The 72089-nt window shown below is 41.1% G+C and overlaps 1 protein-coding gene across 1 annotated transcript; it reads right to left on the reverse strand.

Annotated features, from left to right (window-relative positions):
• Positions 1-32042: 32042 nt before the first annotated feature.
• On the reverse strand, positions 32043-56992 carry LOC142104190 (transmembrane protein 272-like). The gene is made up of 6 exons (XM_075188714.1): positions 56805-56992; positions 56249-56280; positions 48751-48810; positions 47162-47338; positions 43996-44158; positions 32043-32509 (listed from the first exon to the last, which is right to left on the reverse strand). The coding sequence occupies exons 2-6, from the start codon at positions 56268-56270 to the stop codon at positions 32500-32502; spliced, it is 432 nt and encodes a 143-aa protein (XP_075044815.1). The 5' UTR covers positions 56271-56280; positions 56805-56992; the 3' UTR covers positions 32043-32499.
• Between the last annotated feature and the right edge of the window lie 15097 nt (positions 56993-72089).

The following is a 72089-nucleotide window of genomic DNA, read 5'->3' on the forward strand; positions in this document are numbered from 1 at the left end:
CTTGTAGACTTAGGGTGAATATTGTAGTAACAAAAGACCGCCACCAGGTGTCAGTGTTGCTACACCAGGAGATCTCTATCCAAATCTATTACAAGTTGAATCTAAGCAGAAGTGTTTCCACTGAATGAGGCCTGTTATTTAGCAGGTGATTCTTTCTATCTGTAGGAGATCTGTATTACAGCCCTGCTATCTGTAGAGGACCAACCTCCCTCGGACAGGCAATATAGATTGGTGCAGACAACTTGTACCTTATTTGAGACCCAGTACTGTCAGCAGGGCTGGCATCAGCTCTTGTTGTATGGTGCAGTGTCCCGTGGTCCAGGAGCCACAGCCGCGGACCGGAAGTGACCTCCCGAAAACCGGAAGTGGTCGTCCGAAAACCGGAAGTGGCCGCCCGAAAACCGGAAGTGGGTGCCCGCGATCTACTCGGCGGTTCCAGGCTCAACTTTAGATTAGAACCAGCAGAGGAGGGGTCCGGTAATGGTGAGGAATATAGGGAAGCCCTGTCAGGGGGAACAGAGGGATCACCCCAGTAGCGGGGGTCGCCTCCACTCGGTAGTCAGATGAGGTGGTGTGTATGACAGCAGAGGCAGCCTGGAATGCGGCAATTTCTATGCCTAGCAATGCTAGGAGGGCTAATGAAAGGGTCAGGCCTCAAGCAGGTCTTCACAGGGTCTCACAAGGTGATAAATTTGGAAGTACCAGGGAGAGCTTTTCTCAAAAGCATCCAACTAAGATGGCGATTAGGCCACGCCCCATGGATAGTATTTTATATGGTTGATTTATCATCCAGGTTTTATTATGTTTTATTTGTTTTTATGCAAATAATGAACATCGATATTCTGTTCAAACATAGACCTATATTTATAACAAGAGATTGTAGGACATCCGCAGTGGAAACCACAATGCTAAACACGCAGCCATTGTAATGAGATTACTCTGTTCTCATCTAATGATGATTAATGAACTAATTGGATTTCTGCGGGACTATATAAGGATCTTTGGCAGAACATAACAATCAGCTTCTGATGAAATTAAGGGTGTGCACCGGGCACTTTTAGTGTTTTGGGTTTTGGGTTTTAGGTTCTGATTAGCTTGAGGTTTTGGGTTCTGATTTGTTTTGCCAAAACACCTGACGAAAGGTTTTGGTTCTGATTTAGGGTTTTGGGTTCTGATTTATTCTTAAAAAAGCATAAAAAGTACTAAAATCTAGTTTTTTGTTTGTTTTTCACTCCTACGCTATTATTAACCTCAATAACATTCAATAACAATCATTTCCACTAATTTCCAGTCTATTCTGAACACCTCACACCTCACAATATTGTTTTTAGTCCAAAACTTTGCACCGAGGTAGCTTTCTGGACTGCGTAATGGAGTGGGCCCGGTACCCGATTTGGTACCGGGGGGCCACAATACCTCCGCCTTCAAATGGTCTCAATTCCACTGCACAGCTGCCTGCTCCTACATCCTCTGCAGCATATACAGGGTGTAGTTCGAGCGTGTCAATACCTCTTGTTTTAGACGATGACAGGTCATTTTGATTAATTTTAGATTTGGCAGTCAACGTTTTTTAATATCTGATACGCCTCTATCTGGACTGCATAGTGGAGTGGCCCCGGTACCCAATTTGGTACCGGGACCACAATACCTCCTCCAACCATGGTACAGACCATTCATCATTGAGATCCCATCAAGTATGTTAAAGACAGACAGGGTCGAAGTGTTATTTGTTGACTTTGGAAACAAAAAAACTGTCCCTGTTGCAAATCTTCGTGCAATGAAGAGTGACTTTTTCATTTAAAGGCTCAAGCTTTCAAGTGTAGTGTTTATAAGTTATATTATAATTTTGGTTTAATTTGTTTAATTTGTTTTAACTTTTTTTTACTTGGTGCTCATGGCAAATGACTGTTGGACGGTCAATTGATTTCTCTGAGGAAATCGCCTATATGGGGATGAAACGCGTCAGGTGAACAGCAATTAATTTTAAACTATTCTTGTGGACTATAGTTCAGTGCCTATACCAGTGCATCTTTCTACTAACCGTTCACCTTTACACTTCTGAAGAGTCCCGGAGGAGACGGGGACGCACTTCTATGACGTCAGTCACAAGCGGGACCACGCGCTAGTGTTTGGAGTTGATGTGGTGAGAATAAGAGCTATGCACGGAGCTCCGTATAATATCTACATTTAGAAGAGGAGGATCCATTTCGGTTATACAGTACATAGTACATATCAAGGTACCGGTCTTATAATACATCGCCAGAAATTGGTAAGAGACTTTTGTTACCTTTTGACATTCCGTTTCGGATTTCATCAGTTATTCCGGAGTTGGACCTCCCAAATATACCACTTTATTCTCCATATTATTATCCCTAATATTAGGGTTTGGAAATCCTGTGAAAATCATATCTTAATCTCTATAATAATAGAGTGGAACGGTTCTTATACAGTTGCTGGACTGGTATACATATTATCTGGTTAGTGTGTAGGTGCACCTACCTCGCTATTAATTGTTTTGGCACTGATAACAGCCCACATTGTTTGTACCTATTATGGTTTTTTATATGTTAGAATAAACATTTTTTAATTATATATTTTGTGCATGAGTGTTTTTGTGGCAGACCACCGCATACCTTGGTTGTTATATTTATCTATTTTTGGGGTGCAGATCCCCAGCGTTGGTACCGAGTCTGAGCAGTCATTTCAGTACCGGACAAAGTTATATTTTGTTTGGTGAAAGACGTAGCGGTCTTACGACTTCCCCTCTGGGAAGATGACCGACTACCAGCAGCAACAGCAGCAGTGGCAGTAGTAGGCGTACCGCTGCAGGATTCCTCGGATGAACCCCGTATTGAAGAGGACTCAGTCTGGCTGGTGACATGGCCTGCAGGACTAAATCTGATGGAGATCGTGGAGGAAGTTGACGAGGAGGGTGTTGATGGTGTGTATCCAACAGGACCAAGGGATTTAGGTGTCCCTGGACTGATGACGGTCCTAGCCCCAGTTCCTGAACTAACCACTGAACTATGAAGGTTATTCAGGTGACGTATAAGGGAGGATGTCCCTAGGTGGCCAAGATCCTTACCCCAGCTTATTTGAGCTTTACATAAGCTACATATGACCATACATTTGTTGTCAGGATTTGGTTAAAATAACTCCAGACCGAAGAGGTGCATTTTTTGGTCTTCTGACCAGGCATGACGATGGGCTTTTTCATCCCATGGACAACAGCTGTTTCCCCCCCTGGTGCCTCATTTACAATAACCACATCAGCCTCCTCATCATCAAGTTCCTCCACAGTGCCAGCTACATCAATAGCCTCCTCCCGGTGTACAACATTGACACCTTGATTATCCAAATCTGGATCTACACTGTGGGTGATCCTTCCAGCATATGCAGAGCGTGTGCTGCAAATGGTGGATGGAGTCACCTCTTCCCGTACAGTGATGGGAAGGTCAGGCTTATCAACCACCAACACCCTTGGACTCGCCTTGGGGATTTGTGATGTCATCTGTTTAGAAGACAGAGTTGTTTGCTGTTTTGTTGTTGTTGCTGACAGCATAACTCTCTTCAATTTTTTTGAGAGGGGGGGAGGAGGGCTTAGATCCTTGGGTGAAGCTGAACCACTAGTCCTGAACACGGGCCAGGGCTTAAGCCGTTCCTTGCCACTCCGTGTCGTAAATAGCATATTGGCAAGTTTTCGTTTCTCCTCAGATGTTTTTAATTTTCTTTTTTTGGAAATTTTAGTCAACTTTGGGTTTTTAGATTTTACATGCCCTGTACTAGGAGATTGGGCATCGGCCTTGGCAGACGACGTTGATGGTATTTCATCGTCTATGTCATGACTAGTGGCAGCAGCTTCAGCATTAGGAGGAAGTGGTTCTTGATCTTTCCCTAATTTATCCTCCAAATTTTGGTACTCCATTATATGCAGCACAAGAGAGCGTACCCCTAAACCACACACACTGGGCAAAGCCTTTACAAATTATCTGCGGCACAGGAGAGTACCACTGGACTGTAGTTATACAGCAGTGCCTATTTTTAGTGACAGCTGCAAGAGTGAACGTAGTGTGAATTTGAATTGAAATAGTACTACCTAATTTTTGTGACAGCTGGAAGAGTGAACGTAATGTGACTTTGAATTGAAATAGTACTACCTATTTTTTGTGACAGCTGCAAGAGTGAACATAGTGTGACTTTGAATTGAAATAGTACTACCTATTTTTTTTCAACCTAATTTTTTTTTTTTTTCGTATAATTTTTTTAGAATTTTTTTATTTTTTTTATAACTTTTTAATAAATTTTTTATAACTTTGGAATAATTTAGAAAAAACAATGCCCTTAGCAGAACAGAGCACAGGACACAGCACCACTGGAATCAGCAGGACAGAGCACAGGACACAGCCCCACTGGACTCAGCAGGACAGAGCACAGGACACAGCACCACTGGACTGGACTGAGCAGAACACAGCAGAGCACAGTACGAGAAATCACAGGACAGAGGACCACCTAACACACCCTCCCTCTTCCCTGATCAATCCCCAAGTGAAGATGGCGGCGGCAAGCGGGGAATTTAAAGGATCCGGGTATCGCGAGATTCGACAGCGGGATTATGAGTCAGAGCCTCATTTTAAGTTTCAGAATCGGCGGGAATACCCGGACATCGCTCGGATCTGACTCGGAATCACACTGTTCGGGTGGGCTCGGATTCCAGACATCCGAGCCCGCTCATCCTTAGATGAAATGGCACCTCTAGCCGAGAAACGCGTCAAGAAACGTATTGGCTAGATTACCTATCTTATCTACTACATTTCAAAAGACCCCGGGGACTCCAACAACAATACAAAGCACGGTTAATTGTTTTACTTCACAAGTACATAAGCGGAATGGCTCTCTTCCTGTCAGTCCCAATACAGCACAGTATGAGTATAGATCTCTCAATACAAGTGCCTCTAAGCAGGAGGGCTCTCTGCAAGTTCCACCAGCTCGACGGAGAAGCAGGTGATATTGCACTTTATTGGTCTTCCTGAACATCGTGTATATTATGAACTTTAGTCCAATACACACATAGCTGTGTTAGACCTTTTTCAGCAGGAGGATAAACCAATTAGTCTCCATATTACTGGCTGGAACTAAGTAGTAATCACCAAGGGATTTTGACACACATTTTGACACAACCTACTCCACGGATTGGAGCATAATAGACTGTGGCGTTGCATTCATCTATCTGTTCCTCAATTGCCAGAATTATATTCAATTTAATGTTATTATTGTTGAGCCTAATATATCCACTTGATCCGCTGTATTATATATATGTATTTTGTTCTATTTGCTATTTAATTACTGCAATTCATTATCTCTTTTTTTAGAGATTATATGTCTTTCATATATCTATTACGTGCTGTGTTAACCCTGTGGTGTCTATGGCCACATTCATTATATTATATGTATTTTATCTGCTGAATAAATAGTTTTAAGTGTTTACTGAGCGCCCACATTTTGTTTGCATATCCTGTGTACCGCTGCCATCTGACCTGTGTACCGAACCGGCTTGTATACAAAACCACTCTCCTGTCAAATCCTGTGTACCGCTGCCATCTGACCTGTGTATCGACACTTTCAGGTAAGAAAAATTCTCTTTAACCAGGGGCTGAAGATAATAGTCAATAAGGGTCGATCAATTTGACGAAATGCTGTTGAAGCCAGAAATTATTGGTCTACCCAGAGGGTCAATACGGCTTTTATGGACTTTAGGGAGAACATAGATATATGAAGTTGTATGGCCCTTAATTTTCAAAAAACTTAATTAATCTTTACTCAAAACTCCCTTTTTCTCAGATTTATCTACACATGAGTCCAATTTTTGTTTAATTTTCAATGTGGGGTCATAATTTTTGAAATGTTGCCTGATCTCCTAGTTGTCTCAATTTCTCTGTAGTAATTATTACTGTCCATTAACACCACGGCTCCTCTTCTGTCCGCTGGTTTTATAATCAGATTGGGATCTTTTTGTAGTAACTTGAGTGCAGATCTTTCTTTACGTGTAAGGTTACATCTAAAAGACCCCATATTTCTTTTTTTATTCCTAAGAATTCTGTTGACATCATCCGTCACTAACTTATTGAAAGTATCTATAATGGCTCCTTTTATATGTGTTGGGAAAAAGGTAGACCTTTTTTTTAAAGATACTAGAGGATTCAGTTTTGTCAACAGATTTGTCTTCTGAATCTTTCTCAGCTTTCATTGTAAATAATATTTTTTAAAGTAAGTTTTCTTATATACTTTTGAATATCTAAAAAGATATCAAAGGAGTCAGGAGTCAATGTGGGACAACATTTCAAACCCTTAGAAAGTAAAGAAACTTCCTCATCCTTCAAGGATCTGGAGCTTAAATTAAAGATATTATTACCTTGGGGCATTACATTTTCGGCATTAGGTACCCTCTTGTTTGTATCTAATTTCAAGGATAACTTATTTAGATTATTCTTTTTATCTTCCTTTTCATTTTTAATCTGATAGATTTAGTCTTTTTATTTCCTCAACGTTTGCCCCTCTTTCTATATGATGGGTCATCCCTCCTGAAGTTCCTTTTTAAAGGTTATAATTCTTTCTGAATTGGATCCAATTGTTCACATAAGGTTGTTTCCTCCTGTACCTTCTTTGATTTTGAAAAGAGGAAGAATCTTCCCAATCTCTTAATTGTGAATATCTATTGTGAGAAAGGGGAACATGGTATAAATCTGTAGGTTCTTCAGGTTTAGAATTAAATGGGTGGTTCCTCGTAATAGTCCTCCTTCTGGTAATTACTTGCCAATCTGAGTCCTCTTTGTTCTGGATATCTCTATTTCTGAATGTTCTTTTTTTCAAATAATTATCGTTCCTATAATAACTGGAAGTTGCTCTTGGACTACATTCTAATACAGTTTTCTTAAAAGGATCATCATTCACTATTTCCTTTCTGGTTTTTGGTGAAGAACCCCCTTCAAAAATACTGCCTCTCCCATCTCTTACAAGTTTCCTTTGATTTTTTTTGGTCAAAGATTTGGTATCTCTATTGATTCTCTCTCTAATTCTATCAAGATTATCCTTAACGTCCTCAAGTTCCTCAAAAGGATAGATGAGAGATTGTAAGATTTCAATTTCTATCTCAAAAGCATTCAACTTAGATCTTCTTTCCTCCAAGATCAGTTTAATTAATGAAAAAGAGCATTGTTGGAGAATAGTATTCCATTTCTCTTTAAATTCCAATGACGATGTATTAAAAGATGGATTTTTGTTTATTATTAATCCTTTCGGTATAAGGTGGTCTGACAAATAATGTTCTAAAGTGGCTACCTCCCACCAAATCCTATTCTCCTTTAATAATACATTTTCTCATTTTTTCAGTACTGAGTCCATGCGTGATTTCGGGTGATCCCAGGATATGACTCAAGGCTTGATGTGGACACATGCGCATTCCCGTTTGATGTCCGGAATTAGGCATGGTTTATTTATGTGGGGATTTGAAATGCACACCTAAACACAATGTTTTGTTTTTATTAATTTAATCTCACTCTTTGGTTGAATCTCCATATTTTGAGTTGAAATAATTCAAATTGTAACCCTTGTTTGGAGTTGTTGGAGTTGTGAATTTTATATATCTGCATGTACTCCGAATATATTGGATTGTTTGACATTTCATGTTTATTATAATAGTTGTTATACATATTACTTGTTTTAATATGTCATTTTTTTGTGAATGTATTAATTTGGAAATATTTATAGATTGATTTGTTGGATCACATGATCGGGAAATAAAGATATTGTCACGATCTGTCTGCAGCTTGCTGCTTTGTATTGGCAGCTCCTGCCTCCAGAACTATCATCATTTTATGATCAATTTATATAGCGCCACTGATTCCGCAGCGCTGTATGTAAAACTCATTCACATCAGTCCCTGCTTCATTGGGGCTTACAGACTAAATTCCCTAACATACACACACAGACAGACAGAGACTAGGGTTAATTTTGATAGCAGCCAATTAACCTACTAGTATGTTTTTGGAATGTGGGAGGAAACCGGAGCACCCGGAGGAAACCCACGCAAACACGGGGAGAACATACAAACTTCACACAGATAAGGCCATGGTCAGGAATTGAACTCATGACCCCTGCGCTGTGAGGCAGGACTATTGGACTTTATTATGTGTGTTACACTTAGTGTGTGAGCAGCAGTACCTCTGATCACCAGAGGTGCTGCTGTTGTGCCTGCTTCTTTGTCTTTTAGGAGTTAACCTTGCTGCACTAATTATCCCTTGCACCTGGGTATTTCCCTATTTATACCTGTCACTCCCAGCATACACTGCTGGTTATTGTTGTTGCTTTTCAATGCTGCTGTGCTTCTGGTTCTCCTGCTGCCTGGGATCTCTTTATATCACCTGCTTACCTGCATCAGCTGTACCTGGTATTACTTTCTGCATCTCCCTGCAATGCTCATTATTGCACCATCTGGTTTGTACTTCCCAGCAATAAACATAATGTGTTTCACCTTATTTCTGGCTCTTTAGCTGTATTTCTGCATTGAGCGTGACAGTATAACCAGCCCAAAACAACAGCTTAGGAGGAGTGTGAAAGATTTCTATTCTGTGACCTTTTTACTGCAATTCATTTTCATTTGTTTTTGCAAACATGTCTGCTTTAACAATTTTTGAATTGCCACTGCTACAGACTTTACAAATGGACATACTCTTGCTATGCTCTCAGCTTGCAAAATTTTCTGCTTTACTTATGGACCCACTCAGAGTCCAGAAGTAAACCTCCAACGGGTAGGAGGTTTTCACCAGTGACCCCCACAAGATGGATTTTGCATCTCCTATCCCGCCGGCCGCTGTCTCCCAAATGAGTGCTGGCAGAGTAATAGTGGAGCTTTAAACAAAAGAGATGGATACAGGTGGTCAGAGAGAATCTGGATACTGGGGCAAATAGTTCTTGTCTCAGTGGTAACACACGAAATAGAAATGCTGAAGTGTAATAGCAGCAGTATAGGTGATGCGTCAGGATAATTGCAATAGACACTGATGCAGTTGAATGAAAGAAGTAACTCAGGGCAACGGCAGACAATCCTAACACGGAAACTGATAAAATAGAAGTGATGAATCACAACACGCTACTTCCACACTTGGTAACTCATGGAGACTGCAAGGAATATATACAGCAACAGTTCAACAGTGGTAATAATGAAGATAGAACTTTAGTTAGTCCGGAAATGGTAACTCAAACCACAATAGACGAATCACTGGTACAGCGGCAGTTCAGACAGAGGCAGTGGTAACTTAGAATTTGGCTGATCCGTAGGTAATTACTCAAACATAGCAATAGAATCATTGGCACAGCGACAGTTCAAACAACGGTAATAATAACATGAAACTTAGCTGATCCATAGGTGATGATTCAAAGCAACAGATGAGTTACTGGTACAGCGGCAGTTCGATGATACAGGTAACGAAAAAATAGAACTTCCGTGAATGGTGATTCAGAATAGCAGGTAAGTTACCGGCATAGCGTTAGTTCCAGTATAAAGCAAAGGCTTTGAACTCGTTGATCCACAGATGGTGACTCTGAGTAGCAGCGATGAGTACAGGTGTAACAAGCAGTTCGTTAATAATGGTTCAATGTGTGGAGGTAATGGAGGAGTAGAACTTAGCTGATCCGCGCATGGTGATTCAAGCAAAGAGTAGTACAGCAGCGGTCCCAATGACAAGGTAATGGAGGCGTTTGAGATTGCTGGATGAGAGGTGATGATTCCGAACAGGAGCGCTAAGTCCAGTTGAAGAATCAGCTCATAGACGGCAGCAGCAGCGAGGAGAATAGCTGACTTCAGATGATACAACAGACAACAGGTGAGACAGACCACAGGAAGCCAAATCTTAATAAGAGTGGGTAACTCGAAGAACAGGCTAAGGACAGGAAACCATTGGAGGTTTAAATAGTGCTCCGAAATACATAAAACCAATGGAAACATGTAGGAGGTCATAAGCACGGGTAACAGGTAGCACATGCGCAGAAGAAACTACCAGTGATGTCTCAATAATGAAGTTTAGTAACTTGATCACCGCTTACAAGAGGAAGGTAACAGCGCTGGTACCTGACTATGGGACCGGCGTGTGACACTGCTTCAGAGAGGGCTCTGCCCTTACAGCCTGCTTCAGAGAGGGGGCTGCCCCTACAGCCTGCTTCAGAGAGGGCTCTGCCCTTACAGCCTGCTTCAGAGAGGGTGCTGCCCCTACAGCCTGCTTAAGAGAGGGTGCTGCCCCTACAGTCTGCTTCAGAGAGGGTGCTGCCCTTACAGCCTGCTCCAGAGAGGGCCTTGTCCCTCGAGTCCTCTCCTGAATCTTTCCATGCGGTTTAGCCCGAGTTGTCATTCCATGCGGTTCAGCCCGAGTTGCCATTACATCTGGTTCAGCCCTAGCTGCCATTCCATGCGGTTCAGCCAGAGTTGCCATTCCATGCAGTTCAGCCTGAGTTGTCATTCCATGCGGTTCAGCCCAAGTTGCCACTTGGTGCTGTCTGCCCTGAGGCTTCTCACAGAGTTGTCCCCTCCAAGTCTGCCGCCCAGTCCAGGCCTGCTGCCAAGTCTGCCGTCCAGTCCGGGCCTGCTGCCAAGTCTGCTGCCCAGTCTGGGCCTGCTGCCAAGTCTGCTGCCCCCTTTCTTTGAGGGGCACCTTTCCCATCTTAGTGTTCTTCTGAGGTGGCGTTCCTGATAACAATGACCAGAGGAATCCACAATGCCATGTCAAGTACACAGTTACAATCATAACTGTGTGTCACTGTGATGTCATTTCATTTACAACTGTACTGTGTATAAATATGAGCTCTGGTTTTTGGAGACCAGAGCATTCTGATTGAAGCTTGAGTTGGTGCCAGCTGTTGCATGCGTATGTATACCAAACTTTGCCTTTTTATGCTTTGCTAATAAAACGTTTTGTGCTTTAAAACCACACAATCGCATTGGAAAAATCTTTATTGGTAGCGATAGTACGGATGCAACAGTATATACGCTTATTATGCACCAAAAGTAAGTATGCTCTGGCTAGAATTTGTAAATAAATGTATAATCAAATACAATGCCTATAGATAAGGTGTCACAGTAATCAAAAAGTAATAGGCAAATGATGAACAATGTTGTGAAAGAAAACAAATCAAGAAAAAGATATAAAATAAAAACAAATCAAGGACAAAATAAGAAATCTAACAAAAACCAGAATACATATACAAGACACATAAATATATAGATATAATGCTGATGAATAATCTGAAAATAATGCTGGAGGAACATTTCGTATAAAGCTGTCCAATGAACACCTAGTAAATATTGCACTGTAAATTATAAAGTTGTCAGATGTAAATAATGTCTTCTAGTACATCCAGGGAAAAGACAAAAAAGTTCAAATAGGTGAATTGTATATTTAAGCACAGTGATAACAGTCTGCAAAATGGAAAACTTACATATGTAGTTATCTTCGTGTATTCCATTATCATCATCTTAACAGGACTCTTTACCTCTCCTGAATAGAGAGGCCATGTTTTCTGTGGTCCCAGGTGTCATATGTTTCCGGCCACCGATGCCGGATGTGTGTAAGCAGATAAATAACTGCTGTCTGTTCCACATTGCGCTGGTACCATCTGAAAATGAGTTGTTTCAGATAGAGGAGCAGCAAGTATACTGCTGCTCTAATAAGCACAAACTAGTTCTGTGTCTCGCTTCAAATAAATATTTGTAAATGTTAGTAGACCTTGTTCTGACTGTAAGAATGCAGCGATTGAGAAAGCTGGAGTGAAGATGCTGTTTCTTTAATTCTCACACTTAAAGCTATGTATTGTTCCAAATGTGTCCATAGATGTTCATAAATGGCAATAAATGTCAGGAAAATGTTTGCAGTGTCTATAGCCAAGGCCTTTCACCTGTATTAACAAGCTTCTTCAGGAATGAAATGCACATAACGACATGTTTATTCAGGTGTTGGTTATGTCGAAGTCAGCTAATTGGATAAAGTAATTTCAATTAATGTAACAAAAGGTATAATAAATGCTGGCGCTCAAACACGAAATAGGTGAGTCAATAATAGTATAAATAACCAAAATTGGTAAACACTTTTCTTCATAAGAGAAGGCAGTCTCCCTCCCAGGTTTCGGATGGTACTCCGATCAAGAGATAATCAATGTTAACATATAAAGAGGGAAAAATGGCGCCAAATGAGGTAGTGTTAGCTGGTACAAATCATCCAGACAGTCAATAAATACTGTAAATAAAGATGCAAATACAGAGTGAAATGTTCATCATGTCAGGCTGGTAAAGGCAGTATCAACCAGTTTCCATAAATTCTGACCATATACCGAAATAAAGACAGAGGGAAGCAGAAGACAACGTATCAGATGTATCCGTGATAAACAGTTTAAACTAATAGGTGGTAACGTACCAAAAAGATATAAATAAACAGCTTATCTGTATCAGAGGTGCTTGGAAGTAGGCTCCAATCCGCTTAGAAAGTCAGGAACAGGCGTATAGATAACTATATATATAATATCTGGAACATCGGCCACAGCACAGTCACTGCTCACAAACTCCACTCATTCGGTGTATTAAGAGAGGAAAAAGCCATATAGTGTAGTACTTATGTACAAAGATTTATTAAGCATGTATCATATAAAAAACACACTCACAATGTAAAAAAGGTTTAAAAGCTTATCTGTAATCCTGTGGTAAAGGAATACTGCTACACACTGTAGATCCCTGGATAGTATATGAAGTAAACATTAATGGGCTCCACACAGAAGTTCTCAATGGGGTAACTCTCAGGGACCAGGTAGACAGTAGAACAATAAGCATACCAGGAGTAAATGATGGAGAACAGCTTCAACGCGTTTCGTCATATAGACTTCATCAGGAGGAATATTATAGAACAGCACAAAGTGCTGTCTTGAATAGCGATGGCGAGTGCCATTTTTCACATGCGCAGTACAGCGCGATTTCGCGCATGCGCATAGCTGACTTCCATTTCAGCGCTTGCACTGTATGTGCAAGGAGGAAGTGTAATGCCTGATACAAACAGGTATTTAGCCATAGAAGACAACAGGACTGGTGCTCGATGTTCTGCCTGAAGAAGGGGTCAGTTGGTTCGACGAGGTGTCTTATGTTTAAGAAATATGGTGCATACGCAACGGCGTATTGCGACAAATGGGTCAAGATGACCAAGATTTGTGTTAGGCCTTTTCCAAAGATCAGTAGTTTCGATTCAGAGGTACTGAATAATGTTAGAGATAAGGTACGGTTGGTTAAATCAACAAAAGTAAGAATTGAACATGATGACTGTTTGAAATTGTGGCAACTGGAAGGGTACACGTGGTAAAGCAGCGTGTGCACAGTGAAAGAAGGAGTGGCGAAAGGCGCGCGCACTGCAGAAGTAACTGTTTAAAAGCATGGAGAACTGAGCACAAGCATGCCCTCGCTGCCGTATGCGTTTGGGGGTAAAAGTACAGCCGTTACCAAAAAATGATAAAAATGAAACAAGCAAATTATATCCTGTTCTAAGTAAACTTAAAAATGTTTCTGAGGAAGACGATGAACCCACTGTAATTTCAGCCATTGCCCATGTTATTAACATGCTAGAGGTACAACGCAAATGTGGAAAAGGAGCAGTCCCACCAGCAGGGGCAGCGACTGAGATAGGTGAGAGTAGTGGGGTAACCACTAGGAGGGAGAACATCCAAAGTACTGAAACAGCAATTTCTGTGATTAATCCTGAATGTAGTGAACCAGTTGGCGCTTATCCTGTCCGCACAATAGCAGTTCCTAATGGGAAGGCGGTTAAGGATGGTGTGGTTCTTATAAGAAATGTAGCCATGCATTCTCCTTGGTCTAGATCAGAACTACATTCAATTATGACTGATTTCCCATATCCTAGAAAAGAGTTGGCCAGATGTCAGAAATTCATTAAAGACATAGGAAACGCGCACGAACCAACTAATAAAGATTGGCGAGTGGTGTTAAGGGCCTGTCTTCCTTCCAATACAGACATACAAAAGTTCATTAAGGATTGTATGGTGGAGGAGGACAAAAACTTAACAGACGAGAATAACCAAGAGAATATTACTTGAATTATCTCACAGTTGGCCATCTATTTTCCTGTAGTAGTGAACTGGAGAAAAATTTTCACTATCAAACAAAAAGATAGTAAAACTGCAACAGATTATTTTGCTAGAGCTCTGTCAACAATGACATGGTTCACTGGGATATCTGATATAAGAGAGGATCCACATCACAGGGAGGTGGCTGTAATGGTATTAATGGATGGTCTCAGAGAAAATTTAAAGACAAGAGTACAAACCTCATTACCTAATTGGAGAGGCATCACAATAGATTCACTTAGGGAGTCTGCTGTGGAGCATGACAAAAATATTTTTAGAAAGAAGAAGAGAAGAGTGATAGGTTGATGATAGTAAGTATACAAGCTTTAGAAGACTCACAGCTACCCGAGCATGTTATAGCAGCAAATGCTTCACGGGATAGTGATAGTCAGCACTAGGGGTCATGTCATAACATCTCTTTTTAATCTACAGGTAACTAGAAAAACTGTTTTAGCTATGGGGGTAACGGGGAGAGTGTTACATTACCATTTGACTAAACCTGCAGAAGTTACTATCGGGCCTCTGCATACCAAGCATTCATTTCTCTTGGCTGCAGCAGCTCCTACTAACTTACTAGGAAGAGATTTGTTGTGCAAAATGGGATGTGTCATATACTGTACTCCTGATGGTGTATTCCTAGACATAAGAGAGAAGGTTGCACATGAGGTACAGGACATATTGAACACCCCACAAAGGTTAATGTTACACTCTACTGTTGTAGAACAAAGTCCATCTCAGGTAAAGGGAATGTTGTTGGAAATACCGGGTTCCCTATTGACCAAAGATGGACAGGACACTGGATTGATGGCAAATGTAGCTCCTGTGATGGTAAATCTAAAAAGTGGTAGGATAGTTCCAAAAATCCCACAGTATCCATTGAAACTGGAGGTGGAATTAGGGGTGTATCCTGTTAATGAGAGGCTGTTGCAACAAGGGATTTTAATTCGTACCTCCAGCACAGCTAATAGTCCCATTTTCCCATTGAAGAAGAGAGGGGGAGGGGCTATAGATTAGTCCAGGATCTGAGGGGAATTACTAATGTTGTTGAGAGCCAATTCCCAGTGGTGCCCAATCCAGCTGTCATCCTCATGCAGATTCCACCGTCTGTTAGTTACTTTACTGTCATTGACCTTTGTTCTGCCTTCTTCTCAGTCCCTCTTCACCCTGACTGCCAATACCTTTTTGCATTCTCCTACCGAGGGGTGCAATACACATGGACCAGGCTTCCCCAGGTGTTCATTGACAGCCCCAGTATTTTCTCCTAACCCTTACATGACTGTTTACAATCCTTCCAACCAAGCAATGGGTCTGTTCTGATTCAATATGTGGATGATTTGTTGTTGTGCTCTGATTCATTTATGTCATGTTTACATGATACTAAATTGTTGTTACTTCATCTCTCGCAAACAGGGCACAAGGTTGCAAAGGACAAGTTACAGCCATGTCAGACTAAGGTTAAATACTTGGGACATTGTCTCACCCAGGGACTAAGACATTTGACAACTGACAGAATTGAGGCAATACGACACATGACTCTGCTGCAGAACCAAAAGCAAATCCGTACTTTCTTGGGGATGTGTGGATACTGTAGATCCTGGATCCCAGGTTTTTCGATTCTGGCGTTACCATTGCAGGACTTAGTCTCTTCCTCAAAACCCGAACGTGTCATACACTCAGAGGAGTCAGAGCAAGCATTCTTTAATCTTAAAGATAGTCTGACTAGAGCACCTGCATTGGGAATACCTGATTATGAAAAGCCCTTTGAGTTATACTGTACGGAAGCTGATGGTTGTGCAGCAGGTGTCCTCACAAAGAAATATGGTGACGCTAACAGACCGGTAGCATACTACAGTGCACAATTAAACACTGCGGCAAGATCACTCCCAACATGTCTAAGAAGTGTAGCAGCAACTGCTCTTCAACTGTCTATACACCTCATGAGGTATCTGCTGTTAAATTCAGCTCAAACCAGACATGTCTCTTCTGCTAGGTTCACAAAATGGGAATTAGCTCTGATGGCACCCGCAAACATCACCATCAAATTGTGTAGCACTATAAATTCAGCTACATACCTTCCATATGTGCCTTGAGATGCACAAAGGGTGGGAGGTAAGGAGACCGTGGTTGGGGAGGAGTTTTGCAGGTATACCGATACGCATGATTGTATGAAATATCTGAACCAGACCTTTACTGCAAGGCCCGACTTACGTGACACCCCCTTAGAAAATGTTGATTTTACATTTTATACGGACGGGAGTTGTCATAGACAGACTGAGACGGGAGAACTATGCACTGGTTATGCTGTTGTAGACGATCAGGATGTTGTAGAATTTGAACCCCTTGGCCCACCTCACTCGGTCCAAGTGGCCGAACTAGTAACACTTAGGAATGCATGTGAGTTGGCAGAGGGTAAGTCAGCTAATATATATATTGACTCTAGGTACGCCTTCGGGGTAGTGCACGATTTCGGGGCCCTTTGGCATCTTGGAAACTTTACAACAGCAGCAGGCACACCAGTAGCACACTCACGACACATGAAAGGACTTTTGACAGCAATACAGTTACCCAAGACAGTAGCCATCATAAAGTGTAAAGCTCACACATCTGAAAAAGACCCGGTGTCATTGGGCAATAACAGGGCGGACGAAGCTGCTAAATGGGCAGCAGGGCAACCTGTAACTGTATTGACAGAGACAATAATGGTTTTTCAGACATTAGACACTCAGAGATTAATTGAAATGCAAGATTTGTGTTCCCTACATGAAAAGGCGGTCTGGAAGGCAAAGGGATGTGGTCAAGAGTCCTCGGGACTCTGGAGAGATGGACAAGGAAGACCCGTGGCTCCCAGAGAATATTACCCAGGCCTGGCTGAGGCAGCACATGGTCTGACTCATCTGGGTAAAGAAGGTATGTGCAAACTAGTGAGAGCATACTGGTGTGCACCTGGCTTTTCCTCTCAGGTCGGTAAGAAGGCAATGTCCTGTCTTGTTTGAGAAAGAATGGCGGGAAAACTATACCAACTGAGCCATCCCATATCCCTTCTACAGACGGGCCTTTTCAGGTAATACAAATTGACTATATCCAATTACCACCTCGCAGGAATTTCAAATATGTGTTAGTATGTACTGATGTGTTTTCCAGTTGGGTAGAGGCATATCCATCAGCCACTAATACTGCTGTGTTCACTGCAAAGAAAATTGTTCAGGAATTTGTGTATAGATACGGTATCTCTAGAATCATAGAAAGTGATAGGGGTACCCACTTTACCAGTGATATCTTCCAGAACATGTGTAAGCTCATGGGAATCAGTAGTAGACTGGGAATCAGTAGCAGACTTCATACTCCTTACCGACCACAAGCCAGTGGTAAGGTGGAAAGGGTAAATGGTACCATTAAGAACAAACTGAGTAAGATAATGGCTGAAACTGGGTTGGCGTGGCCAGAAGATTTGCCACTAGTCCTCCATAGCATCCAAACCACTCCCAGACTTCCTCTTAATCTGTCCCCCTTTGAGATACTTTTTGGCCGACAACCTCATTTGATCATAAGTCCACAAGATGACTTGAAGTGTAACAATGAAGTGACTGTGCAATATCTCATAAAAATGAGCAGACAGCTAAAACAACAACAACAAAAACTGAAAATGCTGTCACCTGGTATGCCAGAAACTAACTGTCATGATATTGAACTTGGGGAATATGTTATGATCCGCAATTTCTTACGCTCAGGTTGTTTAACAGACCGTTGGGAAGGCCCGTACCAGGTGTTGCTGACCAGTACCTCATCTCTGAAGGTTGCAGAAAGAGACATTTGGGTCCATTCCACCCACTGCAGGAAAGTCAGCAGCCCGGAGAAAGTACAAGATAAAGCCGAGACCGAAGACACTGATCTGTCACTCGTAAACCTGTTTTGGGAGACCTAGAGCCTGCAGTTAAGACACTTGAGCCAAGGACGTTGCCCAGACTATCATCCCAGCAATGGAGTGGCGATTTTTGTTTTTCTTTTGTTCCAGGATTTTTCTTGTTTTTATTTGTTGTAGGACACCCTATTTTTTTGAATGATGGACGACAGAGACGGGATCTGGTAGTGATACTGATAAAATGGAGTTAGAGGAAATGTTGATAGAACCAACAGTGCAGCCCATTATTAAGCTTGGTCCAGGGGTTATAAAAAGGTCTGCTAACTCTGGAACTCGGAGGCAGTGTGAGGGGGCTATTATCTGATGAATATTGTATTTGTAAGTACTGTGACTCCCTAGTTGAAGAGAAATGCACCCAGCAATGTCAGTCCACTGGTAATCTGGACGTGGGCGGGCATTATCTGGAGGATTATCACTCCTTAGTGGGTAAGGTTCTAAACCAAACTGAGTGCTTGGTGTGCTCTCATGTTCCTCAGGGACAGCATAACATAGGGTTAGGGCCGTTCCCACTAAACATCTCTGAGGTCCTCGAATTACGGGGAGGGAGGTCCATAGAAGGGAAGTACAATATCACTAGGTCCCCTAGTCTGAAGCGTCGCCAATACTCCTTAGACTGGTCTTTGTTGTGTCTAAATATATCACATGTAAAAAGACTGGAGAATTGGGAAGCTGACCTACCTGATCAGACAATGGCTCGCCACACTCATTATGAAGGGAGACTTTCAAAGTCACCAATAGGCAGATATGTTGATGGGCATCGTAGACTAGGATGCATCAACAAACATAAGAAAGTACTCGTTGGGAGGGTTCCTCAGAGTTATTGTCAGGATGTAATCCATGCCGAAACTTGTCTTGAACAGATGGAGACAATGGGTATGGGAAGTTTTGTCAAGACACTGTGCAATATTATCAGCGATCGTACTGTGCCTTATGTCCTCCCAGATGATGTGTACTATGATTGTGGGAGAAAGGCTTATTCCTGGTTAGCTCTGAGTTCCAAGGGTTTGTGTTTCTTAGTTAAACTGGTTCCTGAGATCATAACTATTACAAATGGGGGAAATGGTTGGTATCCATAGCACTACATCACCACCAAACATACACACACAGTATGAACATTGTGGCAAAAGAAACATGATTCCTGGTGAAGAACCCATAGCTACAAAATTGATTAGTGAAACTACTGGTTTCCAGGTTATGGTTGCATTAGATCCCACCAGGATCGCTCGGGGAACTTTAAATTTTATGTATATACAGGATCTAGCTAAATTGATAGACAGTATCACCAAGATGTGTGATGACACTTTCAGGTATACGGGTAGAGAGCTACAGGCTTAAAAAAAGGAGTTGGTGCAACATAGACTGGTGTTGAATTATCTCACATCTATTACTGGTGGATATTGTGTGACATTGGCCACCCAGTTCGGTGTCAAATGTTGCACGTATGTCACCAATAATACTGACGACCCCAAGGAAGTCAAAGACCGGAAAATGGATGAAATTCTGCAACTGAAATGGGAACTTCGAAGGAATCATAATTCTTTATTATATGAGATTGGAGAAAAGGTGGCAGGATGGTTCTCATGGTTGAACCCTGTAAAATGGTTCTCTGGTCTAGGAGAGTGGGTACAGGAAATGGTTGTTAGCATAGGTAAGCTCCTTCTCATTATACTTGGTGTCATTTTAGTAATTGGCTTATGTGTCAGATGTGTTCCTACTGTGCGGAAGTGTGGAAAGCAGTCTACTGAGGTAAACACTGAAAATGAGATTGAAATGGTGGTGAGGGATATGGAAATCATGGTCTGTGAGGAAGAATATTTCAATCCTGGCATCGAGAATATGATGAGGTGATAGTTTCTTACACTATCAAAGGGTGGAGCTGTCGAAGTCAGCTAATTAGATTAAGTAATTTCAATTAATATTTAACAACTTGATTGTCTTTGTCCGAAATTATACCTATAGCACGCTACAGTCGCAACACATGGCAGCAATAGGTTTTACACACATTTACATACATTTACATAAACATACACATTTGTAAGTAGCTCATATTAAATGTAGTTATTTATGTATAAATGTAGCAGAGTTTACGTTTGATATTATAAGGTTATATACATGTTAGTGAAATATAAGGTTCAGGTCACAGGAAACATATCAGGTTTGGCATCATTCTAATTCCCAATTTATTCGCAGACGTCCGGTTCAATCACCATACAGAACGCACATTGCGTATGGTAGTTACAGATTGTAGGGAGTAAATGATTGGAATGATATTGTCTGTGTAATGTAAATAGACTAGTTTAAACTGGATTCTTGGTGGGAAAGTTAGAATTCATCTCCTGGAGAGCTGAACCCCACCCTTATATATATATTTGTTTGAACTGGCCAAAGACCTGCATTACACTGGACCCTCCTGAAGTCTGAGCCTATGGAAGCAAGCCACATAATCTGTATTGTTTTACTGCATTCACTGACTGTATAAGCAGGAGCTCTGGACCCAGTAACCAGTCTACTTGACCACAGCCTTCAGACCTGAATGACTGTACACTGGATCCAGAGCGCCTGCGATAAGTAACGGCTGTACTTATTTTATTCTCACTTATTACTCTGCTACTTTTTGATAATAAATTTAATAGTGCTTTGGAACCACATCACTGGAAGTGGACAATTGTTATTGGACAGCAACTAGACGTTCATAACAGTTATATAGTCAAAAGATCTTCCAACTAATTATCTAAATTGGTGCAAAGGTGTCTACAGCTGTTGCCACTAATAGATTCCTATTAGTTCCCATAATGCAGAAAAATAAAATAAATTTAAATAAATTTTAAAAAAATGCAATGAAGCTGTGATGATATCAGGTTTCAAGTAACCCTCTGTGCCGCACAGCTGGCCTTACACGTACCTATCCAAGGTTCAAAAATCATCCTAGAAATATCCTAAATAAGAATAAATAGGTTTATTTAACAAAATGGTAGCACCAAACAGCAATGAACATATATAAGTAATAACCTGAAACAAATAACATTACAGACTGGCACAGACAGCATACAGGGTATAATGAAAACACCTCACCAGTATCCTAGCCACTCTCAGAGACTACTGTCTGTCCATCCAGGCTACTCCCCCTCTTTCCTGTGAGGCTACCAACAAGGCAGTGGTCCTGAATAACTGTCACTCTGCGTTTGGCAGACACACAACTCCCCAAGACCTGGAGAGGTAGTTCAAGGCAAAGGCAGTAATCTTACTACCGACTGTCCCTTTCCTGTCAGTGGCAGAGATCTGGATCTCAACGCCAGACTGACTTCAGCTATCACTCGGTAGTTAAAGCCATAAATTACCTTCTCAGGAGTTTCAGGACCTGCCTGATTGGCCCTTTTCTGTGTCTACCTTTTCACAGGTAAACTTACAGACAAAGGGATAGCAGATGAGTCACTCTTGATATAATTAGGAATAGGTTTTGTTCTGTGGCTATACTGCAAAGTTTGTTTAAACAGGAGAGGTCCTAATCCAGACACATTACATTTAAATATACAATATAGTCTGTAATTACACAAAGAGTTCTATTAGTGGACCTTATCCCTATCGTAACACATGAGACACCCTTTTGTGATTAACATTCATACAGGAATAGTGGACAATAATCCTTTTGCTTAGACTAAAACAATGGACTGGTCTCCAGGTATACACAAGATAGGAAACCCATGCCGCCAGACATATTACCACTTAAAAATACAATATATATATAACTTTAAATATGACTGACAAATATGGGGAACCAGAGGGCTAAAAAAGAGTATGTTTGTATGGTCCACAGCTTGTGAGAAACGAAGTGCAGACTGATTGAGGGGATTAATACCTTGTTTCATCACAGAAGTACAGTACAAATAAACAAAAATAGTATATAGTATATATAGAACAGAAGTATATGTGAATAACACTAGCCCTTGTTTGTAGGTATAATTCAGGCAAATGAAGGCTAATAACAAAAGCACAAAAGATGTGTGCAAATGTCAAAGTAGAATAAAGATACAGGAACAGTGACACATTAAGGGGAAAGATAAATATGCAGCTAAGTGCTTAAAGGTATACATGAAGAGACCAATGAGCATACAGGTATAAGGGTGCATTTAGTTTTCAAGAAAGATACCTTTATCAAAATCTATATTTACACTGTCGAAGTCGTATAATTGGATGAACAAAAGTATATTGGTAAATATTGTTTTATCGTGCGATTGCACTCAGTATGCCACGCTACATGGGGCATGGCACTATCACGTGGTAAAATACGCACGCACACACTCGCACTACAACATTTAGTTATTTATATATTTCATATTTATATTGATTCCATTCCACAGTGATTTATGAGCAGATAGTATTTAGTTTATTATTAGTTTATAAATTAGGATTATATGTACACTTTAGTGTTATTTAAGGTCCAGGTTATAGGAAATGTGTCTGGTATCATTTTAATCCCCTATTCATCAGCAGTTGTCCGGTTCTTTCACCAAAGAGATCGCACATTGCATACTCTAGTTAGTGATGTTAGGGAATAAATACTTAAAAGTGATACTGACTGTAATGTGTAAATAGACTAGATTAAACTGGATTCTGGGCGGGAGAATCATCTGGATTGTTGACCCTCAGCCTTGGAGGGGGTTGTTTGAACTAGCCTATGACCTGTTTACACTGGACCCACCTGAAGTCTGGACCTATAGAAGCAAGCCACACCATCTGCATTGTTCTCACTGTAATATGTATATAATAACAGCTCTCACTGGCACTGGCCTCAGTCTACTCTGACCACAGTATTCTGGAGTGAAATACTGTGCGCTGGTGCCAGTGGGAGTGCAGTGAGCGCAAGCGAGCACAGTATTTATTTATCTTTTGGTATTGGCTGTACTGTATTATAATCATGTTATTGTTAAATTATTGCATCTGCTAAAATAAATTACTTTGTTCTTTGGAAACACAATACAATTGCTTGGGCAATGCTTATTTGAAAACGATAAAATTACTTTAATAACACCTTTAGGTGAGAGTGTGCCCAGGTCATAAATCCAGCAGGCCTCTTCCCTAGAAATGCATTTGATGTAGTGTTCCCCGCTACAGTGTTTGGGGACCCTTTTTACACCAATATATTTAAGGGACATATGGTCATGTTTGTGGTATTTAGCAAAATCTGACACACTATGGGGGGAATTCAATTGACAGCGTTACTCGTGTGAATGCAACGGCTAGCGCACTATAACCGTTGCTATGTTAATAGTGCGCGTTATTACCATTAGTGCATTAATTTCAATGCTAATATTTGCTTGCAGCTCAGAGAGCTGCGAGCAGAAATCCACTTTAAAATACCCATACTAACGGTAATAGTGCACGGGCTGCATTATTCTCATGAGTAAAGTTGTCAACTGAATTCCCCCCTATGAGTGTTGAATTGTTTCATGATATTCTTGAAGTGTGCAGACTCCTAATCGTGCACTCTACAAATTGGAGTCTGCAGGGGCACCCTAAATTGTAGATTAAAGGAGTGATTCCCTGTCTAGATTAAGAGTGACATGGTAAGCACTGTTAACTATCTCTGTATTGTATCTCTGTTAACCATGTCTGTATTGTAATTCCTTTCAAGGAATCTTTCTTTGCAGGATGAGGCTTGGTTTTCATATGTCTTAAGGTCAGTGCAATTTCTTCATAAATTGCCCTTTGGTGATGTTCCTCAGCCAGAAATAATAGGGATAATTAGAGGTTGGAATATAGGTGTTACAGTTTACTTTCCTGATAAAGGACTTTGTATTCAGAACATTCCCTTCCATGTAAATTTCTAAGTCAAGAAACTCAACTCACTGATGGCTTGTGTTGGTCGCGAATCTTAGGTTAAGGTGATTGTCATTAATGTATTTGATGAAACTGGTGAGAACTTCCTGGGAACCCTTCCATATGCAGAGCACATCATATATGTACATCTGCCATAGAATGATGTCCCTAGAAAAGGGGTTGTTTGTGTGGTGGCCGAGTACTGATGGGAATCCTTCCCTTACCTTGTCCTCCAGACACGAGTCAGGTTCTTTTCTTTTCGGATATCTGGTGGTCAGGAGATAAATACTTCAATGAAAAGGACAAGGATTGGTCAAACAACTTGGGTTTATTGAGAATGCGGTAAGGATAGTTTCGGTAAGACACCGCGCCACTGACCCCTTTGGCTCAATAGTAATGACAAAATAATGCGTCTGATCAGCATAGAGCACAATAGCATTTAACATATGACATACACCTGGTGAGTATAAGGCAGAATAACGATAACATCTTCAATGCACATTGTCTAATAAGGCACACTGGTAATCACAGATACTACTTTCACGTTAACAATACCTGACTGGTGATGATGCAAAAACCATCAATAATAACCCATCAAGACTCTTACGGTAACTACCGCGCCCACTAGAGGGCTACTTCTTATTCAGGTGTTTGGGGTACCGTGCTATTCCCTATGGGTCAGACGCCCCACTTTTAGCATCTACTGCTGAGTTATCTTGAATTGCAGTGGTACCACTAACACTGAATGTCACACCTTCAATATTAATAAATCAATTCTTAGGTAAATCACATAACATTAACATCATCTAAAACATTTGGTGCACCAATATTATCCCCGGTAAAGTTACCATATTTTCCACTCAGTCCTGGGCTGACCTGTGCACAGGAATTTGGTAGTGTTCCAATGTCCTGCAGAGGTTTCCATCAAGGGTTAAGTATTATAGTAGAAAGCAGGGCTGTTGCTTATTTCAGCCACAAGATGGCGCTGTTCTCTCAACAGTCAATGAATCTCTATCAGCACATGTGCTCTGCAACAGGGTATGGTGTCCAGATATCAGCACACACACAGGATATAGCTGAAACGACCGTCTTAATTGTTCCCTGCAGCCTGTGTAAAGGTATGGTCTGGGGGAAAAGCTCTCACAATCCTTCCTTGTACAAGAATGCAATGTCAGTTTTGGATAGATTCTCTCATCACTCTTCCCTCTGACACTGGGGTGTGTGCAGTACACTGCAGGCTAGGGTTTTACCTTGAGACGGTTCTGCAGTTAGTGAAGACTGTCTTTGGCGCCCTGCTGTGTGTCCCCAGCTGTTCTCCGTCCGCTTTGCTGGCAATGTCACAGTTCTGGCAGCAGCTTATCTTCTCTCTGCTCGGCTGCACATCCTCCCCCTTGTTCCTTCTACCATGCTGCTCTCTCTCTCTCTCCTCCTTCCTGCACATCCTCTTCCTGTTACTCCCCCAGCCAATCAGGGCCTTCATCCTCCTCCTGTCAATCACTCCTGGGCACAAGTTTTCAGGAGCACAATTAACCCCTTGTAGCCCTGCGTTTTAAAAGCGTTTATGCACTCCTCTGTGCTGTTCAACAGGGCTTTGGGGTACCACATTTGCCCATATATTCATCTCAATCTAATATACTATGAACAAATTCACGTAACTTGCTGCATATTTACTACCAATTTCAGTCTCTTGGATCTGCCTATAATGTTGCCTGTTAAACCAGAAATAATTATGTCCTAATGCGAAATAAAATGGCCTCAATTATGAAGTTGATTTGTGCTGAAGGGATATTAGATTGGGAAAGTCAATATATGTTTGATATGCACACATCCAGTTACATTATCTAGTGTCTATGATATAGTGGTGTCACAAAACTTACCTGTTCTACACTCCTGTACTGCTGATTTCCTCTGCCTCTATGTAGAGGTCAGCACTTCCTGGTTCGGAAAGTCACATGATTGTGGCTGGCAGGTGGCATATTCAAATCTGCAGAGTATATAAAGCTCCCTCTGACATTGCAGCTGTGTCAGAGCAACAGGTATTCATATCCAGACTGACTCTGTCACGAGCTGTATGGTAACTACTAGCCGTATTTGCGTTGCTGAGCAGAGAGGCACGGAGACTAACGCACCCCCGGTGTTCACGAGGGACCCCCGCAAGGGAGTATGGGCTTCGCTGAAAGAGGGTGCGAGGTCGCAGTTCTCCGAGTCAGCCACCAGCATAGTAACAGAGTGGACGGACCTTAGTCAATCAATTCGATTCAGAACCACCTGGGCAGCGAGGTACAAGTGGAGATACAAAGAATAGCCAGAGGCCAAGCCAGGAGTCAGGAAACCAGAACTAACAGCAAGATACCAAAACGAAATCAAAGGAAGGTCAGAGGAGATAGCCAGGTCACAACAGGAGCAGATTCAGGATACAAACAAGGTGCTGGAGCAATACTCTGAACCAATACTCTGGCACCCTAGTGGTGCCAGAGGCTGCTTTATATAGATGACTGGGGACACTGATTGGAGCAAGGAGTCGGTGGTCAGAGTCTCCTGTGAGGCGTCCCGTTACCTAGCAGTGGAGACGCGATGTACCTCTGCGTATGCGCATGCAGCGTAACCCCGAGCAGGAACCAGGAAGTGTCCCATTGTTAGGCAGTGGGACGCAAAGATCGGGGTAAGGCAGGCGGCCGTCTCTGGCATTTAGTGACAGTGCAGAGACGGCACCTGACAGTACCCTCCTTCCCTCTCTCCAGAGTAGAACGAAGAGCAGACTGGTCGTTGATGAACTAGGAGAGAAGAGGAGGTGCATTCTAGTCCTTGTCAACCCAAGATCTCTCCTCAGGGCCATAACCTTTGCAATGAACTAGAACCTGTCTTCTGCCTCGAATGGAATGAGAATCCGAGATACATTCTACCTCATACTTGTCATCCAAAACAGACTTGATGGGAGGAGGTGGAGGATGACTTTTAGAAAATTCATTGAGAATTAAAGGTTTAAGTATGGAGATATGAAAGGAATTATGTACACGGAGAGAGAAAGGCAGATGGCGTTTGTAAGTGACAGAATTTATAACTTGCGACATGATGAAGGGGCCAATATAACGAGGAGCAAACTTCATAGATGGTACTCTGAGTTTGAAGCTACGAGTGTATAGCCACACCTTGTCCCCTACATGAAGAACTGGATGGCTCCTGTGATGGTGATCTGCAAAGTGTTTGTGCCGGTTAGAGGCTTGTATCAATTTATTCCTTACTTGGGTCTAAATCTTGGAAAAGTTACAAACTATTCCATGGACAGCGGGTACAGTTATACAGAATTCATCAGAGAAAGTAGGTAAAATAGGGCGTCTGCCAAAGATGATAATGAAAGGGGATGCTCCGGTGGATTTGTGCGGATGGTTATTATGAGAAAACTCTGCCCAAGGAAGATAATCACAGGAGGCTTGATGATCAGACCAATAACAGTGAAGAAAGGTCTCCAAATCCTGGTTGACGCACTCAGTTTGACAATTGGTTTGGGGATGGTAGCCTGAGGAGAATTTTAACTTGATCTCAAGATGACTACAAAAGATCTTCAAAACTTGGAAATAAAGTGTACACCCCGATCAGAAATGATCTCCTGGGAGCAACCATGAAGACAAAAGACATTGCTAAAAAGAAGGGCAAGTTCTGTAGCAGAAGGTAACTTATTAAGAGGGACAAAGTGTGCCCATTTAGAAAAACAGTCCACTACCACCCAAATAGTGTTGAATCCATGACTATTGGGGAGGTCCGTAATAAAGTCCATGGAAATGTTGGTCCATGGTGATTCTGGAACAGGAAGTGGTAGAAGAAGACCCGCAGGAGATCGCCTGGGGGTCTTGTGGCGGGCAAAAATGTCACAGGCTGCCCACTGTTCTGATTGCAGATACATCTACCTCAAGAAACAAAGGCAAATTTGTATCTGAATGTTTTAGCACTGGAATGATAGAGAATGTTTTTAAAGAACTGGAAGTCAGACCCTAGACAGGACACAGCCTGTACAGCAAGCAGAGTAGCTAAATTTTTAATCTTGCGAGACTTTAATCTTGTGAGACTAAGATCTTCCCTACTCACCCCACCCTGATGGATGTCAGCAGAATACATTGGGCTGGGGGTGTCATGACGTGTCTGGAAAAGGGGGTGTTATGATCATCATCATCACCATTTATTTATACAGCGCCACTGATTCCGCAGCGCTGTACAGAGAACTCACTCACATCAGTCCCTTCCCCTTTGGAGCTTACAGTCTAATTACCCTAACATACACACACAGAGAGAAAGAGAGTGACTGAGATGGCAGTACCTCATTTTCAACAAAACTTAGCAACAGCCCTTGATCAAGTGGCTCCAGCGACACTACATACTACACGTCGACTTCGATGTCAGCCGTGGCACACTACAGCAACGCAAAATCTTCAAAATCTTTCCCGTAAAGCAGTGCGTTACTGGCGTAAATCTCGCACCTCTAATGACTTCTTCACATATACTTCTACCTACCGCCCCTATCGAAATGCTCTGGACACTGCAAAACAAACATACTTCCAATCTCTTATCTATGCTCAGGCTTCTAACCCCAAACGCCTTTTTAACACATATAAATCTCTTCTCAATCCTCACACCCCAAACCCTCCCTCTACTATCACTGCCCAGGATCTTGCGTCCTACTTCAAGAACAAGACTGATAAGATCAGACTAGAAATGGTATCCTCTTCCTCGACAAGCAATCAGCTCGATTCCTTCCTTCTACCCTCTGACACCCTCTCTTCATTTGACCCCATAAATGAAGAGGATATTTCTACTCTCTTCTTATCTTTCTACTCTACCTCTTGTCCTCTTGATCCTATTCTTTTGCAAATTGGTAGTTTCCTGTCTCTTGTGCTCATTTCACCTCTAACTAAAATCTGTAATCTCTCACTCTCTACTGGCATCTTTCCATCACTATACAAGCACCCAGTGGTTACTCCTAATCTACAAAAACAAGATTCCGACCCAAACTTTCTCTCAAATTACCGTCCCATCTCTCAGCTCCCGTGCCCCTCCAAGCTTCTAGAGAGACTTGCCTACACTCGCCTCACACGCTTCCTTTCCGCAAACAACCTGTTGGATCCTCTTCAGTCTGGCTTTCGTTCTCAAAACTCCACAGAGACTGCATTGATCACTGCTAAAACTAAACGCCATTACACTCTCCTAATGCTCCTGGATCTCTCGGCTGCATTTAAGACCGTTGACACTCTCTTCTCATACAAACACTGCAATCCCTAGGTCTTCAAGACACTGTTCTATCCTGGTTCTCATCCTACCTTTTGTCAGGTGCCGTCTCCGCACTCTCCACAGGCGCCGGAGACGGACACCTTCTCTCCGCAATCCACGTCCTGTTGCCTAGCAGCAGGACGCTATCTCTGCTCACCTGTCTGCAGCCAGCATGTCTGACCGCCAAAATCTCCCTAACCCAATCAGGAGGAACCTTAGGGTATATAAAGCAGCCTCTGACACATGTCTAGTGCCAGAGTATTGGTTCTTCCAGCTCCAGCATTGTTGTTCCTGTGTTACTCCTGTGTATTGACTCCATGGCTATAGTTTGACTTCTCTTCCGGATCATCCCTTGTTCTTCGCTGCCCGCACTGGTTTTGACCCTTGAACTGTTCCTGACTACGATTTGCCTTCTATCCGTTGTACTGCGCTCCTCTGGTTTCGACTCGGCCTGTTTGACTACTCTCCATTCACTGCGCTGGTAACTATCTGGGAGAACCGCGACCTGCGCATCACACGCAGGAAAGCCCAAACCTCCTTGCGGGGGTCCCTGGCGAACACCGGTGGTGCGTTAGACTCCGCACCTCTCAGTTTAGTTGTGCTAATACTAGTCAGTGATATTCCTAGTGAAAGTCGTGACACCTTTCTAATCGCTCTTTCACTGCTAATTTCTCTGGGGCCACCTCTGCTCTGCTTCCTTTATTAGTTAGAGTACCGCAAGGCTCAGTGCTAGGTCCTCTGTTGTTCTCTATCTATACCGCTTCTCTTGGAAATCTAGTAAGTTCCTTTGGATTTCAGTATCATCTCTATGCAGATGATACCCAAATTTATGTATCCTCTCCTGATCTCTCGACATCTGTGTTGTCCCGTGTAACTGACTGTCTTTTTGCCATTTCATCTTGGATGTCCTCTCGCCAACTCAAACTTAATCTTTCTAAAACAGAGTTAATAATATTCCCACCCACCAACAAGAGCATACCTGACATTTCTATCTCTGTTGATAACATGACCATAAATCCCACCCCACAAGTTCGCTGCCTAGGTGTAATCCTTGACTCACACCTATCCTATGTTCACCACATTGACTCTATATCTAGATCATGTTACATACATCTAAAAAACATTTCCAGAAATCGCACATATCTCAAGATACTGCAAAAATCTTAATTCATGCACTTATCTCCCGCATTGACTATTGCAATTCCCTCCTTACTGGTATTCCCCAAAACAGACTCAAACCCTTACAATCTATTTTGCACGCTGCGGCAAGATTGATTTTCCTTGCAAATCATTATTCCTCTGTTGAATCACTCTGTATGTCTCTACACTGGTTGCCTGTTTTCTACCGAATCCAATATCAAATACTTTTACTAACCTACAAGGCCATCAACAAGGCTGCACCAACATACTTCTCCTCTCTTGTCTCAAGATATCTCCCAACTCGACAACTCCGTTCTGCATAGGATCTGCGTCTCTCATCCACACTCATTACATCCTCCCATTCCCGATTACAGGACTTTTTTCGTCCTGCACCCACTTTATGGAATTCTCTCCCTCGCACAATAAGACTCTCCTCTGGTATACAAACTTTCAAGCGTTCTCTGAAAACCCATCTCTTCAGACAAGCTTATAATATTGCTCAACCACCCTCTTAACCTCACTACATTACCCTATTACCACCCGTTACACAATTTCACACAAGACAACTACCCATTGACCAATATTGTTGTGTGACAGGATCATTTAGCTTATGAGTCACTTTTACTTTTGCAGTCTGGCTGGGCCAAACTGCAAAATGTAGACTAACCTCATGTGTCAAACTCCCATTGTCCCATAGATTGTACGCTTGCGAGCAGGTCCTTCTCACCTCTTTGTCTGTTTTACCCAGTTTGTTTATTAGTTTACTATGCTTGTCCCCAATTGTAAAGCGCTACGGAATATGTTGGCGCTATATAATTAAATGATGATGATGATGATGACTGGTCTATTTTAATAACAGCCAATTAACCTACCAGTATGTTTTTTGGAGTGTGAGGGGAAACTAGAGCACCCAGAGGAAACTCACGTAAACACGGGGAGAACATATAAACTCCACACAGATAAGGCCATGGTCGGGGATCAAACTCATGGCCCCAGTGCTGTGAGGCAGAAGTGCTAACCACTGAGCCACCATGCTGCCCTGTGATGTGGCTGGCGGGTGGCGTGATGTGGCCAGGGGCACGAGTTTACTAATTTCCAGGGCCGGCACATGTCAAGGGTCCCAGGCCCGCTTCTCAGACCACCAATTTTTTATTTTTTATTTTATTTACTTTCATGATTTTTATGAGACATGTGTAAGTAAATCTGCTGGGGAGAGGGGAGCATGTGTGAGTAAAGCATGTGGACAGAGGGGGCATGTGTGAGTAAAGCAGCTAAGCAGAGGGGGCATGTGTCAGTAAAGCAAGTGGGCAGAGGTGGCTTGTGTCAGTAAAGCATTTGGGCATTTCTGTAATGCCAGTGCTACAGGACTCATTCCCTAGACTACGGAAGCCCTGTAACACCAAATTACTGTATCCTCTAATGATAGATTAAATTATTTCTTGCCTTTTGCTTTTCACCTGCTAGACACACCCCGAATGATGCAGTGTCACCCCCCCCCCCCCCCCCCCATGGTATGACCACATCCCTTTGATGTTTTTTACCTCAAAACATAATCATCATTCCACACGCACAATACTCCATTTCCCCACATCTCTTCACTTTCCGGCCCCTATTCCCCCTCCCTCCCCCATTTGCATTGTATACTCCACTGTTTTTGTTCCTATATATCTCACCTGTATTGTAGGTTGTAAACTTGTGAACAGATCCCTTATCTCTTTATTTGACAAAATGACAAATCCTTGCATTCTGAATGGTTGCTTTAATTTTAAACAAAAATTCAGTGCCACTTTTGTGTACTAAATTGGTGAATAAATTTCAGAGAAGATCAATTACTTTGCTCTAATATTTTGCAACAACATCCTTTACACAGAAGAAGTGAAGTGTTATTAATAGAGAATATCAATGATTAGTGGCATATGTATCATTATATATATTCAAAGTCTAAATGGATCTTATGTTACAATTAATATTCAAAAACATACATCTAAAACAACCAGCAACAAAAGGAGAAATAAAACACATTCATTTATAGAGTTCCATACAGCAACATGCAAGTGATAAACACTTTTAAACAAGTTTCTTCAAGGTTTCTGTGCCATCAGATTTTCACAATTTCACAAAGAGTTTCTCTTCAGTTTTCTTTAAAGCCGTATGATTTGCATCAGGAAATCCTGGAATTGGTTTACTTGCATTTCCATTTGTCAATCAAATCTGAAACACAATGAGAGAGACCATCACTATTAATCTTGAGTAAGAGGGAGACAAAAAACCCAGTATTGAAAGGAGCACTATAGAAAAAAGTAATCTGAATTATGACATAAATCAGTAGATATTGTGACAAGAGAATGATTTTCCACAGGCCTCTAAGAGAGGAATGAGCTATTCCACTGTCAGTCTACAGAGCAAGAAATGTGTATAAGGGACTCATACTTAGTATCCCATTAATACAAACATAAAATATGCATTGAAGCTTTGTTGATATACATTAAAATGGAGAATCCTAACAATTCAGTTCCCCAAAGATTTACTGGGCCATTGAGTGCCCCTTATACACATTTCTTTTCTTCTCTTTATCTTCATTGATTATTTATCTGTGTGGGTGCTCCTCCCTTGTAGCATGATTAAATATATATATAACATTTGATACTGATTAGAGGAATTTGGAGAGGTTTAATGGCTCCCCAGTGCAGTGTGAGAATTCCCTAAGTCTACAGAGCAAGACAGCAGGAACTGCTAAGTACAGCAGTGAACTTAGTTCAAACCTATACAGGTGTAAGGCATATGTGACAAAGTATAAAGTGTGATTTACTTACATGCTTTGAAAGTATATTTTTCCACAGCTAACAGCAAAGCTGACAAGGTTTGTCTGCAGTGAAGAGTAGTTACAGTACACCTGCAGAGAACTCCCTTTCAAGGCAAGGTGGGAGTGTCACCTGTCCACCAAGCTAGGACTGTGGGAGCAGTGTCAACAATATAAACCTGTATTGTGCATTTGTGTAGTGCAACCGATGCCATTTAGAGGTCAGTGACCAGACTGGACAAATATGTCTAGCCAAAGTTAGGTTTTCCTGCTGTCATCCTGTTGGAAAGTATGCTGTTTATTGTGATGGAATAATAAAAGTGCTGTTCAAAAAACAAGAAGTTGTTTATGTGTGCATCACCAGAAGGGTACTCTTGTCACAAGATATAGAAACGTGAAAATATAACATTTGAACAGTCTGAAAATACATGTGTTAAACTAATTTCCTTTTCAATGATTATCAAGATAGGAAGACAAGCACAAGTTCACTTTGCTGCATACTAATCACATGACATAAATAATAAACACTTTGCAAATGTAGACTAAGTAGAATTATAAAATGTATTTAACCTAAATGTGAATACAATGTCATGCAATCATTTCCATCATATTATTAACCAAATGACCAACAGTAATCACGTTCAAGTGTCCGATATATACCCAAACAAACAAATATTTTTATGGACATTTATTTCATGAATCATTTAACAAAAAAATCTTTAAGCCAACAAAGAAAAAAATGAGAAAACAAAAGGCATTAAATGTGCCTATCATTAGGCAAACTTAAGATCCAGGAAAATTGAGGAATTTCATTTAAAAAAAGAAACAAATAATTTAATTTAAATCCTAATTATTTCTCCTTCCTGCAAAAATAAAGGAGTATACTATTTTGCATTATTTCTCATGCAACTCTCAAAGATAGCAATGTGGCCATACCTTCTTGGTATTATTATTGTTTATATAGCACCAATCATATTATTCAGTGCAGTATTGAGGATATGTAGCCATTGGTCCCTTCCCATTGGAGCTTACAATCTAAATTCCCTACCGCACACACACTAGGGTCTATTATTTCAGATGCCAGTTAACCTACCAGTATGCCAGTGTGTTTTGGACTGTGATGAGAGGAAACTGGAGCACCTGGAGGATAGCCATGTTACCATGGAGATAATAAACCACACACAGAGGGCCCTGATTGGAATCAACCTCTTGAGCCTATTGCGGTGAGTCCAGTATCATGTGCGCTAGTATTGGACCAATATTGCGTCTAGCAGCTGCTGCTGGATCACCTGGGGCACGGATATAATGAGTGTCCGGACTTCAGCATAAATGAGAATGAAGTCAAACTGGAAAAATAAGGGTGCCCATCAGGCCAGTTGAGTATTCAGTGCTCTGGAGCAAATATGGTTTTTTTATGGTCTGTGAAGATAGTGTTTGGATGAAGAGTTATTTTCAAAAGAACTAATATAGGTGAATTTGCCAAACTAATTAATCTAAGATAGAACAGCCACTGCTCTGATTGCAAATACATCTACCTCAAGGAAGCAAATTTGTATCTGAACATTTTAGCACTGGATGTATAGAGAATATTTTGTTAAAGAACTGGAAGGCAAACACCACTTTTGATGACCAGATTCAAGAATATGCCCCCTTGTTGGTGAGAGCACTAATGGGAGCAATGATTGAAGGATAATTCGCCATAATTGACAGTAATTATTTGCAGAAGAGAAGAAATGTTTTATAGCTCTAAGGTCATGATTTGTGGCTAGTTTAATACTTCGATTACTTATGTTTCTGTGTTCACTTATTGCTCTGCTTTCCATATTTCATGTACCTATACATTTTCCAAACAGGTCCCAGCATTCCAGGATCCAGACAAGAATCCAGTACCAAGTTGTGAAGGCTGCAATAACAGGTAGGTGAGAGCAGCACAGTTTTAATACATAATATGTCATGACCAAAGAAGTGCAGCAACGCCCCACTTATGACCACACATTCCTAACACTATGTGGCCATGCCCTCTTTGGTGACACACAACCCATTTCCTACTCATCTACAGAGTGGAGGGTGGGGCTTGCTGTATTAGGGCCCCAAATTCCTCATGGCGGCGCTGCAACCAGCATGATGAAGGTAGAACCCAAACACCACCAGCAGGCATCCAGGAAGAGCTGGCATTAATTTCATGCACTCATTGCTAAGTAATTGGGTTGTTAGTCCCAGACATATCTCAAGTGAGTAACACAAAGAATAAGTGAACAGAGTGATGGCGCTGATGTTCTTCCACTAAAAACAAATAAAATAACAGTTTGTAACAAAATGTTCTTAAAGTCTTTTTCTTGTTCAAAATAACCCTGATGAATAGTGATTCTTCTTTTAGCGAACTATCTTCAGGCTTTGCACTTTTTTTGAAGAAAATATAACTCAAATCAATAAGAAACAATGTGTCAGTAAAATACAAAAATATCAGTAAAATAAGAAAATCCATTATAAATCAATACAACATCAGTGTATCTTGTGTCAAGTGAACACTCAGTGATACACCCACATGCCAAAAAACCAACATGCAATCAGAACTTAATAAGGATGCCAGATGAAGTCCTCAAACTAAGGAAAAAAGCTTGCAATAGTGTGATATTGTTTTATTAACAATTTCTTATAATAGATGGCAAATAACAAACATTGCACTCACATATAAACATATAAAACTGCTTATCAAATAATCAACCCTCTTTAAGCAGGTTTTTGATCTTCAGCAACGAACATGCTGCAGGTTATAAGAAAATCTCCTTTGATGATTTGTTTAAACCATAAATACTTCTAATATTGCATCAAAACATGTTTAAAATATAAACTCTTCCAAGCAAGCAATATTTGGGGGTATATTTACTAAACTGCTGATTTGAAAAAGTGGATATGTTGCTTATAGCAACCAATCAGAGTCTAGTTAACATTTATTTAGTACATTGTACAAAATGACAGATAGCATTTTATTGGTTGCTATAAGCAACATCTCCACGTTTTCAAACCCGCAATTTAGTAAATATATCCCTGGAACCACTACCAGACAGATGGTAAAAGACATTGTGTAGATTTAATCTCCTGCGGTTCTAAAGTTGGAACACAATCGGGTTGAGGAGAACACGTACGAGAAAATCCAAAAACTTAAACAGTCTAGCTGCAGGTGGTGTGTGGTTAACCAACGCATTTCAATACCAAAGTAACTTTTTCAAGGTTTAGGGAAATGATGCTCATCATCAGTTAATAAAAGTTCCATTATCCCATCAGATTCAATATTAAAAGTGATTCGATGAGTAATTAGCACAAAAGTTTCAGACATATTGTAAAATTTCTCAATATCAACAGCAAAGTTCGGCACAGACCGAAACATTCGATTATCATTTCAAAATAATGCATTAACAATGGTATATAACAATCTTATATTCCTATTAAGCACTACCAAATGTAATTCACTCGAAATCAATAGGATTGTTCATGTAAATACTGTCACAGGTTTTCTCAAACCATAATCTACTTAGTGAAATGAGGGTTAAAAATTCACTTTGAATATCAGTCAGTCATTAAAATATATCGTAAACACTGCCTACAGTGATTCACTGAAAACACTGAAATTCACTGTCCCATTAAGGTTCGGGTAGAAGGGTGCGCTTATGGATGGACAAGGCTGAGTACAGTGTTCTCCCATCACCATAACAGGAAATGGTTATTTAAATAAAGAAGAATTTTGCCAACAAGTCGTTGTGTGTCCTTTTTTCCTTTTTTATATATTACATAAGAGTAATGTTAGACTAAAGGTCAATGATTATGTTATCAACTGTTAAGCATTGTAGTAGAACTGAGGGATGAATTAAGCCTGAGGGAAATTAAAAGCTGTGGTTTGAGTACATAACTATTTGGATAATAGGGGTTAACAAAGCAGGAAGGTGTGTTGATGCCCAGTCAAGTGTCATAAGGGTGGGGGGGGGGAGGGGGGTTGTGAACATAGAGAGCTTGCAGTTATTTATAAGGGCTAAATCATAACTGCAGTGTAAATAGGTTAAATCAAATGAATCCATTGACAAGTTTAATTAAAGTGTAAAATGTGAAGTCAGAGAGTCTGGTGTACATTTATTGGATGGCTTTGCACATCCCAGTGTGAGAAGATAAAAGTGTCACCTGGGGGCGGCTTCAAAGAGCTCCAGGGGTGAGATATAGCCTGGTTGTGACACCTGATTAGATTGTAAACTTGCGAGCAGGGCCTTCTCACTTCTTTGTCTGTTTTACCCAGTTTGTTTATTAGTTTACTATGTTTGTCACCAATTGTAAAGCGCTACGGAATATGTTGGCGCTATATAAATAGATGATGATGATGATGATTAGACATTTAGGTATCGGTCAGCATGTGGTCTGGCGCAAAGAGGCCATGTGCTGACATAGGCTATATGTAATATAGACAAAGAGAATTCAGTTTTAAAATATGCCACTTAAATTCAATAAAAGTAGTGATCAACCACATATTCCTCAATAGCATGATGAAGGGCAGCTCATATGTTGAATTAAGAATTCTGCCCCATAGAGAAATGATGGAAATGAGTGTAAGCTCTGCGAATACACTGTATTTAAGCGTGTTTGATGTCAAAAGATGGACCGAGTCATAGGGGATTTATTAATGATAAAATTGGATCGATGTGACACTCTACAAAAAAGTTATATCACATAGTAGAATTGATTAGTAAATCAGGGAACATGCATATGGTGATTGAAAAAGTGGCACTGGCCACATCCCCTATTAGCATTAAACACTGCCCCTGTGAAGACCATCCCATTTAATTTTGCTTAAAAACCTGTGTTTTGAAGGGACAAACTGTCAGCTTCTTGGGGATCAATCTAATTGAAGGACTGTCCATCTTTTCTGCCTGCCCCAGGCATACAGATTATTATATGTAAGTGATTCTCTGTACTTTCATCTCAATTTGTTTTTATAACTGTTTGTAATTTTTTTACTTGTATGTCAACTGTTTTTTTTTCTCTGTAAGCATTGTACTTTTTGTATATTAAATCTAAAATTTAATAGTTCTGTCCTTATTGCTCTAAACCAGGCCTGTCCAACCTGTGGCCTTCCAGGTGTTGTCAAACTACAAGCCCCAGCATGCTTTGCCGGTAGACAACCAGCTGATAGCTGGAAGGGCATGCTGGGACTTGTAGTTTTCTAAACACCTGGAGGGCCACAGGTTGGACAGGCCTGCTCTAAACAAATCCATTGTCTGTTTAGAAGAGAGATTGCTTGGCTGGATTAACTCTTTAGAAACCAGTGTGTGAAGGGTTAACTGTTTAGCTACTAGGGCACAGAGTATGCACAATTGGATGATTAAGTCATAGGTTTGCTACGGGCCTTATACATAGCTGATAGCTGTGAAGCATCCATCTGTTTTGGGAAAAGGGACCAGCGAAATCTGTAGCCTCAGAGAAAGAGGTGAATGTGAGATTTGGGGCTGGAATCCTGTTCCCTTACAGTAAGTTTCTAAGCAACAAGTGCGCAGAGGGTGGTTTGTGACAAATAAATTGGTCCAGGAACCGTTTCCTGACAAAATAAAGGTGATATATTGTATGACTGTTGGAATATATGATAAGATATCTAATCATGAAGTAGCTAGAGGGGCTTATCCCTGACAGGGGGCATGAGCAAGGAAACAGATTAAAAGAGCAGGCAGGATTTAGCTAGCTATCTTGGTTCCTGGGAAAGCACTCCTCCCTCCCATTCCCGACTCTTGTTTGCTTCCTGGTATGGTACAGATGTGCTGGTTCATCCTCGGAGGTATGTTGGGCCAACAAGGAGCGCAGGCCGTGGTATGGTACGGGTATGCTGATTCAGCCCAGGAAGTATTTGGAGCCGCTTGGTGAGCGTGATCACTACACTGACTGCAGTCCTGTGACTGGTTCAGCCTTTATAGTGGCAGGATAACAATGTACAGGATGAGCAAGGTTGGTGAAGCGCACATTCATGGTAGTCAGGTGTTTGGAACCTGTTCCCTTCAAAGAGTGGGCATAGGTTCGGTGCAAGTACAGCTTCTCTGGGCTGGCTTGCAGTGCGTTACGATTAGCCCAGAAGGGTGCAGATTCTGGGATACCTGGTTCTTCCATTAAGGTTCAGATACAAGGGTGTGCTTATGGATGGACAAGGCCGAGTACAGTGTTCTCCTGTCATCATAACAGGAAATGGATATTTAAATAAAGAGGAGTTATTTTAGCAACAAGTCGGTGTGTATGTCCTTTATTATATATTACATAAAAGTTAGGTTAAGACTAAAAGTCTATGGTTATTTTATCAACTGTTAAGCATTTTATACCTGTGACAGTGCAAGTACAATAGGTTTTTTAAGTCCACCGCGCACCTTCCAAGGTCTGCTGCCTTTATCGGTATTTAAAAGATTTCACCAAAAACAAACCAAAAAGATTCAGAAAAAAATACAGACAATGGCGCCATTCTCTGTATATCAAATACCTGTCACGTTATTTACCTCCTGAAAAGCAGACAAATCAATGTAGCAGTTAGGAACCAAGCTCTCTATGGGTCCCATTCTCATGCCTGAGAATTGTCTTGGTTTAGGTGTTGCAGTCCCTATTTTTTGTCCCAAAGATTATGGGTGGAGCTATTTTTGTATATCTTCAAAGAGCTATCCAGCCAGTGCTGATAACACTTGGTGCAATCCCAGGGCAGATATTTTTGGAAGCTATGTGATGGCTCACACAGCCAGCACTCCAAGAACAATCTAGTTGAAAAAGATACAATTTATTTTCTTTTATTTTCATCTTTAAAGCATAGCACTAGAACTGAATGAAATTTTCCACTCAATATTTGTCTTGTTTGGATGTGAAATTTTGCACATTTCATCAGCAGAATTTCACCTGAAATGTCCCATGCAGAAAGCATAGGGTACCCCTGCTATAGTGAAAGCCAGTCTCTTTTGGCATAGTGGGTAGGGGTATAGGGGTCTTTGAGACCCCTGTACATGATACCTGGTCTATTGAGTTGACAAAGTTGCCACTTTAAGGTTGTCAATGTTCTTCTCTATCCTAGTCCCCACAGCCCAGGGGTGTTAAGTTGTAGGAATGGACACATAGTGTCGTATTGACTACGTATACCTACACATCAATAAGGATCTAACCCAATATAAGGAGATATCATTATACCATATATATTAAACGCTGTGATCCTATTTGATGAATATAACATCTCTATAGCTCATTTACAATTCGTAGTTATTGACACACAGTGAGACAGCACAGTAGTTTTTTTACTACTTATTAACAGTTCTCTTCACCGAGTTTATTTGGTTCATTTAATCATTCACTCAAGTTTTTAAATTATTTCGCTTAAGACTATCCTTCCACTTTAATAAAGATATTTCTTTTAACAGCATTTTATTGACATATAGAAAAGAGTGCCCTTTATACACTTTTTCTCTTCTTCTTCTCCTTTTTGAAACTAGTATGCCATAGAGTGTAGGAGCACCTCCCCATATGAGAGGATGATATGATATCCCTAATATAATAAGGGGTTCAGCTTGGTGCGGTGAAATCTGTCCTATCAGCATCTCCTGCATGTCATTTTTTTTAAAAAAGTTTTGTACCACCAAGTGGATTTTGTGAGCAAAACAGGGAATGTGATGGAATTCCCCCCTCTGTAATGCTCTAACAATATTGGTGGCATTATCAGAAATCACATATCCTCAGGAGAGTCCAAGCAGGATAAGCCATGTTGCAATGACATCCCTTAGTTTTTCAAACAGGTTGTCAGCGGTATTACCTCTGACCTGCGCCTTGTATCGTCTTTGATAACCACCTCTCACTCCTGTCTTCAAGACTTCTCCCGTGCTGCACCCCACTTATGGAATCACCTACCATGCTCAATCAGACTTTCCCACAACCTTCAAATCTTTAGATGTTCTTTGAAAACCCATCTTTTTTTTTAGATGTGACCTTATCATCGATAACTCTATTCACACTAATGCACCCTTACAACTATCCCAATCTCCACACTCGCTCCTCTTGTTTCAGCTGTGCCCTCTTCCCTTTAGAATGTAAGCTCTCTAATAAGCAGGGTCCTCCATACCCTTTGTTTTCATGTCTCCATTCATTTTGTCTGCCTTGTCTGTTCTTGTTTTATGTATGTCTTGTTTTATGTATGTCCTTGTCTTCGCTACTGTATGGCGCTGTGGAGCACTGTGGTGCCTTACAAATCTACGATAATAATAATAATAATAATAATAATAATAATATGCCTCTTAGTGAAGCAGATGATACACATAGTAGCCTGTCTCTCAAAAATGCGACGTTCTTGAGTACATGCTGCTGCCATCCCTGCTGGTGAAGGTGAATCACCAACCCAGTGGGCTGTCACAATCATATAATCTTTAGTTTGCCCAGTCCCGCTTGTCCACATATCTGCAGTTAAGTGTACAGTGGGTAGAATGGCATTTTGTAGCCCAATAATTAAATTTTTGCGAACCTTCTGCTAGAGGTGAGGAATAGCTTTTCTAGTAAAATGGTGTCGTGATGGAATTAGGTAATGGGGACAGAAGACCCCAAGTAACTGTCTAAAACCAGCTGCATTAAAAGTGAATATTGGACGCAGATCTAATACTAGCATAGTCGCCATGGCGTCTGTGATCCACTTTGCGACTGGGTGACAGCTTTCATCATCATTGTCACCATTTATTTATATAGCGCCACTAATTCCGCAGCGCTGTACAGAGAACTCACTCACATCAGTCCCTGCCCTATTGGAGCTTACAGTCTAAATTCCCTAACACATGCACAGCCTAGGGTCAATTTGTTAACAGCCAATTAACCTACCAGCATGTTTTTGGAGTGTGGGAGGAAACTGGAGTACCTGGAGGAAACCCACACAAACACAGGGAGATCATACAAACTCCTCATAGATAAGGCCATGGTCAGGAATTGAACTCAAGACCCCAGTGCTGAGAGGCAGAAGTGCTAACCACCCAGCCACCGTGCTGCCCAGCTTTCATACTTGTTTCCTCTTGCAAAGGATTGTTTAACAGTCAATTGTTGTAAAGTACTAGTAGTATTCTTCTTGGTCTGCTTCTGGGTTGAAGATCCACTCGCAGCAGCAGTGGGCCTAACGCTCAATGATTCTTCTGAGGAGTCCTGGATAGGGGAGGAGTCATCTAGCCTTAGAAACAGGACTAACTCTGATCACTTGTGAGGATATTGATGATGCAGGTGTTGGGGTTGTAGATTGCAGGAGCTGGGATCTAGCTGAGAGAAGGGAGGTAGCTGATGCTGGACTGCTTGTTGTTATTTTTTAGCATAAGTTTCTGATTTTCACAAAAGCTTCCATTAACTCGCTTCAAACGGCGTAACATGGAGGAGGTTTCTAGATGTTTAAGGTCCCTACCTCTACTGACTGTAGCTTTACAATGCTACAAATGGCTAGACAACTGTTGCCAGGATTTGGGTAAAAATAATTCCACACATAAGAGGTGGATTTTTTGGTCTTATGCCCAGGCATGATAATGCCCTTCTTCTTATCACTGGCAAGAACTGCTTCAGTCTTTGTTTGAAAGTGTATGAAAATAATATTGTGACATGTAATTGACTTCAAATTACTGGAAATTAGTGTTATTGAGGTTAATAATGATGTAAGGGGGATAAAAAGCAAAATTATGTGATTTTAGCGAAAAAAAAATAAAAAAATTGTGATTTTAGGAAAAAATAGGGATCCAAAACCAAAACACGCATGGGCGGTTTTATCAAAACCAAAACAGGAAGTTAATCGAGATCCAAAACAAAAACCAGAACACGGGGATCAGTGAACATCTCTATTTTTAGTAAAAAATAATTATTTATTTTTTAAAAAAGATGTGGTTAACACAGGCGAGATAGCACAAACCACACATGCTGTTTAAGCTTGCCTGTCATAATATAAAAAATTAAAAATAGATACTTTTCAAGCACTTACATAGTCAATGCTGACTAGCTAAGGGTCCATTCTAGTACCCCTAGCAGTAGAGTAACAGGGTAATACAATCAAAATATTAAGGTGCATACTCTTGTGGCCCTACAAGTGCAGGTATGCACTGATGCCCATGTGCGTGCTGCTTGGCCAGCAATACATACTTGCACTTGTAGTATTGACCCCCTATTAAATTATATAAATAGTATTCCCCCTTTTTAAGGTCATAAATTAATAGTGGCCCCTTTATAATATTAAATAAATAAATAATTGTGCCCCCACCCCCCCCCCCCTTTAAAATAAATAATTCCATCTTCCTTCTTATGAAAAAGTAATTAAGATGGCTGCATTCAAAATTCTATTAATTTTGTCACCATTTTTTTAATCAACTTAATCCATATAGGGAATAAAGAAAAACCGGATTGATGGAACAGACCACTTATGAGTAGCACCCAACGTGAAATAAATTAATCTCTGGTGAGCACACCTACCTAATAGCTGGGCAGCCAGTCAGGAGCAGTCTCTTATCTGTAAATGGGGCCACAATTAATTATTTATTATTATAAATGGGCCACTATTAATGGATTATTTAGATAAAGGGAGCAATACTATTTAATTTATTAGGGATCAACGCTTGCAGTGCACAGCTGTAGCTAGTTGAGGATTAAAATTCATAGCATTTACATTTAAATAGAGATCCCACATTGAATTAATAGCCCCAACAAACACCACATTACGCTAATAATCCACACATAACATTAACCTCCCCACAGAATGCATTGCATTGTAGTGTCTACATCCCTGTTGTTGGAATAAGACACCTAAACAATTGTGTCTTATTTTCAGTTGCACCTTTCCATGAACAATTTCAGAAGATGATTAGAATGAGAAAAAAAAGACAGATAATCACATAAATATTACCTCTCATAAAGAAATTTTCTTGTAGAACAGCCAAGACACGGAGCAATCAATCCTAAACCGATAATCACACATTCAAATATTAGGATTCCAAAAGCAAATAAGTAAAGATTTCGGTCACAAAATCCCTCATATTGATTGTACACCTTAAACACCCAAACACAACCTAAAAAAGAAACAGACGAATACCGTTAAAAACAGCTGCAGCAATAATACCAGTATGAATATATCTTCTTATTGATACATTTTGCAACCTTGTCATTTCTAACAATAGAAAAGCAACTGGGCCGAACAACTAGTTGATTAAAACGTTTTACTTTATCTAAAATACTGCTTGGCGGAGCTTCATTTAAGTCTCAAATAACTCTTGACATTAAGGGTACATTCAAATATTCTTTAGTTTAGCTGCTGCAACTCTACATTTTGATTTTGTTTTCCTTAGGTTTATGTGGGCATATTAATCAGGGCCGTCTTAGCAGCATTATAGGCCCCTGGGCAAAGCAGTGCACTGGGACCCTACCTACACAACCACTCACCCACTTATGTACAATTAGTACGTGTACGTTATTTTTGTCAAGGTCAAGATATGTATTCGCAACAGCAAGATTGTATGTACAGATAACAGCTGATACTAAGGTGATTAGTCCAAATAAACGTTTTAATAAACAGAGTTTGAAGGTTCTGAATAAATCTCCTAGAATAATATACGAAAATTTGGCAAGCCTATGGGGATCCTATGCTGTTGGGGCCCCCGGGCAACTGCCCAGCATGCCCATGTGTTAAGACAGTTCTGATGTTAATGTGCTGCTGATATGAAATGCACCTAGATGGCACAAATGGCATTCTTTAGAGACCATCCCAGATTTATTGTAAAACTACAAAGTCCTGAATACAGCTGACAAACTGAAATGCTTAAACAATGCACAATCTCCACCACTTCAAGGTCATTAGCATATTTCCACCAACTTAATGAAATCTCGTATGTAGATTCAGGTGCATTACTGTGGCTAGCCCACATAATCCATTGAACATCCTAATTCACTTAGATCTGGACAGCTCCTCCCATCCTGAGGAGCAATAGATGCCAACTTGTCAGGATAACTTATATCAAGTGTAAATTTTCTCAATTGAAGCGACCAATCTGAAATGGTGGTTACCGTCATTGTGCACGAAGTACAGTATAGCAAAGTAGTCTTCTAGGCATTGTCTATCTGCATGCAATTTGACTACCTTGTTCGTTAAATGTCCAATACCTTATTATAAAAGTTTACTGCTAGTTTGACTATAAATTTGATATTAAATAAGCTGTGGAAGTGAGGGAAGGAAGGTAGTGTGTTTCATTCAAATATCAAATATATTATGTGTGCAGTAGACCATATTTTACTGCTTATTCTAAGGATACGATTGCACAATATTCATAGTAAAGGTAATTTACGAAGTGCAAAAGTATAAAATGTCAGCACAAATTCTCTTTTGTGGTGTGATGAAGTGTACATAAATAATCTATTATTTATGTTTCATTTTATAATATATGAACAGATTCAGCTACAATTTAATTAGCACACTGACTAGGAACAAATCCTCCCCCATTGCAAACATTTGGCTTGTAAAAACCAGATAATCATGTTTTCAGCAGTTGGCCAGTAATTAACATATGAAAGACTGTAGCCAGGTTCTAAACTCCGCCCACAAGAAAGGTTTTTATCATACACTTACACAAGGAGAGACTTTTTCTTTTGGAAGCTGTTGCCGACCTGAGCAGACATGACGTGAGATGCATCACGGCCTACTTAGGCCCTGACTAGTATGGAGTGTGCATGGCATGAAAGGTGAGTGTGAGCATGTTGTAATGTGTTGTTGAATGGAGGATGTTCGAATATGACATGATAATGAATAATTATTTGTTGTAAGTGATATGAAAGTTTAAGTGAGAATGAAAGTTTGAATACAGATGGTAAACGTGATTGGATTTATATGGACAGAGTTACATAAATGCATGCCTTGTTGGGATAGATTGTTGGTTTAAATGAAAGCATTTATGTTTGGAATTCCTGTTGTGTTTGGGATAGATTGTTGATATAAATGGAGACGTTTGTGCTGTGCATGGTTCTTTGTTGGTTAAGTTTTAGTCATGGAAACATTGGTGCTTTATGTGAAATACCATGTGTGAAAATTGGCCAGTGGACATTGTGTCCACTGGCCAATACAACTGCTGAATAGAGAGCTATTTGTGGTGGACTGGCTAATACTGCTTGTAATGAGTAATGGGTCTGTACTGACTTCCCATTGTTAGTGAGGTCTTGTGAGCCAAAATGTGTTTGTAACAAAGCATGGCAAGCCAGCCATTTTGGATGGTGACTACATTGTAAGAAGAAGTTTCATTATGGACTTTGAGTGAGATGAATGGAGTGAGTGTATCTGTGGATTCCCCTCCCCCTTCACTACACAATGCATTCACATATACATAGCTTAAACATACACACACACATTACACCTTTAGACAAGAGTTCGTTAACACACACAATTACATATATATGTATATTACAGGCAATAAGAATGATGTATGGCACAAAATCTATATTTTGTGTACAATATTGTTACGCTATTGTTCTATAATATAATACAACACACTTTAAATGAATTTATACTTTGTTGTGGTTATTCTTGAAGTCTGTCGATATAAGGGAATATAAGAATGATGTTTCTTGGGTCAATTTAGAAATACCTTTTGCGAGGAGTTGGTTGACGGTAATAGTCATATATATAACGGTATTAAATGGTCATACATACATTTGCCAGAATATTAAGGAGATTGAAACCCAAAAGGAGGTGAAAAATCCTTTAACATGGTGTCACTTGCCTACTTTGCACAAGTGTGCCTAGCTTTAAGGGGGCACAAGGATTGATGACACTAAATGATTTATATATTGAATTGGATGCCTTTCTTAAAATAAATTATTCCTGCAATGTAGATTATGGGAATGATTTACCATATAAGGTGTCAATAAGGATAATTTTCATTGTGAGGATAAGCTAGCAGTTGCTTCCTGTGGGTTTTGTTGTCTCGATCAACACAGTTGTAACTTACACAATGTTGAAAACAGAGGACTTATGAATTATTTCAAACTGACAAACTATGTAACTATGTATGATATGTATGAGCACCTACCTGTTATAAACCAGGCAAAGCTGAACAGTCCAAGTAAAAATTCTAGAACAAGGCTACATGTCTCCAACACAAGTCTCAGAAATATTATGGCAACAGTTGCCAATTGTGTGATGCCAGTCACCAACAGAAAGGTAGGTATATAAGGCTGGATGGGACAGTCATTTTTATATATGGCTCCTGTGGATGACAAAGGTAACATCAAAGCATTTTGCTATTCAGTATGATATATAGCATAGAGACAATATTATGATGGGAAAAAAGCCATAGAAGAGTCAGTTCTCTAACTACAGTATATACAGCTCCATAATCATGTACTATTATACAAGTCACAGAACTTTAGATTTTTCATACACTGAAATTTTCCAATCCCTTGGATTGGTACATATACCAGTTCATGAAAAAGAACATGGACTTGACTGATAGTGTCCTACTGTGGTGTGAGCTGAAGTGGCTGCCTTGTCATAAAGTGCAGGTAACTGGGGAGGGGAGCCATATTTGCTACATGAGGGAGCTGTACCTAAAGAGGGAAGAAAATGAGTCTTCCCGATTGTATTGTAGCTATGAGTGCAAAATACTGTATAAAAACAAAAAATCTGCTCCAGACAATGGTGACTACAGACATATGTCTGATTTACCACCGAATACATATGTTAATACAAATATCCTGGCAGAATATTCTGTGCAGGAGGATCACAGGAGATGTAGATAATTAAGATGTAGCCAAAACGTTGAATAATCAATATATGATATATACATTCAATATAAAAATATATTGCTGATGGCTATTGTAAATGCATTTTGTGGTTTTATGTTTATCACTTCCTCATGAAACGTATAATAGTGAACAGCAGACAAAACAGTCACATGACTAAGGGCTTGCCTGAAGTAACACAAACACTGGCAAACTCGCTAGGAAAAAGTGCCAACAAGCACGAACAATTAAAACAGTCAAGAACAGTAGCAAATTATTGATTTACAATGTCATAACATGAACATACTGTTACACCAATAGCAGCTATTGTAAACTGAAACACCATGTCCAAAAATCGAATGAACACAATACAAGGATGCAATTGTAAAAATGTAATAAAAATAAAATGAGTGTGGGGAATAATAATTATATCACTAAAAACATATAATCTCAATAGGTTCATTTAAACCTTCTGATCACAAACGGTGTAAAAAGAATATCCAAAATGTTTTCTATACTTTAACTTTGGAACCAATTGTAATTTGTGATGCTGGAATATGTTCTAATCTAATGGAATAAGAGCTTTTAGGTTGTATTTGTTGCACCTTGTCAATACACACTATGCTGCAGACAGTAAGCCTCTTTTAAGGTTGGCCACAAAATGCAGGCCGAAAGTACACAAATATATACGACTATAAAATTGTGATTGTACTTGTGTGTTTTGACATGCACATATCTAAAGAAAAGTGTATGCTTTAGATAACAATAGCTGTTATAGATCCAATAAAATGTTTATCATATGACAGTGTGCTATTAGTAACTTGTTACTGTTCTTAATTGTTCTTTGTTGTTCTTGACACTTCTAAAGAAAACAGCTGAAATGATGATTATCACTTACCCATTACAATCAGAGCTATGCTTAATCCAATCCAAATAATAAAAGAAATAATTTGGTAACCTGGAATTTAAACAAATCATAGTTACATTAATTCTGATATATAATGAATACATAGCAACAGGTATACAACAGATATTAACCATATAATATCAATGAAAGTTTGTTTTGCATAAAAAACCCTTACATTTGTCAGGTTTATTATTACCAGGTAGGTAGGTGCATTTCCTTGGTTCAATCACTCACTTGTGTCTAAAGCAATTCTCCACCAAAATAAAATCAACTATGTAATGTCTATTGGCAATGCATAGTAAAAATGAATATTCCCCACCATGTCCCTTCGCTGTTCATGGCTCCTACCATTTGTGTAACAATGTAACACTGTGATTGATAATTCACTGCTTAGTGTAAATTTGTATTTGTTGCCTTAAATGCAGCAGAATGTATTATGCACAGAGGGAATGTCTGTTTAACAGAAACAACAGAACTCATTTTTATAGGCCTTACCTACTGGTACCAAAAGACATGCATTTACTAGTGTTTTTAAACGTTATTAAAACATATAAATGGGTATGAGATTGTAACCCATTGGTTCCAGTCACTTATTACCCTCTGGCATTTGCATTTAAAGTAGGAGACATTTGTGCTGCGGAAGAAAGTTTATGATGCTGCCTACACTATTTACTTTCAGTGACCTCCATTGTTTGCCCCCTCCCCCCTGTCTGCAAGTACAAGCAGTTGTTAGCCACATATCAAACCTTTAAGAGTTGTGGCCAACGTTTAATGCAAGCCTGGCCATCCTGTGGCTCTCTAGCGGTTGACAACTGCAAGACCCAGCATGCTTTGCCAGTAGAGAGCCAGTCGATAGCTGGCAAGGTATGCTGGGACTTGTAGTTTCACAACACCTGGAGAGCCACAAGTTGGGCAGGCTTTGTTTAATGCAATGCTCTGAGTATGGTCTTTATCCAGCCTTCAGCAGTAGTGAACAGGCACCTGTTTTACATAAAATTGTGGGAGAGGTAGAATAGGATGGTGAATGCTATGTTTATTACTGGCAATGTATGTCATGTTTACTACTGCATAATTTCCTAACATAATGCATGTGTAAACAAAAGAAAAATGTAGTGCTACAGACCCTAGTATGCCCATACAATTAATGGGAGCCATGGCATGCTGGGACCTTAAGTGCAACAGGGACTAAATGGTTTTTGACATTTAATAATTTTAATAATTTAATTTTACCCCATACCCAAACAGATCTTTACCCATAACCCACCTGGTTTCAATTTAAGAACAATAAATAACAGCATCACTACAATATAAACAATATACAACAAACAACATACATTTTGACAATGAGTACCATCACACATAGTGAAAAAGTCTCCTATATATGCATGGCTACAATGTTCCCTTATCCACATGTAATTTGACACAGCATCTGTACTCTGGTGAGCTGGGGAACATTAACAGGGCTATAAAAAGTACATGTTATGCTTCACATATTGTGAGAAGTGAGGGTCAGGCTGGTTAAGGGAATATCAAACTCCTTTCACCACAATTCTAGAGATACGTACAACTCAAAATCCTATGTAAATTGTGGGATGCAATTTACACTTATGATTTAAGTGTAAATTGCGTCCAACTCTACATCAGGCCCCTAAATGGTATCGTCAATATATTTTGCTCTTTAGTATGCAGGACTGCTGTAAATCAAATCATATTCCAGCCTCAGTAACATCATGACTCCTCTTTGCTACAACGAGCCTTGGCTGACATATGTTGTGATCTTTATGCAGGTGGATTAGACTATTAGATTTCTTTCTGGATACTTTTATAGTAGACATTGCTTTTGTCAGTCAAGACAGGCTCACCACAACAAAGAGGAACCCAGACATTATGGGAGGGGAGGGGGGAATGCACCGTGGAAGGTAGGTGCATACTTTTTCTTACACAGTTGCCCTAGACACACCAACTAGTAAAATAAATCTGTTTTTTTGTAAAAATGGTGACTGACAATATTTTTTTAATAATCCTCTAAATTTAAATACATAAATAAATAAAAATACAGAGGTAGGCAATTCCTCTATGGAGAGATACCGGAAAGGAAACAGTTAATTTCTGTTTCACTATGCAATATACAATTTACTTTACTCTAGAAAACTTAATGAAACAGTGGGGCATATCACAGGGATAATGGTATATTGGAGAAAACTTCTTTTGCCTCTTCTGACTGTCTTTCTTGGGAACTTAATAGGCCTACATATTTCCTGTCACACTTATCCTATGTATATCATGTACAGACATATAAAAGTCAAATATTGCCCTGAGTCTGTCTACTGGATACATTTTGCCACACAAATCAATGTACCTCACTATAATAATGGATGTATTCATACAAAAATAAGAGCATAACATAAGTAAACGGCATTTGCAATTATGCAATAACATAAATGACCACTAAGATACTTTTTCCCCTTTATTTAGAGTTTGACTGGGTTATACAGGGCCCACCAGTATATCCATTTACAAGGGTCTGTTATATTTAAAACATTTTTGTACCAGAAATACACAAATAATATGGACATATGTGGTTTACGCCTCTGTGATATCAGAGGACTATAAAGTCACTTTCCTCGTGTCAAATAATCTTAGCGGCCAACATAGACATGGGGACCAATAAAAAGTCATCTGGTAACTTTATGGGACAGTCCAAGTCAGTTTTTATTACAAAAGACATAATCTTAAAGTTCTCAATCTGTAGTGCTTGTAGCACAATGACTATTACATGGCACTTTTATTGGAATACATTTTAAAGAATATGAATATCCCCAGACTAAACATATTATTTGTCACAAATCGGGATCTTAGCCGCACTTACCTCATCCGCCGCTGTCATATCACGGCTACCTGGGTCCCTTCTGGTCGTCTGAAACATTCCCATTCTCCACACCTCCATTTGTAAACAAACACACACTGTTTGTTCTGCTGCATGGGCGCGGCCATCTTGGATGCAGTCAGGTGATCATTCCAGACCAACCAGATTCAGCAGCTGTGATCACATGAACTAATCAGCCAATAGTTGTTTGGGACACCCTATTTAAACCTGCTGCTGTGATCTGTTCATTGCCAGAACAACACACTTCTCTCCAGAGGATAGGTCTTGGCTCCAGTGTTCCTGACTGCATTACAAGTGCAGTGTTCCTGACTGCATTACAAGTGCAGTGTTCCTGACTGCATTACAAGTGCAGTGTTCCTGACTGCATTACAAGTGCAGTGTTCCTGTCTGCATTACAAGTGCAGTGTTCCTGTCTGCATTACAAGTGCAGTGTTCCTGTCTGCATTACAAGTGCAGTGTTCCTGTCTGCATTACAAGTGCAGTGTTCCTGTCTGCATTACAAAGTGCACTGTTCCTGTCTGCATTACAAAGTGCACTGTTCCTGTCAACATCTCCAGACTACTCATTCCCCTGCTATATTCTACAATCAGCCAAAACATGATCAGGAAGATCATCCAGGCTGCTAGGTTCTGTTTCAGTCCTGCTCCAGCTAGTCCCAAGGGTCCCAAATCGGATCAAGAAATACAGACGACTGTGACAGTTTGTTCTGGCCAAATGGATCCGCTAGGGGAGCATACCCCGAGGGAGGACTCTGTCCAAATATTAGCTGAACGCATTGAGAGACAAGAAACTAACCAGGGGCAAATTTTGAGATTCCTGCAGGATGTTTCTACGCGTATGGATACCTTGCAGGTATTCCGCAGTCAACTATCCCATACTCCGCCTGAGCCAGTAAGACCTGCGTCACTACCTACTTCATCCGGACTCCATCTTCCCACGCCAGCTAAATACGATGGTGATCCGAAGAATTGCCGCGGGTTTCTCAACCAGTGTAGTATACACTTTGAATTACAACCTGGGAATTTCCCTACTGCACGTACCAAAACTGCTTATATTGTTTCGCAACTATCAGGGCAAGCTCTGGCATGGGCATCACCGCTCTGGGAAAAATCTGACCCAATTTTATCTGATATTGATAGCTTCCTGTCTACCTTCCGCAGAATATTTGACGAGCCTGGAAGAACAACGTTAGCCGCTTTAGATATTCTGCGGCTTCGGCAAGGGCAGCAGTCCGTGGGCCAATATGCCATTCAATTTCAAACTCTTTCCTCTGAGCTGTCTTGGAATAACGATGCTCTTGTTGCGGTCTTCTGGCAGGGCCTGTCTGACCACATTAAGGATATATTAGTGTCTTGGGACTTACCTACAACGCTAGACCAATTGATTACCATCTGCAATCGGGTTGATCTTCAGTTCAGAGAGAGAGCTCTAGAAAAGCCCAAGTTCCTCCCTATTCAACGGGCCTGGGCACTGTCTCATTTCCCTGATGGACCCATGCAACTAGGCAAAGCACGTCTTTCACCCACTGAGCGAAAACGGCGAGTTAGAGAGAAACTTTGCTTATACTGTGCCAGTTCTGGACATCTGCTACATTATTGTCCTTGCAAGCCGGGTAAACGCACCCTCCTAGCTGACGATGAGGAGATGAGCCTAGGAGTGGCCCTTCGCTCCCCACAAGGCAAGGACTGTATTATCCCAGTCACCCTGAAACACGCTCAAGGCTCCCAATACATTTCAGCCCTGCTGGATTCTGGAGCTGCTGGGAATTTCATGTCTGCCAAATTAGCTGCTGAACTAGCCATTCCCCTAGTGAAAATTCCAGTGACCATCTTTCTCTCTGCGGTTGATGGTAGCCGTATTCCAGGGGGTACCATTACGCATCAGACTTCTCCAGTGACGCTCCAAATAGGAGTTCTGCATTCTGAATCTCTTACCTTTTTGGTCATCCCAGAAGCCACTAGCCCTGTGGTTCTCGGGTTTCCATGGCTTCAAAAGCATAACCCCCATATCGACTGGTCGACTCCACAAATCTTGGCGTGGGCTCCCACTTGTTTTGGGTCCTGTTTACAACGTGTTCTTCCACATTGCTCCACCTCTGATAAAGAAATTTTGCCAGTTCCTGCCTACCAAGAGTTCACCGACGTTTTCAGTAAGCAGGCCGCTGAAACTCTACCACCTCATCGGGATTGGGACTGTCCCATTGATCTTGTTTCGGGTCTACCCTCTTTCTATCCCTGAGACAAAATCTATGTCTGAATATGTAAAAGAGAACTTGGAAAGGGGCTTTATTCGCCCATCCTCTTCACCGGCAGAAGCCGGGTTCTTTTTTGTAAAGAAAAAGGATGGTGGATTACGTCCCTGCATCGATTACCGCGGTCTCAACGACATTTACTTGAGGGAGCTTGTTATCCTGTCACAATATACACGGATCACAGGAAGCTGCTCTACCTTAAAACTGCACAGTGCATGAATCCACGTCAGGCCCGATGGGCACTATTCTTCTCTCGGTTTGATATCTATGTCACCTTCCGTCCCGGTTCCAAAAATCGCAAGGCCGATGCTCTGTCACGTTCTATGGTAAAAGAGGAAGATTCCATCACTGTGGATCCGCGGCCTATTATCAGCCCACTCAGCATCGCAGTCCGTAGACCCGACAATACACCTCCCCAGGGGAAAACTTTTGTTCCTGAGAATCTGCGTAAAACATTGCTCCAATGGGGACATTGTTCCAGATTTGCCGGTCATGTGGGCATCCGCAAAACTCACTCTTTCATATTGAGAAGCTACTGGTGGCCTTCTCTTCATCAGGATGTTCAGCAATTTGTTTCCGCATGTGGCAGCTGTGCCCAACATAAAAGTTCAAGACAATCTTCAGCTGGTCAACTTTTGCCTCTGCCTATTCCCACCAAACCCTGGACCCATATTTCTATGGACTTTATTTCCGATTTGCCCAATTCTAATAATTTCAATACCATCTGGGTCATCGTTGACAGATTCTCTAAAATGGCGCATTTTGTTCCTCTCCGTGGCCTCCCATCAGCACCTATCCTGGCTCAGCAATTTATAAAGGAGATCTTCTGTTTGCATGGGTGTCCTGAAGAAATCGTCTCGGATAGAGGAGTTCAGTTTGTGGCGAAATTCTGGAGATCCTTATGCCAAGCACTACAGATCAAACTAAACTTCTCTTCGGCCTACCATCCACAATCCAACGGGCAAACGGAAAGAGTCAGGACTAAGAAAAATTTCTTCGTTTGTACATATCCTCTTCTCAAGACGACTGGGTAGATCTGCTTCCTTGGGCAGAATTTGCTCATAATAATCATTATTACGAATCCTCTGCTTCCACTCCATTTCATACGGTCTATGGTCTACACCCCAGGGTACCCTTGTTTACTCCACTTCCTACAGCCTTAGTACCTGCCTCTGAAGTTTTCCTAAAGAATTTTGCAGGCCACTGGCACCAGGTACGGGAATCTCTACTTAAAGCGTCCCAACACTACAAAATTCAGGCCGACAAAAAGCGACAAGCCATTCCAAGCTTGAAACCTGGAGACAGTGTTCCTGTCTGCATTACAAGTGCAGTGTTCCTGTCTGCATTACAAGTGCAGTGTTCCTGTCTGCATTACAAGTGCAGTGTTCCTGTCTGCATTACAAGTGCAGTGTTCCTGTCTGCATTACAAGTGCAGTGTTCCTGTCTGCATTACAAGTGCAGTGTTCCTGTCTGCATTACAAGTGCAGTGTTCCTGTCTGCATTACAAGTGCAGTGTTCCTGTCTGCATTACAAGTGCAATGTTCCTGTCTGCATTACAAGTGCAGCGTTCCTGTCAGAATTACAAAGTGCACTGTTCCTGTCAACATCTCCAGACTGCTCATTTCCCTGCTATATTCTACAATCAACCAAAACATGAGCAGGAAGATCATCCAGGCTGCTAGGTTCTGTTTCAGTCCTGCTCCAGCTAGTCCCAAGGGTCCCAAATCGGATCAAGAAATACAGACGACTGTGACATTATTTAATTCAACGATGCAGGATATGGCAGCAGAAGGGCGTAACTGGACAGAGAGGACATCATATGAGTTGATGTGAGTAATATATGATCAGCTTACATCAATTCAACTGATATCCTTTTTGTTCAGTTGCATATTGCATTAAATAGTACGATTCATCTGGGGCCATCACTTTAAATAAATAAAATAGCCTTCATGGACTAGTTTGAGACTGACTTATGGTCAACAACCATCATGTTAATATGGTATAGATTATATGTAATGTATACAAAAGACATAGGGCATAATTTAGCATTAGTAAATCCTTCTAGAAATTTAAGATTTGAACCTTGGCAAAACCATGTTGCGAAATGGAGGAGGAAGGGAGTGGGAGATGACTTGAAATGATTTAAGAGGATAATGTGCCTGGTTCAATTCTAAATTCCAGTGTTAAAATAAAGCTGCCTAGTATTAGTGTGCTACACGCTAAAGCAGGTAGTATTTCCGTACATTTCTGTAAAAAATAAAATTGCATTTGCAATTCATTAGCATGATTTCTCCAGGTCCACTATAAATGATGCCCATAATGCAGTTCGTACAGCTATAATAAACACTTACCTAACTGAGTTGATGGCTCCATATTTTTAGGTCTGAAAGAGTTAAATTAGATAGATTAGATTTTTACAAGCTGAACCAGAAGACTTTATTACACTTTCTATCTACTTCAATGTAGCTATTAAGATTAAATAAGAAATACTTTGTAAACACATTAGTGCTGTCACTTTTAACCGGTTAATTGGAGTTCCTCTGTTATTAGCTTTATGTCTTACAAGCCAATAACATATGCCATCAAAGTTAAAAATGAGTTTGCAATATTCTACACAAGTGAAAACTAAACAGGAGTCTGACCGATGACATGTGCTGAGCTTAGTACAACACTCAATATTTTGTAATTCTGCGACCAATGCTCCTAACATATATTTACAAAGTTCAAGTCTCAAATTGCTGTCAACAATTACAATGCAAGACAGCTAAAACATGAAAGCAGCTAGTCTGTTTATATTTACACCAATGAACATGCATACAAAATTAAATCCTTTTCTAAATATTTTTGAACTAGCAGGTTTAGTATTTGTGAATTCTATTTTCTTCTTTTTTATTAAATCTCACTTACCTCTCTCTTTTGTTGTCTCTGTATCCTTGTATCTTGTATCCTTTTATTTCACCTCTTCGTTACCTACAATTTATGTTTAAAAATGTTACTTTACTATGAGAGTATAATTTATCTGTGCATGTGTAAATATAATATGACTGACAGCTGATAGTGGCTGTGTCTTGTGAGCTTGCCATTTCAGGTCAAAGATATCTGTGAACCAAGAAGTGAAACCACAACAGGATGTTACAAAACAATGGGATGCATAAAATAAGTATGTCTCTGGTGTTTTCAGTGAACACATTCTTGGTAATATTGATAATACTGTTCTAGTGGCAGGTGTCACAACTCGTATGAAACTGGAATGTACCTGCAAGTGTTAACACAATTCAATAGGGAGGTGCGGAGTCTAATGCGCCACCGGTCTTTTCCAGGAACTCCCGCAAGGTGGTATGGGTTTTGCTGCGGGTGACTCGCAGGTCGCGGCCCTCCAACAGAGCCACCAGCGAGATACAGAAAGTGAATGGTAATCAGTCTAGCCGGGTTAGCAACGTTTTAGCAGCAAAGGTACACAGGGATATCCAGAAGGAGTGGTCAAGGATGAGCATGTTTAGTAACGTTCTGGAGAGAGCAGTACACAAGGAAAATCCAAAAGGGAGGTCAGGGACCAGCGAAGAACAAACCAGGTAAGGCAAATGGAGTAATAGTCAGGAGAATAGTCAGAAACAAGCCGAGATCATACACAGGAATCAACCACAGGAGCAAGGAGACCTGATACTCTGGCACAAATAGCACCAGGGACCAATAGCAATGCCGGCAGCATGATGTCAAAGCGAGCTGCCGGAGATTCTGATAGCATCTCATTGCCCAGCAACGGGACGCGCATGCCCAGCAGAGCCAGCAACACTGCCGGAAATATCACGTCTGGTTGCCTGGCAACCAGACGCAGCAGGGGGAAACGACAGGCAACCATCCTGAGGCAGCAGAGGGACTATGTCCGACAGCAGGACTGTGTCTAACACATTGTGAGGATAGCGGGGGTAATGTTTAGCCCTGTTTGTTTGCCAGCCTGGCCTTCCCGGTACCTTACTGTTGGCTAAATAAGGCACCTAGGCAAGTAGTGGGTGAAAGATGCACCGTTTTATTACATCTATAAAACACACAGCACACAAAATAATAGCAAATATGCAAGAGTATCAGAGGTATTTTTCTTAGTCACTTTGATGCACAATACCCAAACATGCAACCAAATAGTGGATCGGTCATTAGGGTGTGATATGGGTATTATATTCTATTACAATTTGATTCCCAGAGTCAGCTACTTGTTAGATTGGACAAATCTCTTTATCTCCCTGTGTCCCTGACACCAAATATATTTTGTATGCTGAAAGGACATCTGTGCCTTTATAAAAATTCAGTGTATAGCACTGTGAAACATCATATGTTACATAATAAAGTTAAGGCATAATTTATGAATATTGCAGTGACATATCCTAATGTCTATCATATAGGTCTTGAGAGCTGCATTATTAGTAAAGTTAACATGATAATGACAGTGTTACAATTTCCTTTTTTCACCTCTGAGGAAGCCCAATGGTAAAGCCATTTGGTAAACTCAAAGTACCTTAGTGATGAGTCATCAAATAAATATTACTTGTCTAGGAAATTGTGACTGGACCTTTAGAATATTGACTTCTTCCAACGTCAAAGGGGAGGGCAGGGGGTGAAAAATATTACTCCAGAGATAATGACTGCACATGCTCAGTCAAAAGTTGTTTGGGGAATAGTTTAAGCTAGCGGTTCCCAAAGTGTGCACCGCGGCTCCCAGGGGTGCCGCAGCGCTGTCACAGGGGTGCCGCGACCAGCCAGAGGAAAAAACAAAAAAGAGAAAAAACTTACCAATCCGCACGGCGCCCGGGACGCAGCATCCTCCTCTCTCCTGCAGCGCGCCCGACAATCAGTGACAAGCTGCGGGAGAGGAGGATGCTGGGTCCTGGTTGCCACGCGGATTGGTACGTTTTTTTCTTTTTCTTGTTTTTTTCTCTGGCTGGTCGCGGCGGAGGGGGGGGGGGGCAGAGTGGCGGTCTTGCAGTGACTAGTCCCTGGATCGTTTCCCTTGCTGTGTGTATACATTACTCTCTGACCTGCAGTCTGGTCACCCGACCAGCATGTGTGTGATACAGGAACCAGAAGAATAAGGTAAAAGAATGTGTGTGTGTGTGTGAGACAGTTTACGTGTCTGTGTGTTTGACCCCTGTGTGTGTTTGCGGGTGTGACCCTATCCTCAGGGCTGCCAAGAGGAATTCAGCGCCCCGGTACAACAAGATCATGGGGCCCCCCTTATAGTTGAGTAAGCAAAAAAAAAATGCGCCGCCATTAGGCGGTGTGGTCACACAATTGGGGGCGTGGCAATGCACCGTTGGGCGCGTAGCTAGCACAATAGAATCACTAGGTCCTGAATATCCCGGAGCGTGACATTTGTCCAAGCACTTCAGGACATCTAGCACCCTTGTGTAGTATAGGAAGAATGCAGTGTGTACAGAAAGAGTTCAGTCTTGGCCTGCGCCCACTGAGCTCACCAAACACTCACCAAACATTGGCTACTAGAATCACAACATTTCACACACTATGCTGCTCTGTCCTACCTGTTCTTCTCACTTTTACCACATGTGGCTGCTTTTTTCTTTAGTTGCGGCTTGTCTGGATCGTGGAATGTTGGAGGACCTATTTGGGAAAAAAAATGGCTACATTTAGAAAATTACAGCCAGCCCCACCGTTAAATCAATAGCATCCATGATTAATAATTAGGCCTTCCTCCAGCCCCAACATTAAAATAGTATTCCCATTACCCCGCTAACAAAATAGCAGCCATTAATTAGCCACCATCTACCTCACACACACTACATTGCCAAAAGCTCCGTGCCATCACACACACATTACTGTGCCCCTTTATCATCACCATGCTATGCCCCCTTATGATCACACTGCGCCCTCCATGCTGCCTTTGCCCCTTTCTTTAACCCCCTGTGCCATGCTGCTTGTCCCTCTTTTCTTTAACCCCCTGTGCCAAGCTGCTTGTCCCTCTTTTCTTTAACCCCCTGTGCCATGCTGCTTGTCGCTCTTTTCTTTAACCCCCTGTGCCATGCTGCTTTTGTCCCTCCTTTCTTTAACCCCCTGTGCCATGCTGCTTGTCCCTCTTTTCTTTAATCCCCTGTGCCGTGCTGCTTTTGTCCCTCTTTTCTTTAACCCCCTGTGCCATGCTGCTTGTCCCTTTTTTCTTTAACCCCCTGTGCCATGCGGCTTGTCCCTCTTTTCTTTAACCAACTGTGCCATGCTGCTTGTCCCTCTTTTCTTTAACCCCCTGTGCCTCTCTGCGTTTCTCCCTCCTTTCTATAACCCCCTGTGCCATGCTGCTTGTCCCTCATTTTTTAACCCCTCTGTGTCATGCTGTCCCCCCATTTTTTAACCTCTCTGTGCCCCCCTCATTTTTTAACCCCCCCTGCGCCCCCCCCATTTTTTAACCCCTCTGTGCCTCCCCCCCATTTTTTAACCCCTCTGTGCCCCCCTCTTTTTTTAACCCCTCTGTACTCCCCCTCTGTGCTCCCCCTCGTTTTTTAACCCCTAACTACCCTGCTCCCCCCACCAACGACCGTGCCCCAACACCCCCCCCCGAGTAAAATTAGAAAAAAAAAAAAAAGAAAAGAAAAAAAATGTAGTTTTGAAAAAAAAAATGTTTTTAAAAAATCGTAGGCGTCGACATGCCCGGGCCCGGGTAATTAGTGCCCGCCCCCCCTCCTCTCGGCGGCCCTGCCTATCATGCCTAAATTGGGACAGATAGGAGATATGCATTTGTGATATAGTCTGACTATTCTAGTAAGTTAATTACCAGCTGAAACAGGCCACAAAACTCTGTAAACTGCTAATCAGCTATGTGCGCCAAAACCTGTTTCAACGTTATTTTCCATTAGGCAGCACACAATGAATATCGTTAACATTTGCTTACAAAACAGTATATCACCTAAAAGTACAATACATACAGACCACCTATTCTGAGTAGCAATACAGTGCTTTCAATGTCTGTACAGTAGAATATTTGACCATGTCTGATGTGATAAACAGACAAGCACCTTATATAGAATTTTACTTAAGAATACTCAGTAAGCAGGGTGTCTTACTATGGGAACGGATACAGCACATCAAAAACTGTAAAAAAAACAAAAAACAAAACACTGTAAAACGTACAGGAGCACACTGGGATGTGTTGAGTTTCAAGAATTATTCTCTGTATGCAGCATAGCATTTAGTTGTGTATATATAACCAGAATAATCTACAATAATCTCTCGGTACAAAGTATCACATATGATGTTTGGCCACATTCACTATGACTGCACTATGACTGCACAGTGTCAATTTGCTTATCATTTATTGTAATTATACCTGATTTTTTACATCAGTTCTTAGTGTCACATATTTAGCTGCCCACTAGACATAGCAATGCATATGCATTTTGATGGACCAATGGAATGTTGCCTTACTGACGTTTAAGTTAAAGGGCACCATGACAATGATCTGAATGGATTAGTTCATATTGGAGTATACCAACTGGAAAACCACAGTCTTTCACAGTACAAAAGAATGAAATTATAATGATTTCTTATTGGGACAAATTTATATTGTAGATGGGACAGGTGCTACCAATGAGAATGCCCTGAATATGACAGGTTGTATTAATGGGTGGGACTATTGAAAAAATTTATTTAAGTTAATAAACTAGACTTTACTGCTCTTTCCACTACTGAGGTTCTATTTTCCAGGGATGCAAAATGCCATCAGCAGGACCAAAAGCAAAATTTGGAAGGGGAAATGGCAATACATGAATATATGCTCTGAGGGACTGCATTATTCTCTTATGAGTATGTGCATGGGCTGGTACATACACAGTGAAGCAAAGTTTGGGCTCTCAGTTATTATTATTATTATTATTATTATTTATTTATAAGGCGCCACAAGGTTTCCGCAGCGCCGAACACAGTACAAACAATGGACAGTACAGGGAATAACAGTACAGAACAATAAACGAGTAATACCGAGACTTCAGATGCTCCAGGAAAATCAAGAATATTGAGGTTGGAGCAGAAGAGAAGGTAGAGAGACAGGAGGGAGAAGGGCCCTGCTCATTTGAGCTTACATCCTAAAGGGAGGGCAACAGACAATAGGCACAGAGGGAGTCAGAGGAGGGGAGCAAGCGCACCCTTTTCAAAGGAGGATCTAGGAGATGAGAGCGAGCATGGAAAGAGGGTTAAGTGGAGGGCTGGTAAGCCTTGAGGAAGAGATGAGTTTTGAGTGCCCGTTTGAAGGAGCACAAGTTAGGGGATAGACGGATGGAGCGAGGGAGGTCATTCCAGTGCAAGGGGGCAGCTCGGGAGAAGTCTTGAATTCTGGAGTGGGATGAGGTTATTAGAGTGGAGGAGAGGCGACGGTCATTGGCCGAGCGCAGGGAACGGGCGGGTGTGTGGATGGAGAGGAGATTGGAGATGTAAGGTGCAGTAGACTGGGAGAGGGCCTTGTAGGTGAGGGTAAGAAGTTTGAAAAGAATTCGATAGGGGAAGGGGAGCCAGTGAAGGGCAAGGCAGAGAGGGGAGGCAGAAGAGGAGCGGCGAGAAAGGAAGATAAGCCTCGCCGCCGCATTAAGTATAGAACGAAGGGGGGCAAGGCGAGAGCGGGGGAGGCCGGTGAGGAGAAGATTGCAATAGTCCAGCCGGGAAATGATGAGCGCGTGGATAATAGTTTTGGTTGCTTCATTAGATAGGAAGGGCCGGATGCGGGCAATGTTACGAAGTTGAAAGCGACAGGATTGCGCAAGAGATTGAATGTGGGGGGTAAAAGAGACGGAGGAGTCGAGGGTAACGCCCAGGCAGCGTAGTTGGGGGACGGAGGAAATGGTGGAGTTGTTAATAGTGATGGAGAGATCCAGATGGGATAAGGACTTGGACGGAGGGAAAACAATAAGTTCAGTTTTTTCAATGTTAATTTTGAGAAAGCGAGAGGACATCCAAGAGGAGATGGCAGAGAGGCAGTCAGATACACGGGAGAGGAGGGGAGAGGAAAGATCAGGAGAAGAGATGTAAAGTTGAATATCATCGGCGTATAGGTGATACTGAAGGCCGAATGAGGTGATGAGAGCACCAAGAGAGGAAGTATAGAGTGAGAAGAGTAGAGGGCCAAGAACATTTATATCAGTTATATCATAATCATCATCATCATCACCCATATTCCATCATCACCCATCACTCATGATCCTCCATTATCCATAATCACCCATGACCCACCATCCCCCATAATTCCATATTAACCATCGTCACTCATGATCTATCATCATCCATCTCCCTTGATCCCCCATTATCCCCATTGGAATATTATATTTTATGTACATATATAGAAACATAAAATAAATATATATCTGTGATTTTTATTATTATTGCTGTTGTTGATTTGTGAGGTGCCACTGTGTATGTCCCGCTTCACTGCTCTGCTCAAGAAGGGGGAGCTGCATGCACCTAACAGTAGTTCACGCAGCATTACCTGTTTATTTGAAGGTGATTGAAAGAGTTGGAGAGCATACTAACATTGTGTAAAATCAGGGCCGGTGCTAGGGTCCACGGTGCCCTAGGCATTTTTAAAATAGCGGCGCCCCCCCCCCCCCCCCGCGCAAAAATCGCCGCCCTTCCCCCCCCCCCCTCTCCTTACCTTGTCTCACCACCGCCGCCTCTCTGCTCCGTCTCCTCCCCTCCACTCACTGACACTAGTAAGTGGAGGGGAGGAGACGGAGCAGAGAGATGGCGGTGGTGACAAAATAGCCTCTTCACCCCTCCCCGTGCATCTGATGCTGTGCGGCGGCCGTGACAGGTATGGTCAGCGGTCGCCGCACAGTTTTAAAGTCTTTTAGTATTCTGTGGCGCCCTCCAGAGCCCGGCGCCCTAGGCAAGTGCCTAACCTTGCCTAATGGGAGCGCCGGGCCTGTGTAAAATTATAGCCACGCCACCACGCATGCTGGTCACGCCCACTAGTGGTGTGGCGTGGAAACCGCCATTCTCAAATCCTGCGTTTGCCCCTGTTATGCTACTATTGTTGTACAAACTGGCATAGGCAACCTGCACTTCTTGAAATGATGGCAACTTACAACTGCTTTGCATTACCCGCTAACACAGCCTGCTTAAAACTGTGTGTACTATTGCACTTGAAAATGACAACTTTGTCTAATATAAAGAACAAACAACTCTTATTTCAATATATACTGTATGTATTTTAGGTAATCCTCTTTATAAGGCACTTATTAAGAGTAAATAAACTAATATTGCTCTCGTAAATATTAATAACAACAGACGATAACTGTTGGAAATGTTATGTGGCAGTATTTGAGACTTGAAATATGTTAAAAAAATAATTGTCACTATGTCCAAAAAAGACCTTTCTAAGTCATAATAGATATGGCTTAGGAGCCTATATAGTAACAATTCTGAGTTTCAAAATTCTAATAAATAATCATGCAGCCAATTACTCCCATCTGTGTGTAACTTGTAAACTAAGATAAAAGTAATTAATATGGCTAGAGTATTTTATACCATTTATTTGATTTTAATTTTTATACTACCTAGCACATTACTGAGTATGACGTATTTAAAGAATCTGCACGGACAAATGATTTGTGCTGTTCAGTAGGGCTATATATAATTATCTGAATCATATTACACACACCAAACAAATGCTTGCTAGTGCAGCTAAATAAAATGGATCTATAGCAGGGGCAGTGGGGCATCTGCCCAGGGCCATCTTAACAACATTATGGGCCCCCGGGCAAAGCAGTGCACCGGGGCCCCTAGATATAGATATAGATATATAGATGTATACAGATACAGATATAGATATATAGAGATAGAGATAGATAGATGTACTTTCTCAGTGACCCTTGTAGGTTTTTTTTGCAGGTTTTTTTCTTTTGCAGGATTATTTATTCTCATTAAGAGCCGTGCCTATGGGGCCCCCTTGCCCGTGGGGCCCCCGGGCAGCTGCCCATCGTGCCCAATGGAAAAGATGGCCCTGCATCTGCCCCCTGGGTTGGTCTCATAGGGCTACCTTGGGCTGGGTCACTGGGCCACCTGCATTTTTTTTCTTTAAAATAGGCTGCTGAGTCGAGTCCAGCCCTCCCCTGATCTATAGTGTTAATCCTGTTACTAAATTCAGAGCTGGATGAATTGTATATACTCCTGAGATGACAGAGATCTGTTATTATATGCTAAGTAATTTGTATAGCTGAAATGTCTCATTTACTTATTCAAATGATATCCATTCAGCCTTTCTAATGCTGTGCATGCTACCAAATATAGTTTATTCAATAATGTGATTTCAAGATGCAAGAGTCTGCATGGACAAATAATTTGTGCTTTCGTTTGTTATCTAAACCAAGTTGCTAGTACCAAATACTTCAAAATAGATCTATAATGTTAATCCCATTACAGAGGTAAGAACTGAATGAATTGTATACACACCTGAGAAGGCAAAAATCTGTTGTTATGCGCTGTATTTGAACTAAAAGTAAATATTCTAAACACTCCTCAAACAGAGGGTATCTGAACTTAAATCATTAAACAGCCACTTGCTAAACACCTGATGTACATTTCACTAACACTTCTACAATGAGGCAACCCACTTGTAATCTTGTAATGCTCAATCAGTCAATGAGCATTAGATCATGAAGATTGGCACTCTTATCTGCCAATGAGAATTATGGTGTATTGATCGTACAGGGACCTTCATTAATGAAATTTCAACTATATATAAGACAATGTGCAAAAAGAACTATGATGATTTTGAAGGATCAATATATAGTGATAATGCAACCTGATATTTAGGAAAAGTAGGAAAATGGTTAATTATATATTAAGTAAAAAAAGAGATGTAATGTATATGGATCATGTCATTATTTTTATGCAGTTCCATTATTAAAAATACCTGGAAAATTTGGTCTCTTTCTGTATATAAGGCAGGGAGGGATTAGCCTCCCTGCTAGTTATAGCGTTCAGTTTCCTGGCTGCTGACCTGCTCCAGTACTCTGTTCCTGTATTTTTGGATTGAAACTTCTGTGTATGACCTCTGGCTTGTTTCTTGGACTGTGGTTTATTGCTGGTGACCCTGACCTCAGCCTGTTACTTGGATATCCTGTTTTTCTGCCGACCCCGACCCTTTGCCTGGACCTCACCTCGCTACCTGCTTTTGCCCTGTGACTTCGGCCTGTTCTTGACTGCGCTTATACTGAGAACCTATTAGCATATCAAGCTCTACAGGAAAGGAGGCTGCTATAGGTGAAGACCTCTACCACCTGTTCTACAAGCTTATGACATTAACTGTTAACCCCAATATATAACAATATATTATTTTTTTTGGGGGGGGGTGCTGCTTACAGTCAATCAGCACCCTGTTTTTATGTCCATTACCAAAACTTGATATATATTACCAGAAATTATGTTTTGTTTCGATTCCAGATCCGAATTTGGCGTGAGGCAGACTCGTTACCCCAGATACCTGTCAGATTTCTACACATCCAATCCTCTCATCTCTAATATATACACATGTATGTGTATGAGTAACTGCAAAAGGGTGTAGAAGTTCAGCAATAATTAGCAAATTACTATCACAACGAATAAATGTCAGAATAATAACTTATACATAGATCTTCTTGCTTATTAGCTATTAAACATACATTAAAAGAAAAAGAAGAACGAATTAAGTAATAATATGCAGAGCAAGGCAAATAAACCAACCATAATGTTTCTGATTTATACTAAGGTGGGCAATATGGAATAATCAAGTTTTCATCAAATTACTAAATTTTTTTTTTTTTTTAACTGAAATAAAGTTTATTGAATTTTCTAAGATAATTGCAAAGGATACAAAAAAAAAAGAAATAGGGAAAGGGTAGGACATAAAGGGGAAAGGGGTACATAGTGGGGACGAAACACAACAATATGTCATAAAACACCAGCAATCTAGACATGTATCACTTTGTAGTATTTAAATATAATTATAGTCAGTTGACAAGTAAAACTAAAGATTGGCACTCTAAACATAAGTCACTTTAACTTTACAATACGGAGACTAGTCCATTCCATCCTTGTACCTAGGCCCAAAAACAAATATTTCTTAAATCAAGGCAGGAGACACTGAGTCGGAGATATCCAGCCTATGGGGGGACTGGGATGGGGCCCCACCTCCGTCTGTGACGTAATTATGCCAGCTACGCCATTTCACTAATGGGGAAGTAGCTGCCGTAGAATACGGAACTCCTAGGGTCTCAAAGCTGAAGTTCACTTTAGATATCACCTTAGATATCACCTTAGCCAAAGACGGGGGAGACAGTTGTTTCCAGGCCTGAGCTATAGCAGCTCTGGTTGCAATGAGCACTTGGCCCATCACGTACCTGTCCCAGGAGGGAACGGAGGGGGGATAATGATGTAACAAAGCAAGCTCTGGGGAAGGAGATGTAGGATATCTAAAAACCTTTACCAACAACTGGAAAACCTCTAACCACAGGGGTTGTAGGACTGGGCATGCCCAAAAGATATGGAATATATCCCCTCTCTCAGTGCAATTACGCCAACATGTCGGGGGTACTGAGGGCCAAATTTTGTGCAGTTTCTCAGGGGTCACGTACAATCTATTCAGAAGCTTCACCAACATTTCAGTATGATTAAGGCATTTAGACATTGTGAAAGAGTTTCGAAAAATATGTTCCCATTCCTCCTCCGTGAATACTACCTGGAGATCTACCTCCCATTGGAGTTGAATTTTTGATTTGGTGATAACGACTTGCGAAGTTAAAATATTATACCAGGTAGTTATGCTAGCTTTGTTGTTACTCTTTGTCAAGTTTACCTGATATATAGCCGGGGGGGAACCTATGACTATACCTCTGTATGAGGGCTCTGACAGCCAGTGTCTAAGCTGAAGAAATTTATAAAAGTCGCTCTTCGGCAAATTATATTGTTCACTCAACTGAGAAAAGGAGGAGAGTGTACCCGAATTAAACAATTGGCCTAAAGTCAGAATCCCCCTAGATACCCATCCCGACAGATTTAAGTCAGGAATCTGTTTTGATGCTGCTTGTATTGAGACATTATCCGTGGGTCGAGCAAAACCCTCAGGGCCTTCACACAATCGGTCCCAGACTATCAAGGCGTCCCTGGTGAGAGCGGGCAGGTTATGGGCTTGCGGTCTCCATTCCCGAGGAGCCCAAACTAGATCAACTAAAGGGAAATCAGGATTACGAGCCTTTTCCAGGCCCACCCATGGCTTCCCACACCCTGGGAGGAACCAATCACGCATCTGAGAGAGTAAACAAGCATCATGGTATTTTCCCAGGTCGGGGAGGGCCAACTCCCCTGTGCTTTCCTCCTAACCATACGCTGCAAGGCCATCCGAGGCGGCCTAGCCTTCCACACATATGTCCTCATAACCTTGACTTGTTTATTTAACAGGCGCTGTGGGAGATGGAATGGGAGCATCCGGAACAAGTACATCATCTTTGGGAGGAGCATCATTTTGAATGCCGATATTCTCCCCAGCCAAGAAACCTCATAGCACATCCATGAAGTAGTTAAGGACTGGAGTTGGTCAAGTAATAAAGAGAAATTCTTATCTATCAAACTATCAAGATGTGGGGTAACCTGAATACCTAAGTACGAAATTTCTGTGGATTTCCATATATAGGGATATTTGTCTTTCAACTTCTGTAATCTCTCCTGCGGAATGTTAATAGGAAGAGCCTCCGTTTTGGAAGTATTCAATTTATACAGAGAGGCTGCGCTAAATTGGGCTAGAAGTGTATGGATGGCAGGTAGCGAGGTCTCCGGGCTGGCAACGAATAATAGGACATCATCTGCAAATAAGCATAACTTGTGGGCTTCTTCTTCCACAACCACTCCCACACACTCCTGATCAATCAAATTACTCAATTTTAATCCCCCGTTTCATGCAAGCCATTTAGAGACAGACATTCTAACTCATGAATCCAGAAAGCTTCCTGTCTCCACAGTCTTCTATAATGATCCACCTCTGTCACTTATTTTAATCTGTTCTATCCCATAGTTCTAAAATGTGAACCGCCTCAAAGTGTCTAGATACACTGTAACCTAGTAACATAGTTGATGAGGTTTAGAAAAGACACCAGTCCATCAAGTTAAACGTATTTGGATCTCCTGCAAGCTCTTTCTTATATTTGAAATTGATCCAGATAAAAAAACACAAATCTGTTTCAGTCGGGAAAAAATCGTCCTGACGTATTACTGCAGTCTTATTTCTCCCTGGACCCACAACTGTCCTTCATTTTAATTAATGGTTGTAACCCCGGATACCCTTTTCCGCTAAAAATTTGTCTAACCCTTTCTTAAACATATCAATTGAACCTGAAATCACAACCTTCTGTGGCAGTGAATTCCATATCTTGACTGCCCTTACTGTCCTTTGCTGGTTGTGAAACTTCCTCTCATCTAACCTTAGGGGATGACCACGTGCCCTGTGTACAGTTCTTGGCATAAAAAGTTCCCATGAAAGTTCTCTGTATTGACCATTAATGTATTTGTACATAGTAATCATATCCCCTCTTAGATGCCTTTTTTTTTTTTTAAAGTACACATGCCTAAATGGGATAACCCTTTTTCATAACTTAATGACTCCATACCCTATATCAATTTTGTCACCCTTCTCTGAGCCATTTCTAGTTCCAAAAAAATCTTTTTTTATGGAGTGGTCCCCATAACTGTATACCGTATTCAAGATTAGGTCTTCCTTACAACTTGCATAGTGGCAAAATTATACTGTCTTCCCTTGCATCTATGCCCCCTTTTATGCATGCCAATACTTTATTTTTAATTTATAGATTATGTGCTTGTTTTTGATCCCTAAGTGCATACCCTTACATTTATCTATGTTAAACTTCATCTACCATTTGGCTGCCCAATCCTCCAGTATATTTAAGTCCGTCTGCAGAAGGAACTTGCTCTGATTTTATTATCTTACACGGTATGGTGTCATTTGCAATAATGGAAACTTTGTTTTAAAATTCTCTATAAAGATGTCAGCTGAAAGAGAAATAAATTGGCACTGAGGTAGTTGCTGCAAATGTGATCGCTACTTCTAGAGGTCGAGTGTTGCAGGAAAGATGGCAAGCAGGGCATTGCTCCCCAACCAAGTGATTGTATCCTCCCTTGTATCCTCCCAAGGGAGAATACACTCCCTTGGGTGTATCCTCCCTGCACATCCGTGAGGCATTTCTACCTCTCAGGAGACAGTCATCTGCATAACCAAACATAGCTAAGGGTTAGTGGACATATTATATATAATATATTATATTATATACTATTAAAGTTTGGGGTCATGATTTTGCTAAAAATTGGGATTTGCTTGGGTGAATGCTTAAGGTAGTGTTTGGGTCGGTGCTAGTTTTGTTATTCCACTAAGTTAAACTGTAACTCTACCTGTCATTGTCAGAGAGGTTTTTTTCTTTGACAATGACAGGTAGCTATGCTCGGGAGTGTGGCTTACTGTTTGACTAGTGGTAGAAATGTCTCTAAGGTGTGCCCAGAGCTAAAGTCCGCATCTTTCATGTAACACCTGGTTCACAGTAATGTTATTAGCACGGTAGAAATGGTGATGCAGTCATTCCTGCTTTAACTGGAAAGTGGGGAAGTAGAGCAGGGAGGGAAGAAAGGAGAGTGTAAGGACCTGATTCCCCAAACTTAGCAGTAAAAAAGAGGGTGAGAAAATCCTAAATATTTGATGCATAACAGGGGAAAACAGCAGAGCAAGAATATGTGTATAATGCTTGCTGGTACATTGTTTTGTTTTCACCAGTGTATTGTGCAAGAGGTTGAAATCCTATCATCCGACTTCTCTATGACAGCAGTACATGAAGATGTTGAAACATTCCAGTCATTTAGATTTCTGGTCAATGCTCACACATGGCAGATTTCGTTTCCTTTTTCTGAAGCTAAAGTTTGCAAAATAATGCAACTCTTTAATATTGTGAAATATTGGAAAAAAAAATCTTACATTTTCTTGATGATGTAAGTAAAGCAGCCACTAATGGTGCAAATAATAATTACTTCCAACATTGTTCCATTATGTAGAAGCATTTTTGCAATGTTTTTATAATTGTATAATCTAAAATAAATACAAACAAATTAGTAATTTGTCATGTGGCTCCCTGGGGATCATCAAGATCAGATGCAGGCAGGGCCGGATTAAGGGAATGGAGGCCCCTGGGCTAAGGGGACCTCCATTCCCCCGTGAGGCCCCCAATGTGAGCCGCCCGCCGCCCCCCGTGAGGCCCCCTCCAAGCACTTACCTGTCAGTGCAGTCCTTCTTCCGCGGCGCGCTGTAAGCGCCTTACTGAGGAGATCTCACGAGAGTTCGTGAACTCTCGTGAGATCTCCTCAGTAAGCAGATTACTGAGCGGCACCGGGGACGGATAACTGCACTGACAGTGCTCAGCAGCATTGATCGGTCCGGGGGCGCCCCCGCCCCCGGACCGATCAATAATGCTGCTGAGGACTTTGAAGGGCCCCCTGGATTCCCGAGGCCCCTGGGCTATAGCCCAGTTAGACCTTGGGTTAATCCGGCCCTGGATGCAGGGCTACTGTACATCCTGGCAATATGTGCACATATAGCTCTGTGTACTGCTAACCACTTCCCAGCAATCACATTTCCCAGAACAAATTTTTGCACTACGGTCATGAGTCTTGTGGTTTATCGGGAATAGCTGCACATTATTATCCATATTAAATAATAAATTAACCCATTAGTCTTATGATTACCAGATGAATTTAACATTTTTTACCAGAAATATTGTATTTACTCATTTTTTACACAAACCATCTCTAAGTCTTTAGAATTTGAATAATGGGTTCATCAAACTATGGATGCTGACACAATTTTATGCACTTGAACTCCCATTCATTTTGCTTAACATTCATATATGTCATAAACTCTGTTCTATTGTTCAAGAGATCAGGAGCACAGGAACCAACAGACATATTAGACACATTGCTTGAACAGCAGCTCAATTCTAAGGCTAGGTACACACTGGAGGTTTTTCAGCCAATTATCAGGCCAATCAATCGGTCGGATGTCGCATTAGTCTGTTTAATTAATTACGATGGTTGAAAGTTATCCCAAAGTGCCGACTGTCAGTTCTTTTGGTTGGTCGTACTGTTTAATTAACTTGTTACAATTACCTTCCCATCATGTAGTGT

This window comes from Mixophyes fleayi, chromosome 10 (genome assembly GCF_038048845.1).
Source record: "Mixophyes fleayi isolate aMixFle1 chromosome 10, aMixFle1.hap1, whole genome shotgun sequence".
NCBI classification, from domain to species: Eukaryota; Metazoa; Chordata; class Amphibia; order Anura; family Limnodynastidae; genus Mixophyes; species Mixophyes fleayi.

Excerpts from the sequence above, each read along its gene's own strand:
- LOC142104190 (XM_075188714.1), bottom strand. The coding sequence starts at position 56,270 with ATGGAGCCATCAACTCAGTTAG. Across the intron at positions 47,339-48,750 it reads CATAGCTCTGATTGTAATGG|GAGCCATATATAAAAATGAC; the intron begins GTAAGTGATAAT and ends TGTCATCCACAG. Across the intron at positions 44,159-47,161 it reads CTTTGCCTGGTTTATAACAG|GTTGTGTTTGGGTGTTTAAG; the intron begins GTAGGTGCTCAT and ends TTTCTTTTTTAG.